This window comes from Urocampus carinirostris, chromosome 20 (genome assembly GCF_059441175.1).
Source record: "Urocampus carinirostris isolate Australia breed hairy pipefish chromosome 20, RoL_Ucar_1.0, whole genome shotgun sequence".
NCBI classification, from domain to species: Eukaryota; Metazoa; Chordata; class Actinopteri; order Syngnathiformes; family Syngnathidae; genus Urocampus; species Urocampus carinirostris.
The window spans coordinates 20523333-20594159 of record NC_142368.1 but is presented as its reverse complement, the minus strand read 5'-3'; the positions used below and the strand labels follow the sequence as shown (position 1 = coordinate 20594159).

Here is a 70827-nt window from a genome sequence, read left to right as displayed (position 1 = left end):
CCAATCCTTATTATCCACTCAAAAGAGGTACTGACCCTTAAATCCACAACATTATTCATTGATTCCGAACACAGCACTAGAGCCGTTGAAGTCAGTGGCCTGCTTTGTGTGATAACAAGCTCATATTTTCATATGTTTAAATATATATGTATTATTTTTTCACCCCTACTTCAGTACCTGACCACTGTCATCCCCTATGAGAAAAAAATGGGCTCCCCTGCAGTGGAAGACCTCCAGATCCTTACTAAGAGTGAGTGCAGCTTTGATTTTTTTTTAACAACCTATTTTTTTTTATAATTCACGTCATGCTTTCTGCATCAGTCCTTCATGCAATGAGGGACGACAGCGAGAAGGTTCCAGCGCTGCTCACGGATTACATCCTCAAAGGTATGCACATGATTTAATCCGGTTCTTCAAATTGAAAATGAAATGAAAATGATCTGCATTTATATTGCGCTTTTTAAGTCAATGACTTCCCAAAGTGCTTTACAATGTGCTCCACATTTCCCAATAGCGACCTTGCAGCCATGTAAGGCACTAACCTGCTTATTGGGGGTATTAGGGGTTCAGTGTCTTACACTTCGACATGTAACACGGACAAGCCGGGATTCGAACTGGGATCCCTTGATCCCAAGACGAGCGCTCTACCTCCTGAGCTACTGCCGCCCCAAAGCAATTTTAGGAAAGTCTCCGACAGAAATTTAAAGCAAGGGTTTTGTGGCTGAGCCGCCTTTTAAAAATTCAAAGATAGAGATGTGTTTTGAATGGAGGAAAATATACATGCAAATATATTTACTTTTAATATGTTCCCTCTAATTTTGTAATGTTGAGAATTACCTCCGTTACTTTGATGACTGGCTAAAGAAGTCAAGATAAATTGTGCAAAGGTTGATTGACAAATGTCCATCTTAAATGGATAAATTTTTGCACAAAATACAGCATTTTCCATTTTTTTTTTAGTAATTTTACAAAACAAACTTCCATCCATTTATAGACAAATTCTAAAAAATTAATCAATTAGAAATAATTATAAAGAATAACATTTAACAAATATTTCTTGGGGCAGCACGGCGGCGCAGTGGTTAGCGCTTGTGCGGCACAGTTCATGTCATGGGAACCTGTTGTGGGTTCAAATCCAGCTCCAGACTTCCTGTGCGGAGTTTGTATGTTCTCCCCGTGCTTGCGTGGGTTTCCTCCGGGCACTCCGGTTTCCTCCCACGTTCCAAAAACATGCATTTCAGGTGAATTGGCCGGTCCAAATTGTCCCTAGGTGTGAATGAGCGAATGAGTTGTCTGTCCCTGTGTGCCCTGCGATTGGCTGGCAACCAGTTCAGGGTGTCCCCTGCCCACTGCCCGGAGATGGCTGGGATGGGCTCCAGCCCCCCCGCGACCCTGATGAGGATAAGCGGTACGGCTGATGAGATGAGATGAAATATTTGTTGTTGATAGTGTCATTAAAAGAAAATACTGGGGAAAATATTGTAACAAATAATTCTAAAAAACAAATCTATACAGTCCTAATGTAATTAATAATTACTTTTAAGACAAACCTCTGATGGTGTCAGTAAAAAAGAATGTTTTGGAAAACTTTGTTACAAATGTCTTAAAGGGACAATGTGTATTATTTAGCTCCCCTAATGGAGGAAAAATAAATGAATTTGTGGAAAAAAAACAATATTGATTTGAATAATAACAAAAATTCATGAAATAGCCTCCAAACATGCATTTAAAAAATGTCTTATAGGTTAAGATTTTTATTTTTTCACATAATAAGAGCCTCAGGTAGAGGGAGCTGGCATAATTTTTGGCATCTTGTGGTCAAATCAAACACGGTCCCTTTAAATTGTATCTCGTTTCACCTAATATTAATTTAGTTCCAAAATTGAATATTTTTAATTTTTTCTTGTTATTGGATTAGTTGGGAAGTGTCCAATTACCTCAAAAGCCAATGTTTTTTAATTTAAGAGTTCTGCTCCAGTCTTCTGGGTGGCAGTATTGCTCAAAGTTGGCATTTTTATCTAATCAACAATTTTGCTATGATATTAATACACATACCAATCGTAAGATTAGAAAAAAATGAGTACAGCGGAATTCGTTATTATTGAGCAAATTAATTATTTGTTGACAATATGCAGTGATTAATTGTGCCTCGAAAAATGACGAGTTTGATGCATTTTACCCATTTTTTTGCATGCCAGTGAAATAACTTAAAATGAATTATTTATTTGTTTTTTTTTTTCGGGCGCTTTTTCCTCTCTTTGACTGTCCCTTCCTTTTGTCTCACCCGTGCCGCCGATTTTCGCTTTGGCCAGCTCTGGTATGAACATTTCTGGACGCCGAGGTTTGTAAAGGATGCTGAATCGTCACCTTCTTCACTCGCTTCACTTGCTTTTCTCGCTTTTACTTTCAGGGTAGGGCTGGGCCTCTCAGTGCAATAAATAACCTTGCTTTATTTTTAAATGCAAACAAAGAAGGAAATGATAGCGGAATATAAAAATGGAGTACTGCTTATGGGTACAGTAAAGGGTTGGAAATTGTTTAATTTTTATCTTTATTACCGGTATATTCATCTTTGTTATCTACACATTTAACTAATTATTGTTGTTTATGTACACGTTGTATCAATATGTTGAGTATGTACATATTCTAGGATGTGTCTTTATTAAATTTGTTTTAGATTATTGGCTTATATGTGATATAGGTTTATATGTGAGTATGTACGGTGGGGGGTAAATTGTTCTTTTTGTTAACTAAGGCAGATGCTATGAGTTTTGTGTTTTTTGTTGTTGTTTTTTTGAAAGTAGATTATCTCAAGCAGCCGAGCCCTACCCTGATGTTTCTGTTTAGTGCCATTCTCGTCTCTTTCCATTCCATCCCATATGAAACGCATAGCACATTTAGGAGCTTATAGGCAGCAGTAGCTATTCACCCGTAGCGCCCAACCTTCGTGCTAACTTGCCACTCATCTCTTAGTTCGATCTCTTGTGCTGTCTTTGCAGTCCTTTGCCCCACGTAAAAGCTAAAAACAAATTCCGATTGTCGTCATCCTGAGTCGAGAAACATCCCGGAGCGACGTCCCAAAGAACCTTCCTGAACGGTGGACCTTTTTAAAAGCAGACTCTTTCCTTTTCGTGGTCTTATCCGTGCATCGAGTTGGACGATTTGGGGTGGACCCTAACCAGTATTACTCACCACAGCCCTGACTGTCTCCTTGTTTTTGCTCCTTGATGTTCTTCAGCAAAACAAATGCAATCCAGGAAGTTTGTATCGTTTGTAATTGTCTAAAGAAGGGAAACGCCCTTGCCGGCAGAGACTCCAGGTGGCAGCGGTTTCATGCTAGCATCCGTCAAACACTATTAGCCGCCGGCTGAATTTTGAAAGGAAATATTTTTGTAGGGATGAAAAAGGAAATCAGACAAGCATAGTAACTCTTTCCTTCACTACTCATGCTAGCCAGGAAACAAACTTTCGTAGTACCTTATGCAGTAGCACTTGCCGTTTTTGTAGTGATCTGCTCATGTCCTGCACGGGTTGATTAGCGCTAGTCCATTTAGCTCGTCAGCATGCTAACAGGTGATATATGTGCTATCTTAACCATTGATTTAAGTTTTTTTGTGTGCAAAATTCCCGCACATGAATATTGTCGAGGTCGCCAACTACCTGCAGCTTTGTTGTTTTTTTTGTTTTGTTTTTAATCGACGGCCATCCAGGAGTCTAGAATATTTTAGGGCAGGGGTGTCAAACATATATGCAGCAGGCCAGATCAGGCCCGCCTCCAGATTGAATCTGGTTCATGCTTAGAGAAGCACAAGAGAGATAAAAGAGCCAAACTACAAGCTGCAGTTTTAAATATGTTCACTTGATATTGCCAAAGCCGGGCGCCACACCCAAAACAACTGTATCTGTATGTCTTTCTCGATTACGCTCTTCTTCTTTTTCTTTTTCTCTCTCTCTCTTTCTCCCTCTTTCTTTCTCTCTCTATCACTCATTTGCTTTTTCCATTTTTCTGCTCCTTTTCCTCTTTCTCATTCTTGTTCATTCTTTCTCTCTCTCTATCTTTCTCTCCTTCTTTTTCATCTTTTTTCTGTTTACCTGTTTCTCTCTCTCTGTCCTCTCTCTTTCTCTCCCTCTTTTTTTAAATCTCTTTCTGTCTCTGTAGTTTTTGTCTTTCTCTTTCAGTCTCTCTCGTCTATTTTGTGTCTTTCTCTCTCTTGCTCTCTCTCATATGTACCGTAAATTCCGGACTATAGAGCGCACCTGATTATAAGCCGCACCCACCAATTTTTTAGGTGATCTGCTACTTTTGTCCTTACACAAGCCGCACCCATGAATAAGCCGCATGCGCCCGCATTAAAACTTGTGATACAATCACAAGTTTAACCCAGACCGGGCCGTAAGCTCCACGATTGTAACTGCATCGATAGTACACAATTCCAGAGTCACAGTAGGCATAATAAATGGAAAATGATACCCGTAATTAACGTATGATGCAGACTTGTAAAGTCAGAGTCCCGTTGAAAGTAATCCAAGGAAACAAAATGTATATTTCCAAAGTTAAGGGTGGGCAAAATATATATCCACTATTGTCCGCTGCGACAAAAGACAGATCTATCAGTAACTCAGCTTTACCCCAATTCCTATCAGCCCGCGTGTGCTCTGCCCCTTCTTTTTGATTCGTCCGTAGAACACATAACAGAATAAATCTCTAAAATAAATACATTACAAAAATATACAGTTGCAAATACATATTATACATGGTTACACATACTTACGAAGAAAGACGGTACACCGAGAGAGTTTTCAAAGCTTTAATAATAATAATATAACTTTCATCCCAAACCGTGCCTGTGAAAGGTACCAACACGCTAGTAGGATCACGCTCGCAATGTATCAAACGTGCCTGTTAGAAAAGATCATCCCGTATTTGTGAAATTCACGGAAAATCGTCCTCAACTTCCTCCTAACTATCGCCATCAGGGGCGTTTTCCGCATTATTGGAACGTACCTTAACTTTACAGACAATATATGCTTAAACTTAGAGCTTGCAGTCTGTCTTGGCGCCTATCTTCTACTGGTCTTAATCTTACCTTTTATACTCTAGCGCCGCTGGTGGCCGTTAGAAAAATTCCATAAATTAGCCGCTTCACTGAATAAGCCGCAGGGCTGAACATTTGGGAAAAAAGTAGCGGCTTATAGTCCGGAATTTACGGTATTTCTCTGGCTCCCTGTGAGAGTGCTTTTCCTACCATGTGCCCCCCAAGTTCAAATGAGTTTGACACCCCTGTTCCAGGGGGTCCAAGTTTTATCATGGTTATCAATTTGCTTGCTAATATTTCATGACCAAGAAGTACAAGAGGGCATTTATACCGTGCATGTTTCTTTTGTTTGTTTGTTTTTGTATTGTTGGCCTTAATTGTTTTGCAAACAAATTTATCTGAAATGATAACGTTATACTAATCTGTAACCACACGGCAAATCGAGGACATACTGGTGGTGGTCCTAATGGCTTCAAGACTCCAGATTTTTACATTAGCAACCTCCTCCTAGTGGTACAGAAAGAGTGATTTTTTTTTTTTAATCTGAAAATAGACTACAAAAAGCATTTATTTATTTTTTATTACATTTATAAACAATACAATTATCTGCAACAACAAAATCAACGAATCATTGGTTGGGTGGGTACAAGGATTCCTAGAAAAATACATTTAAGAAATAGACTACAATAAAAGGGACAACATTTTTAAATATAGTAAAATAAAGAAATTAATTCTCAAAAACAATTTTGGTTTTTATACCAGAAATTAAAGTTTAAATAAAAGGTAAATGGACTAGAAAAACATGTACTTTTTAGAAACCATTAAGACAAAAATGAAACTCTGCTGTGAGACACCAACAGTGTAACTTTTCAACATTAAAAGTACAATGTGTATTATTTAGCGTTAAAAAAACGTAATGAATTAAAAAAAACATTAATTTAATTAATTAACAAAATTACATGATCATATAAACGTGCATTTTCAAAAATACTCGCAGGTCGAGGAATTTGCATTTATTTTTACATTTAACGATGATAATAATAATAATACTGTCTGCCATCTTGCTACTACGGGTACCGAAAAACTTCAAAAAGGTTGAGCAAAAAAATAAGAATAAAAATTGTACTGTTGGGTCACTTTCAGGCTCTGTAGTTTGTATTCTTCCTTGTGCTTTTGAGCACTACTCAATACCGCAGCATCTAGTGGTCAAACATTACAGACTGTCCCTTTTAGTGTAGTATAATGTGAACGATTTTACTTGTTCTTGCATTTAGAACTCAAAGTTAAGTTATCTGGTCCAGTTCCCTGTCAGATTCGACCATCAGCAACTTCGGTCGTATTATATTTGTTTTAAATGTAATCGAAGGTACTTTTAAGATCTTTCGTGTACACTGTGACGTGCTGCCTGCACTCTACTGCCATTATATGTGCGTTTTCATCCCTGAACAATTTTGGACTTTTCAATCAAGCTTTTGCAATTTTTGTTTTTTCGAGTCTTACTTGCCGGCAGACGCGTGAAACCCAAGTCAGGTTCGTTTTCGATAACAAAAATATTTTGATGAAATTGCTGCGAAAAAAATTATTTAGTTTTCTATCGGAAAATCCATGCTGGGTTTCAAATAAAATTTTAGAGTTTATATTTTGTATGTGAGGCGAACAACATTCATAAGCAGACAAAAAAGCTTTGTACATTCAATTGACTCCTTTTTAATGTTTTTTAGTGCACAGGATTCGTTTACTTTCTGTCTTATTTGGTACTGCAGTATATTAATTTATTGTTGCTGTTGATGCATTTTGTTTGTTTGTGACCGTTCTTAGTGACTGTAATGACACCGTCGCACCTCATTTCAATAAATGACTTTGTGAAAAACTCATTTTGGTGATTTTCTTTTCCATCGTAAATTACAAAACGATGCTAGTAATCATTTATTTACCCCCAAATTTGACATTGTGGAGCAGGGGTCTCAAATTCATGGGCCGCGTGGCAATATTTTGAGGCTCCTGCCTTAATGTTCAAGGTATAAGGTTTGTATAAATGCTATATCAGTGCTAATTAGTTAGACAGGGATCAAAATTAGGAACAATTAACTTGCAAATAAAGATAGAAAAGGAGAGAGAGACAGACAGCGAGTGGAAGACTGAGAAGGACAGAGACGGTCACACAAAAGAAGAGAGACCGAGGGAGAGCGATATACAGAGGGAGAGAGACAGACGGGGGGAGAAAGATTGACAGGGGGAGGGAGATAGACTGAGACGGTCACACTCAGGGAGAGAGACAGACTGGGAGAGGGGGGTACAGACAGGGAGAGGGAGAGAAGGTAAAAAAAGACAGAAACTTACATGGAAAGTGAGAGGGAGAAATAAATAGATAGATAGATAGATACTTTGTTCATCCCCGAAAGGGAAATTCACATTTCCAGCAGCATCCCTGAGCTGAGAACAATCGAGAACAATCGAAAATAACCCGGGAGCTGCTGGAGTGGCTGCCATTCGTGACGGCGCCGGAAGAAAATAGACGGGGAGAGAATGAGAGAGAGGGACAGGCAAAGAAAGAGAGCAGGAGAGACCAAACGGGTGAGAAAGAGAGGGGGAGAGAAAGAGATTGGGAGAGAGGGAAAACAGACATAGAAAGAGACAGACACAGGGAGAGACTGAGAAAAGGGGGGAGGAAAAGACAGACATACATGGAGAGCGACAGACAAGGTGAGATGGAGAGAGACTGACAGAGAGAGAGGGTGAGCGATGGAGACAGGCATAGAGAGAGCGGGAGAAACGGACAGAAAAAGTGACACATTGAGAGACAGACTGACCGAGACAGGGAGAGAGAGGAATATACGGAGTGACGCAGAGGGAGAGACAGGCAGGCAAAGAAAGAGAGTGGGAGAGACACTGGGAAAGAAAAACTGAAAGGGAGATAAGGACACAGTAAGAAAGAGAGGAAGGGATGGACAAAGAAGTGAGAGACAGACGGGGAAAGGGAGAGAGATGGAGAAAGATGGACATGGGAGAGGGAGATGGAAAGAATGACAGAAAAAGCGTAAGAAGGGCATTAAAACAGACATAAGGACGGAACGAGAGATAAGGGGGAGGGGACTATACAGAGTGGGTAAGACAGTGAGAGAGAGGGAGAAGGAGCGAGACAAACATGGGGGAGAATAACTGAGAGGGTGAGACAGAAAGAGAGGGAGGAAAAGAGAGAGACAGAGAGACCTGCATATGGACTTTTTTTTTTTTTCTACTCAGACTGTATCTGGTTTCTTAGTTCCCTCAATTTACCTAGAACCTAAGACTGGCAGTTTGAGACCCCACTTTTAAATACCATGAAAAATGAACTGAGTTGAAATGACTGGAGGAGCTTCTATTAAAGAGGTTTATTATGGGGGAAGGGGCGATCACAGTCGAGGCATGTCATGTTTATCCATCTTCACCCCTTGTGTCTCTTGGGGCCACCTTTTTTTAATCACAAGTTTGTGTCTGTGAACATCGTGTGCTCCTTCCTCACCGTGCTGAAGCCTTTAACGCTGTCTACAAAGTCTTCGTCGTCCATAAACTTGACACAAGAAAATGGGTTCTTGTTAATCTGACCACGCCCACCAGTTATGACCCTCCCTTTTTTGCTGCTTTTGCTTACCATCCCGCTATCGTGCCCCCACGCCTCCGCCAAAGACTTCCTGTCAATCATCTGGCTGATGCTTCGCCTCAAGGAAGTCCCGCCTCCCTGCCGGGATTCCTCGCTTTTGGCCTCAAGCGCCTCCTGGTGGCCAAACATAATGGGGCACAGGTGTCAAACATGTGGCCTGTGGGCCAGATCAGGCAAGCCAGGGTTTTTAATTTTGCTCGTGAGCCAACACCCAGAGACGCACAAGAGAAAAATCAGCTGTTTGAAACATGTCTAATTGATGTCGACAAAACCAGGCGCGACTCGCAAAGCTACTGGAGCTATATTACTTTCTCTTTCACTCTTTTTACTCTCTTTTTCTTTATTCATCTCTTTCTCTTTATCTGTCTTTCTCCCTTTTCTTCTCTCTTTATTTCTCTTATCATTCTCTCTTTTGCTCCCTATCTCTGTCTCTCTATTCCTCTTTTTCCATTTTATTTCTCTCTTTTTATTTGTTTTTTCTCATCACAGTCTTTCTTTGTCTTGCTGTCTCTTTTTCTTTGTCTTTTTCTCTCTCTCTCTTTTTCTGTCTCTGATTCTCTATCTCTCGTTTTCTCTTGTTTTATCTCATGTTCTCGTACTCCATCTCTCTCTAATTCTCTCCCTCTTCTTCATTTCTGTCTCTCTCTTTCTCTCTTATCTCTCTTGTTTTATGTCCTGTTCTCGCTTGTTCTCTTTCTTACGCTCTCTTTTTTGTTCTCTTTTGTGCTCTCCCTCTCTTTTTCTCTCTCTTGTTCTATCTGTTGTTCTGTCTTGTTCTCTCTCTATTGTTCTATCTCATGTGTCTAGCGTGTTCTCTCTTTCTTGTTCTCTCTCCTCTTTCTCTCTCCTCTCTCTCTTGTTCTCGCTCTCGTTCTCTATCGCTCATGTTTTCTCATATGTTCTCTTTCTCTCTTGTTCTTTCGTTCTCTTTCTTACTGTGTCTTCCTCTGTTTAATCTGCTAGACCGGCCCCAGTGAGAGTTTTTTTTCTACCTACCATGTTGCCCCAAACGAATTTGACACCCTTGCAATAAGGCATTGTTACTGTGGAAGAGGGCCTTTACCTCCATTTTGATGGTGAAGGACTTTAGCGTTACGCTGCTGACCACACCCGCCGTGTCAAACTGAAATCAAACGAGGGTTTAAAAATAAGATATTTCTCATAATTTTGGTGGAACGTCTTACCAGAACAGAGTTGCTAGCTGGATAAACTGCCATTGGGCTTCGCGTCTGCATGGCCAGGGGAGGTCTCTCTCTGGTCACGGGGGCTTTCTTCAGCACCTGTACCGTTCGCTATTATGGCGGCTGCTTAATGGAGTTTCGCTTTAAAAGAGTCACCTGACCTTGTGTAGGGCTACGCCCAGTGCCACGGCCAGTAGCAGCAGGGCGACGCCACCTATTACCGCCATGAACCACAACTCCTGGAAAACCGGGCGTTTGTCGGCCTGGCCCGTCTCAACTCGCTCGCCTCCCATTGGTCCCTCTGAGGGGGCGGGGCTGACTAAATAAAAAACACCGATGGTCTTTCGGCCTTACATCCCAAATGTCAACATATTACATCCAGATACACTTCAATAGACCCCCAGGTTATGGCGTATGTACCTTACCGTGCTTTCTTATTACGATGTGGAATACAATTTTTTTTTCTGCCCCTCGTTATGCCATTTTCCCCTCTATATTACACCATAATACGATATGAAATAAAAGTCTTTTTTAATCCCCTTACGGCGGCAGTTTCCATAGCATACCAAATCATTTCACGATGTTTGTTTATTGCCTCTTGTCACCGTGTTCTGCCAATGATAAGACATTATGATGTGGAATAAGATGTTTTTTTCTGCCCCTTGTTAAGGCATTTTCTCCGCTATAAGGCATCATATTACGATGTGCAATACGAGTTTTTTTTTCCTCTCCTTGTTACTTTATTTTCCCTACAATACCACATCATATAACAATTTGCAATAATGGCCTTTTTCTTATTATACGACGATCATTTTATGGAATGAATTATTTTTTCTGCCCTATGCTGAGGCATTTTTCCCACTATACGACATCATATTACGATGTGGAAGTCGTTTTTTTTCTGACTCTTGTTACATTTTCCCTACTATATGACAATATGATGTGGAATAAGATGTTTTGTTGCCCCTAGTTACAGCATTTCCCCCACTATAACTCATCGAATTATGATGTGGAATGGTGTTTATTATCCCCTTGTTACAGCATTTTTCTTACTATATGACATTATGATGTGGAATAAGATGTGTTTTGCCCCTAGTTACAGTTTTTCCCCCACTATACCTCATCTTATTATGATGTGGAATGATGTTTTTTAAGCTGAAATAAAGGAAGAGGCTCAAAAAAACGTATTTACTTACCTGGCAGGGGAGATACCATGATCATGGAGCTCCTGTGGTTCTGAATTTGTATACCTCGCACTGATTTTTGCAATTCGGAGATGGAATAAGAGCTTGCTCTGTCCACTCCACGCATCGGCCCGGTATTGCAGTACCTCCGGGAACGGTGCTTTCGCAATGATCGCAGCAAGGCTTCAAAGCTAGGACCTTAGTTTGGCCTTTTGGCTGAGAGTAAGAGTCCTGGCTCCTAGGCTATGCAGCGTATTATGAACTGACCGATAACGGATAATGGATAATGAATAACGAAGATAGAACAATAACCCTCAAAAACCCCAAACCCCATGTGGAATAAGGTGTTTTTTTGCCCCTCGTTACGGCATTCTCCCCACTATACAACTTAACAAATAATCGTTTTGTGTTTCCATACAAAATTCCATCTTTGCATTTTTTGGGTGAATTACACGCCTTATTCGTCTCTACTATACATGTCTGCTATTGGTCAACATCATATAAGATTCTTATGCTATCGGTTTGCGACAAACGCCATGAAGATGCGGATCTGCAAATAGGTGAATACCCTCCCATACTGCCTTTCTCTTTCTTTGTTTAGTTCAGGATTTAAAGACTTGGTAACCTTCTTATGTCAAGTCATCTTTATTTGTATAGCCCTTAATCACAAGAAGTTTCAAAGGGCTGCACAGACCACAACCTATTACTGACTACACATTATTAATACACCATCCCCTGATCTAAAACTTACATGCGGGCAAGGAAACACACAAAAACCTCAGCATGAGGAAAATGAAAAAACCTTGAGGAGGGACCGCACATGAGGAAATCACTCTTCCAGAATGAGTAGGCTTATGCAATACTGTATTATTGTACAGTATTGGCAACAGGTCCCTAAAATTCCATGATGCTAAAGGGAAAAGCAATACATGATAACAAAGGAAACAAAGCCTGCAATTATAAAAAAAATATGAAGAAGTCACTTGAATCATTGAGGTGTAACCAATCGACAATTGCTTCTATTAAAAATAAGCACGAGATTAAATCATCAGTCTTCTTGGAGCATGAAAATTATTGCGAGTTGAAGTTGTTGTTTTTTTTTAAATTTAGATATGCCGTCTCCTCCCCACTCTGCATCCACCCATTAACTCCACTATACCAGCTCAAGTCATGTCCCACCAAAAATAAATACAAGGTTATTTTTCCCTTATATTACCATGTTATTTAACCAAGTACTACTTGGCACATACTATTTTTTTTATCCATTTTTTTGTTTGTTTTTAACCATGGTACAAAGAGTTCAGAACTCACCAAAGTACCATAGGTTTTAATCCTTCAGAACAAATTAATGTCAGCATTCCGAGGGTCTACTGTATTCTTAATAAAAGGTCATCATACGCTCTTGGGATGTGTATTTTTGGTGCCTTCCATAATTTATGAACCCCCCCACTCCCCCTCCCCCACCTAACAACCTGAGATCAACTCACCGGATTTAGGGTCCGTCTTGGATCTCTGTCAGACCTCCCGCGAGTCCGAAGACCACCTTGGCCGACTGGACCTCACCTGTTGCCTCATCAAAATGTTCAAACGCACAAAATAAGCATTTGGTTCTATTTTTTTTTAAAGGTTGTGGTTAGAAATAAAATAATCGTCTTCATGTGTTCCTGCTGCACGACATCCCATCAGGCTTTGCTTCGTGTCTCCATAGCAACCGACAGGTGTCAACTTACCTGAAGGCGTCCTGTCACCCACCCTGCACTTGACATTAGCTCAAGGATGAAGATACCCAAGTGTGTGTAAGCAAAAACACAGTTATCTATTTTAATATATGTATTTAAGTACTTTGATCCTAAACAATAGAAGTGTTTGGAATCAAAATGTTAAGTTATAGGAGCCCAAGTGTGGCAAAATGGATGAAATAAAAATGACAATCTGAAATGAAAATATGTGTGAGTGTATAACACTATTGCGTTATATAGGTCATTAGTAATTTAAGGTGACATTGTTGCACTAGAGAAGCACTTCTGCAACTAATTGAGCTATGGCTCCCTCTTGCGGTCACATTTGTCAACAGTTCCAATAAAGAAAAGCTCGCTGGTAGGCCTCATTGGGTTTAAAAGTTTTACCGTGGGGCAAAACATGGAAACATATTCCGTTTTTTCCACCATTATCGATAAATAGACATGATGACATGTAAATGTTATATTCATATTTGTTTTAAATTTGGTTTTATTTAATTAATATTGAAACTATCACAGTTAAAGAAATATAACAATCCAGGCCCCTGTTTTAAGCACTAAATTTAATATCAATTTGTGTATTATTACTGTAGTTCTTTTTTTTCTCAGTATTTTTGTAGTATTTCTACAATAGTAGGTTTGTAGTATTTCTACTGTTGTATTTTTAGTATTTCTCTAGTATTTCTATAGATTGTTCGTAGTAGACCTGTAGTATTTTAATAATGTTGCCGTAGTTGTAATTTTGTAGTATATCTGCTACAAGATTTTTTTTTTAATATTACCATTGCAGCGTCGTCGTAGTATTTCTTTAGTAGTATTATTAAAGTATTTCCACAGTTTTTTTTTTAAAGTATTTGTTCAGTATTTTTATGATTTACTGTAGTATTTTTCAGCATATCTGTCGTAATATTTCTGTGGTAGTTATTTTGTAGCATTGTATAACAGTTGTTGTATTTTTGTAATTTTTCCGTAGACGTATTTTGAGAGAGACTGACACAGTCCGAAGGGACGACGTGGGACCCTCTTCCCATGAGCTCACCACCTGTAGGAGGGGCCAAAGGGGTCGGGTGCGCAAAGAGCTGGGTAGCGGCCAAGGGAGGGGTCCTTGGCGCGACGATCCCCGGCTACAGAAACTGTTTTTTGGGACATGGAATGTTACCTCCCTGGCAGGGAAGGAGCCCAAGTTGGTGTGTGAGGTTGAGAAGTTCCGACTAGATATAGTCGGACTCTCCTCCACACACGGCTTGGGCTCTGGTACCAGTCCTCTCGAGAGGGGTTGGACTCTCTTCCACTCTGGAGTTGCCCGTGGTGAGAGGCGCAGAGGCGGTGTGGCCATATTAGTTGCTCCACAGCTCAGCGCCTGTACGTCTGGGTTCACCCCAGTAGACAAGAAGGTAGCCTCCCTCCGCCTTCGGGTGGGGGCACGGGTCCTGACTGTTGTTCGTGCTTATGCACCAAATGGCAGTTCAGAGTACCCACCCTTCTTGGAGTCCTTAGGCTTAGAGGGTGTGCTTGAGAGCGCGCCCCCTGGGGACTCCCTCGTACTGCTGGAAGACTTCAACGCTCACGTGGGCAATAACAGTGAGACCTGGAGGGGCGTAATTGGGAAGAACAGCCCCTGAACCCGAGTGGTGTTTCGTTATTGGACTTCTGTGCCCGTCATGGTTTGTCCATAACGAACACCATGTTCAGACATAAGGGTGTCCATATGTGCACTTGGCACCAGGATACCCTAGGCCGTAGTTCGATGATCGTCTTTGTCGTTGTTTCGTCGGACCTGCGGCCGCATGTTCTGGACACTCGTGTGAAAAGAGGGGCAGAGCTGTCAACTGATCACCACCTGGTGGTGAGTTGGCTCCGATGGTGGGGGAAGATGCCGGTCCGACCCGGCAGACCCAAGCGTGTTGTGAGGGTCTGTTGGGAACGGCTGGCAGAATCTCCTGTCAGAAGAAGTTTCAATTCAAACCTCCGGCAGAACTTTTCCCATGACCCGAGGGAGGCGGGGGACATTGTGTCCGAGTGGACCATGTTCCGCGCCTCCATTGTCGAAGCGGCTCATCTGAGCTGTGGCCGTAAAGTAGTCGTGCCTGCCGCGGCCGCAACCCTCAGACCCGTTGGTGGTCACCGGCGGTGAGGGATGCTGTCAAGCTGAATAAAGAGTCTTATCGGGCCTTCCTGGCCTTTGGGACTCTTGGAGCAGCTGGCAGATATCGGCTGGCCAAGCAGAATGCGGCTTTGGCGGTTGCTGAGGCAAAAACTCGGGCATGGGAGGAGTTTGTCGAGGCCATGGAAGCCAACTTCTGAACGGCTTCGAGGAAATTCTGGTCCACCATCCGGCGACTTAGGGGGGAAGCGCTGTGCCATTGACACTGTGTATAGTGCCGGTGGGGCGCTGCTGACTTCGATCCGGAACGTTGTGAATCGGTGGGCGGAATACTTCGAAGACCTCCTCAATCCCACCGACACGTCTTCCTCTGAGGAAGCAGAGTCTGAGGACTCTGAGTTGGGCTCTCGCATCTCTGGGGTTGAAGTCACCGAGGTGGTAGAAAAGCTCCTCGGTGGCAGGGCCCCGGGGGTCGATGAGATCCGCCCGGAGTTCATTAAGGCTCTAGATTTTGTGGGCGTGTCATGGTTGACACGCCTCTGCAACATCGTGTGGACATCGGGGACAGTGCCTCTGGACTATCAGGCTGGGGTGGTGGTTCCCCTCTTTAAGAAGGGGGATTGGAGAGTGTGTTCCAACTACAGGGGAATCACACTTCTCAGCCTCCCTGGTAAGGTCTATTCAGGGGTACTGGTGAGGAGGTTCCGCCAGGAGGTCGAATCTCGGATTCAGCAGGCACAGTGTGGTTTTCGTCCTGGCCATGGAACACTGGACCAGCTCTACACCCTCTGCAAGGTCCTTGAGGGTGCATGGGAGTTTGCCTGGTCTACATGTGTTTTGTGGACTTGGAGAAGGCATTCGACCGTGTTCATCGGGAGGCCCTGTGGGGGGTACTTCGGGAGTATGGGGTACCGCACAGTCTTATGTGCGGTCCCTGTATGCCCGGTGCCAGAGTCTGGTCCGCATTGCCGGCAGTAAGTCGGATTCGTTCCTGGTGAGGGTTGGATTCCGCCAGGGCTGCCCTTTGTCACCGATTCTGTTCATAACTTTCATTGACATTGGTGGGGATGGAGTCCGGTTTGGGGTCCTCAGCATTGCGTCACTGCTTTTTGCAGATGACGTAGTGCTGTTGGCTTCCTCAGGCCAAGATTTTCAGCTCTCGCCGGATCGATTCGCAGCCGAGTGTGAAGCGGCCGGGATGAGGATCAGCACCTTTAAGTCCGAGACCATGGTACTCAGTCGGAAAAGGGTGGCATGTTCCCTCCGGGCTGGGGATGAGATCTTGCCCCAAGTGGAGGAGTTCAAGTATCTTGGGGTCTTGTTCACCAGTGAGGGTAGGATGGAACGGGTGATCGACAGACGGGTCGGTGCAGCGTCTGCCGTCATTCGGACCCCGTACGGGTCCGTCGTAGTGAAGAGGGAGCTGAGCCGAAAGGCAAAGCTCTCGATCTACCTGTCGATCTACGTTCCTACCCTCACCTATGGTCATGAACTTTGGGTTATGACCGAAATAACACGATCCCGGATACAAGTGGCCGAAATGAATTTCCTCCGCAGGGTGTCTGGGTTTTCCCTTAGAGATGAGGTGAGAAGCTCAGTCATCCGGGAGGGACTCTGTGTAGAGCCACTGCTCCTCCGCATTGAGAGGAGCCAGTTGAGGTGGCTCCGGCATCTGACAAGGATGCCTCCTGGACGCCTCCCTCGGGAGGTGTTCCGGGCATGTCCCACCGGCAGGAGGCCCCGAGGGCGACCCAGGACACGCTGGAAAGACTATGTCTCCCGGCTGGCCTGGGAACGCCTCGGGGTCCCGTCGGATGAGCTGGAGGAGGTGGCTGGGAATAGGGACGTCTGGGCTTCCCTTTTAAGGCTGCTGCCCCTGCGACCCGACCTCGGATAAGCGGAAGATAATGGATAGATGGATGATATTTTAAAGCATTTTCATGGATTTTTTGTATCATTTCTTTTGTATGTTTGTAATATAATCATTCTGAAACAATCACAATTAAAGAAAAATAATATATCAGGTATCATGTTTTAAGCACTACATTTAATAAAGAGTTGTGTAGTGTTACGGTAGTTCTATTTTTTTAGTATTTTGTAGTGTTTCTGGAGTTGTATTTTTGCAGTATTTCTGTTGTAATACATTTTTGTATTATCGCATTACTGCATTACTCATCTCATGTTTTTGCAATGTGGCAGGAAACCGGAGTTCCCGGAGGAAACCCACGCAAGCACGGGGGGAACATACAAACTCCGCACAGTAAGGCCGGGAGCTGGATTTGAACCCACTCAGGATGTTCCCACGACCTCAGAACTGTGCCGCACACGCGCTAACCACTGCGCCGCCGTGCTGCCTAACAAAGATGTTATATAACGAAATTGTGAATATGCTTGATTGCTGTTAGGATTGTCGAGAAGGGTTGTTCGAACCTCACATTGTTTGTTTGCTGCTATCTGATTTGAGTATATTTACTTAATCATCAAGTAATCCCAACTTCATCGGGTTTATTATTCTGGTATATGTCATGGTTATTTGTATAGCCCTTTAATCACAAGGAGTCTCAAAGGGATGCACAGACTACAGGATACTATTACACTCTCGAACCTGCGGAGTTCTTGGCTCTTGGGATCACTAGTAAATCAGCATGGTGTAAATTTTCCAACCCTATTGTGTATTCTGCATTTGTAGCTATTATTTTACTGTATTGATTTTGTGGGTAGGTCTATGAACGGCCACGAGATGGCAACATACACATTGATTAGGATTATACAGTATATGGCAGGGGTCTCCAACTTTTTTGAAATTGAGGGCTACTTTTCGTTTGCAGGCTAGCTTTAAGGGCTACTACTTTGATACGCTTTCCTAGATAACAACGTATGTTATTACTATGCTGTACGGTGTTGGGAATCAAACTATTAAAAATGTAGCGTTTACCAAATTATTCAAATTAGTTATCTGACTCTATTAACCAAACATAACCTTCGTTCACCCAACAATGCGTGCTCTTTTCTTTTCGGGAAAATATGGGCAAGAGACCGGCATTTCCACTCGGGGGCAGATTTATTTTCTTAAAGTACTTAACTAAGTGAATTCCATCGAATTAGCCGAATTATTGTCGAATCAGTCTTCGTTGAGCCTCCCTCTCGATTGTCCCTCGCGATTGATCTCCTATGTCCTGAAGTTCTTCTGCCCACGTCTTTTCACAAGCCGGCGTGTTGGCCACCCCTATGGGCGGGCCAGGAACTCCCCACGTGGCCTCCACCTAGTCTCCTCGATGTCTGGACCGGTGCGTCACGAAGGCCCCTCTTGCGCCGGGAAGTGCTGATTCTGGAAGTGCTGATTATCAAATCAGGGCCTGGCCTTCTCCGTCATCGTCCTGTTGTCAACAGAACTAAACAAAACATTCGCATTCGAAACGGCGCGACCTGTCATTGACCTTAAGCCTTCTCTGTGAAAAATCTTCATTGCATTCAATAAATGTAACTTGTATAAAAATGTGTAAAATCCCTTATATCAAATAAATAAAATATCAAATCCTTCAGGGTAGCACGGCGGCGCAGTGGTTAGCGCGTGTGCGGCACAGTTCTGAGGTCGTGGGAACCTCCAGCGTGGTTCAAATCCAGCTCCCGGCCTTACTGTGCGGAGTTTGTATGTTCTTCCCGTGGGTTTCCTCCGGGCACTCCGGTTTCCTCCCACATTCCAAAGACATGCATTTTAGGTGAATTGGCCGGTCCAAATTGTCCCTAGGTGTGACTGAGCGAGTGAGTTGTCTGTCCCCTGTGTTTCCTGCGATTGGCTGGCAACCAGTTCAGGGTGTCCCCTGCCCACTGCCCGATGATTGCTGGGATGGGCTCCAGCACCCCCGCGACCCTACTGAGGATAAGCGGTGCAGCTAATGAGATGAGATGAGATAAAATCCTTCATTCCCTCTCAAAAATGGGGCCAGAATCACCCAATCATCAATTTGGCAATCAAGTTTGGGTCTGGTGCTTGTTTATTACATCTAAAATGCAAGAAGACTCCTCAACGAGTGGCCTTGCCGTCATAAACTTGTCCTATCAGTGGCACCGCTGGGGCTGTATTATTTCTGAAAAATATATTCACAGGAAACGTTGGATTTTCCATATTCTTTTTTATATCGGGACTAAGTACAATTGTTCCTCCCATATAGTTTTAACAAGGTGACGAGCAAACCAACATGGGCTTTGGCCAGGTTAAATGTTTTCTAATTTGCATGGCCTTCCCTTTTTGACCAATCTGTCCAATTATCTCCAGTTTCCCTAATTTTGTAGCCTTACCATAGTTTTATCTTTTTAATATTTTTGTTTTAGTTTTTCTGTAGAACTCCTGTAGTAGTATTTTGTATTATGGTATTACTGTACCGGTATTTCTATAGCATTTTGAAGAATTTAGGTAGTAATAGTTTTTATTATTGTATTTCTGCATTATTTTCAAATGCGGGGCACAGCATAAGTACCCATAGTGATGTCTCATCTCATCAGCCGTACCGCTTATCCTCATTAGGGTCGCGGGGGGGCTGGAGCCCATCCCAGCCATCTCCGGGCAGTGGGCAGGGGACACCCTGAATTGGTTGCCAGCCAATTGCAGGGCACACAGGGACAGACAACTCACTCGCTCATTCACACCTATGGACAATTTGGACCGGCCAATTCACCTGAAATGCATGTTTTTGGAATGTGGGAGGAAACCGGAGTGCCCGGAGGAAACCCACGCAAGCACGGGGAGAACATACAAACTCCGCACAGGAAGTCTGGAGCTGGATTTGAACCCACGACAGGTTCCCATGACATGAACTGTGCCGCACAAGCGCTAACCACTGCGCCGCCGTGCTGCCCCCATAGTGATGTCTTCATTTTAATTATTTTATGAACTCTTCTGTATGTAAGCGCTTATATTAGAAATAATACCATCGTAGCAATTTCAATAGGTTATCCATAAATAAAAAGTAAATATAAGTAGCATTAATGAAGTAGTAATACTGTAGTTTTACTTTAATGTTTTAGTTTTCCTGTGCTAGTATTTTTGCAGTATTTTAAAGTATTTATGTAGTAGAACTTTTTATTATCGTAATACTTTAATATTATTTGTGTAGGAACTCTGTGGTCTTTCTTCTTCTAAAGCAAAATAATATATTATGTACATGTGTATAAGCTTTGAATTAGATATTTATCCTTGCAATAATTTTCTTTTATTTTTGTAGCATTCCTAGAAAAGTACTGTTATAAATGGTAAATGGTCTGCATATATATATATATATATACTGGACTGTCTCAGAATATTAGAATATTGTGATAAAGTTCTTTATTTTCTGTAATGCAATTAAAAAAACTAAAATGTCATACATTCTGGATTCATTACACATCAACTGAACTATTTCAAGCCTTTTATTATTTTAATATTGCTGAATTTGGCTTACAGCTTAAGAAAACTCAAAAATCCTATCTCAAAATATTAGAATATCATGAAAAAGTATACAAGTAGGCTATTCAACTAATCACCTGAATCATCTAATTAACTCGAAACACCTTGCGAGGGTTTCCAGAGCCTTAAAAACACTCAGCTTGGTTCAGTTAACTAAATCACTGCTGATCTGACTGCTGTCCAGAGGACCATCATTGATACCCTCCATCAGGAGGGTAAGACACAAAAAGAAATTTCTCAAAGAGCAGGCTGTTCACAGAGTGCAGTTTCAAAGCATATCCACAAAAAGTCTGTTGGAAGGGAAAAATGTGGCCGGAAACGCTGCACAACCAAGAGAGATGACCGCAGCCTTAACAAAATTGTGAAGAAGAGCCGCTTCCAGAATTTGAGGGAGCTTCAAAGACAGTGGGCTGAAGCTGGAGTCCAGGTATCAAAAGCCACAGTTCACAGACGTGTCCGGGAAATGGGCTACAATAGCCGTATTCCCATGGTCAAGCCACTTCTGAACTCAAGACAACGGAAGAAGCGTCTGACTTGGGCTATGGAGAAGAAGCACTGGACAGTTGCAGAGTGGTCCAAAGTCCTCTTTTCAGACGAAAGCAAGTTTTGCATTTCATTTGGAAGTCAAGGCGCCAGAGTCTGGAGAAAGGCTGGAGAGGAGCAAAATCCAAGTTGCTTGAAATCCAGTGTGAAGTTCCCACAGTCAGCAATGGTTTGGGGAGCCATGTCAGCTGCTGGTGTTGGTCCACTGTGTTTCATCAAGTCCAGAGTAAATGCAACTGTGTACCAAGAGATTTTAGAGCACTACATGCTTCCATCTGCTGAAAAGCTCTATGGAGATGAGTATTTCATTTTCCAGCATGATCTGGCACCTGCCCACAGTGCCAAAACCACCAGTAACTGGTGCACTGACCATGGCATCACTGTCCTTGATTGGCCTGCTAATTCCCCTGACCTGAACCCCATCGAGCATTTGTGGGGTATAGTTAAGAAGAAGATGAAAGCACCAGACCTACAAATGCAAATGAGCTGAAGGCCGCTATCGAAGCATCCTGGGCATCAATAACACCTCAGCAATGCCACAGGCTGATTGCCTCCATGCCACGCCGGATTGATGCAGTAATCCGTGCAAAAGGATTCCCAACCAAGTACTGAGTGCATCAATGGACATTTTCTAATGTTTGATTTAGTTTTGCTGTTATAAAATTATTTTTTTACTTGGTCTGAGGAAGTATTCTAATATTTTGAGATAGGATTTTTGAGTTTTTTTCAGCTGTAAGCCAAAATCAGCAATATTCAAATAATAAAATGCTTGAAATAGTTCAGTTGATGTGTAATGAATCCAGAATGTATGACATTTTTGTTTTTTTAATTGCATTACAGAAAATAAAGAACTTTATCACAATATTCTAATTTTCTGAGACAGTCCAGTATATATATATATATATATATATATAGATAGATAGATAGATAGATGGATAGATAGATAGATAGATAGATAGATAGATAGATAGATGGATGGATGGATGGATGGATGGATGGATGGATGGATGGATGGATGGATGGATGGATGGATGGATGGATGGATGGATAGATAGATAGATAGATAGATAGATAGATAGATAGATAGATAGATAGATAGATAGATAGATAGATAGATAGATAGATAGATAGATGGATGGATGGATGGATGGATGGATGGATGGATGGATGGATGGATGGATGGATGGATGGATGGATAGATAGATAGATACTTTATTCATCCCCGCAGGTAAATTCACATTTCCAGCAGCATCCCTGAGCTGAGAACAATACAATAATAATAATGCAAAAAGAAAACAATATACAAATAACCCAATGTGACGTGCAAATGCCCACTGTAGCGTGTTGTATAGATTATCTAAATAGTGCTACACAGAATACATATTGCAATAAAATTCGGTAATATGCAATGTAAGGGGTGTGGTTTAATGTGGGCTTTTAGTCTGCCGGGTAGAGTTAAAGAGCCTCACGGCATGAGGAAGAAAAGATGTCTTCAGTCTGTCCGTAGTACAAGACAGTGACAGCAGTCTGTCGCTGAAACTGCTCTTCTGTCTGGAGATAATGCTGTGTAGTGGATGCGATGGATTGTCCATGATTGACCGCAGCTTTTCCAGTGCCCGTCTCTGAGCTGCTGTTGTCAGGCTGTCCAGCTCTGTGCCCACAACAGAGCTCGCTTTCCTCACCAGTTTATTGAGACGAGAGGCATCCTTCTTCTTGACGCTGCCTCCCCAACACGCTGCCGCATAGAAGAGGGCACTTGCCACAACTGTCTCATAGAATATTTTCAGGAGCTTTTTGCAGATGTTGAAGGAGGCCAGCCTTCTGAGGAAGTAAAGTCGGCTTTGGCCTTTCCTACATAGAGCTTCTGTGTTGGCAGTCCAGTCCAGTTTGTTGTCCAGCTGCACACCCAGGTATTTGTAGGTCTGGACAAATTCTACACATTCTCCTTCGATGGTTACAGGAACCGGGAGAGTTCTAGTTCTCCTGAAGTCCACCTCCAGTGCTTTACAATGTCAAAGATATTTTCCTGTTACCTATTTTTCTTAAAAATCCCCCTGATGCTTCTGCATCTGGCAAGAAATGTCAACGTTTCATGGAGAGCATATTCAAAATACAATTTTCCAGCAAAAATGAACATAATGGCTTCATTTAGTAAAAGATTAATTCTTATAAACATTTCTCCTTCTGATTTTGTCTCCTAAAATAACATTTAAATTATTCCAAACAGTCCATATTGACTTTGATAGATAGATAGATTCTCTATTCATCCCCGAAAGGGAAATTCACACTTCCAGCAGTATCCCTGTGTTACAGATAAAATCATAATAATTATACCAACTTCCTTTATGTGTTTATAAGTGGGTGAGGTTACAATCAAAATGTATCAATCTTCCTCAGATATGTAAACACTTTGTCAATTAAACAGGACCCTAATGTGACTTAAGGCAGACATGTGTTGCTGAATTGTTGTTTTTTCTCCGCCTCGTTGACGGCCTTGACTCAGTCCATGTGACGTTCAGTCGTAATCCACTGCTTGAATGTGTCCATGTGATTTATCCGTATCAGTGCTTCACTGACCTTCATTGTCTTTGTTTTTTCCATCGCAAATGGCTGTAATCAGTTCACTGCTCACTGCTCGAAGACAGCCGGGCTGTACTCCAGCATCCCCACGACCCTGCTGTTGATAAGCGGCGCAGACAATGGATGAGTGAATGTCTTTGTTAGTTTTTTAGTTTCTCAGCTGTGTCGCCCTCACAGCAAACCGTATTTTGTCCATTCAGTTCTTTCTCAGAGTCCATTTGACTTTCAAAACATGTCTTTTCTTTTCAGTGGAAATTAGAATTCTGTTCAATCAATCATGTTTACAAACTGGGATGTCTTATTAAATAAACTGGACTATTCAATACCCTAAATTTTTGCTCTAGGTTAAATGACCATATAGACATTATCTTAGCAATTCTATTCTTAAATTTTCCATGATCTTTCTTAAGATCGATTAATCTGCTATTTTGAATTCATATGATCCCTCTCAGGATCGATTAATCTGCTCCTCATTGTCTTTTAAAAATGCTCTCTCCCTAGACAAATTGTTTTCTTAATTTAACCACTATTAGTCAACATTTAACGTATTTTTTTAATCGTTTGTCAATCGTAACACGCTCAAATTCAAATTTTCTTAATTAGTTTTATCAATTAAGTTGTTTTGTTTTTATATCCTCTTTAAAAAAAAGAAGATAAATGGGGACAAAAATAAGCAAAATTTTATATTTAACCCTAATCAACATTTTAAAACAACCGTCAAGACATACAAATTCATACAGAAAAGAACAGAAAATCCGTCAGCAAAGAACAGAAAATCCGTCAGCATTTTAAAAATCGAAATATGATTAGGTTGTTTTTTATTTTTGAATCCATTTTGTTCCCAAACTTGACACAATTTATTGAGTGTTCTTTCTGAGTTTGTCCTGTGTTTCCAATTATTAAAAAAAGAATATCGCCCCCCACCCCCATGTTTATATGTTAAGAAAAGGTCTTGCAATTCATTTGGTGTAATTCTGTGTTATTCATATGTATTTTTAGGCGTCTCATCTCCAACAATTCAATTTAAAACTTCCAGTTTTTTTTTTTTTTTGGTTTGAACAAATTTATTGACACTAATAACAAAAAAAACAATCATGACAATCTCAACAGCAATTAAGCACATTCACAATATTATATTTTAATATGACTTTTTTAACAGCAAGCACAATGTCACAATGTGAGGTTTGAACAACCCTTCTCGAAAATCTTAATAGCAATCAAGTATATTCACAATTTCATTATATAACATCTTTGTTAGTGTCAATAGATCCGTCCAGGCCAAAGTCGATTATTTTTGGTCTGTGGTTTGAACAAATTTATTGACACTAAAAACAGAAAACAATCATGACAATCTCAACAGCAATTAAGCACATTCACAATATTATATTCCAATATTACGTTTTCAACAGCAAACACAAAGTGAGGTTTGAACAAACCTTCTCGAAAATCTTATTAGCAATCAAGCATATTCACAATTTCATTATATAACATCTTTGTTAGTGTCAATAGATTCGTCCAGGCCAAAGTCGATTGTCCTCGGTCTGAACAAATCCACCGACACCAACAGCAGCAAAACAAACACGACAATCTCAACAGCCATCAAGCATATTCACAATTTTTTTATATTTTTTGGTTTGAACAAATTTATTGACACTAAAAACAAAAAACAATCATGACAATCTCAACAGCAATTAAGCACATTCACAATATTATATTCCAATATTACGTATCTGACAAAATATCAAATTAGAATATGGGTGCCAAGAACGACAGAAGTGTCCACACAATAAAGTCCTTAAATGGTAGAGTAACCGCTTGGGGCAATGGTTGAAAATAGTGGAAGAAGCCAAAAAAAAGGAAATGCACCAAATAATAAAATACGTACAGTAAAATTGTAACAATCAATTCTATTTTTCACCCAGTAGGAGACAAAGCCTAATTGCATACTGGAAGGGTTTTACGTCATCAACATGCGACTACGCCAGCTTCCTTGACGTTGCTGTTGTGGTGTACACTGTACAGGCTTACTTTCTCGTGTCTTGCTATTTTAAGTTTCTCCCTAAAAACACTATACTTACGTCTTCACCATGGCTATGCAAGCAGCAAAACGTGCTAACGTAAGTGTTTTACCCCTCCATATTCATTTGGTTTAGTTTTTGTGAGGTCGATGTAACGAGTTTACACATTAGCTGAATGTTAGCACGCTGTTGTTTGTTAACCGGATAGCTAAAACGATAGCTAGGCGACGGAACGGATCCACAGTTAAGCCAACCAACTGATTGTTTTATATGCAGTATCATTTTCCCTATGAAGATTTTTTTTCATTACTATCGGTGGCTCTTATTTCCCCTCTGCGCTCTTAGCTGTTTAGCTCGATAAACTCCAAATAGCATAACGTCATGCGTAGCATCTGTTGGTTGGTTGGATCGCTTAACCACCAGTATTGTAGGGGTACCACATCCTGTGGTGTGTCTTGTCAAGTCTACACATCCCTCTCTAAGCCAAGATATTTTTCCACCCGGTCTCGAACCGGGGACTTTTCGCGTTTTAGGCAAATATGCTAACCACTGCAATACGGAAACATCTGTTGTTTGTTTTTGTACTTGAAATCAACTGAGAATCCTCCGACTGCATAGATCTATGTATTTATTTTTTCTTCTGCAAATTCCGGCCCATACCTGCAGATACGACTGCCTCCAGAAGTGAACAGAATCCTTTACATCAGGAACCTTCCCTACAAAATCACAGGAGAGGAAATGTACGATATTTTTGGAAAGTATGGACCAATACGGCAAATCAGAACGTAAGTATTTTAAATGTTGATGAATTGGTGCTATCTAAATTTTATTCACTCAGTTTTGTGAATGATCGGGTTCATTAATACAGGGTTTTTATTCTGTTTTAAGGGGTAACACACCAGAAACAAGAGGTACAGCCTACGTGGTATACGAAGATATTTTTGATGCCAAAAATGCTTGCGATCACCTGTCTGGCTTCAATGTCTGCAACCGGTACTTGGTGGTTCTGTACTACAACGCAAATCGGGTATGTGCAAGTCATTTTGCAAGTTGTTTGTTTCTTAGAATCCTGACCACTTTTTTATGGCTTTTGTGGCGGTTTTTTTTTAACAGGCGTTCCAGAAAATGGACACAAAAAAGAAAGAGGAACAATTGAAGCTCCTCAAAGAGAAATATGGCATCAACACAGATCCTCCTAAGTAGATTTGGGAAAACACGTTTGTCACTGCAATTCACCCGCCCTACCCTCTTTTTGTGGTTGAGTACTTCCACAGTCATTAAAACGGATATGTATCTTTTTAATTCATTTCTTTTTTTAGTAGCATTCGGAAAATAACGTGCAGTCTGTAAAATAAATGTTATTTGTATAATTGTTATCCGTTTCCTGATTTTAGTTTTATGAAGGCCACAGGCCTTCCCGCTAAATGTCGTATTTGCTTCATGGTGGCTAATAAGTTGTTTGAAGCCCCTCTTTATGACATTTTCCCCACTATACAAAATCAACGAAAATGATTTGACTTGTCGGTGATACGGCACTTTATTTTTTGTTTTATATTTGCTTTTGGTCCCAAGGTTAGCAGTGATACTAAAGGGAGAAGCTAACACATTGTAATAATGGAAATAAAGCTTGCCATTGTCAAGAAATAAAAGAGGGCACACTAATTGCAACTCACGCTATATTGCATGGCCTTGACCGCATCAACAATCTGAACTATTGAAAATAAGGACGCAATGTACATGTATATTTATAATGTTAATGAAATTCCACACAGTTAAACCATTTCCAAGGAAAGATCAAAGAGCCCATAGAGTTCCTTTTTATTGGATTAAATCACAGCACAGGGTGTAGTGCAGCCATGTTGTCAGGAACACAATACATGCTACAAAATAATCCTTGTACATTTTTGCTTACAGTTGGCATCTTCGCAATAACACACTTAAAATCAACCCTTCCGGAAAAATGGTCGAGTTGAAACTACACCGCTGAAGAATATAGCTGCGTATATTGGGACACATTTGCTAACCGAAACAGCAGAGCGCGTGGAGTACGAGTTTATTTACTGAAAGTTATTGATGAGGTTTGTGATGCTATGTAGTAGAAAAATGTTAACTTCAATTATTGACCACAGCTGGACGAGGAAAAAAATCAAAGTCAAACTGTAGGTCTAGTGTTAAGTCATACTGATATGGAACCTGCAAGCTTTTGACATAAAAAGGAAAGAAGAAATAGACACTTTTATGTGAAATTCCATATGATTTTCAGTCATTTTTACATAGCTTTTTTGGTTGTTGATCATTTCAGTTTGTATGTTCCTTTATATCCCGATGTTGATATAATCCATTTTAACATTGATTTCAATATAACCATGACTAAAATTGTGGAAGTTATTTGAAATGCAATACAATGCTGTAAATGGTCTTTTGGGGGGGATGCAGCAACAATAATCTTGCGTCCTGGGCAATATTAATCAATACTCAATCATGATTTTTCAATAGTCTTTAGCCGCTCTACTGTACAAAGACACATGCATGCTCCCACAGTCAAAGCAGTCGGTTAAGGAAAAAATAAATCCTCCCTGGTATTAGTAAGGCTTTCCAGGATGCAAAAAGACGGCAGACGGAGTTTTAAGGCAGAACCTAAAGGCATGCAAATTACAATTACACATCATTTTCTATTTATTTTGCATTCTTCAGAAGGTTTTTTGTTTTGTTTTCTCATCTAACGCTAATATTCCACGGGCAGAGGCGGGCGCGTTTGCAAAGGTGGCAGCTCTTTGTAAACACTTACGGATAGCATCGAAACCAGGAATCAAGTATAGTGTTCCAAGCGTCACGTGGCTTTTCAAGCGGCAGCCATATTGGATTACGAACTAGTTACAATTGAACTCAACTTTGACTTCTCTCACCCAGGTACTGACAATCTTGTTATATGTTTCAAGGCTTTTATAGGTTTAAAGCTTGTCGATAGTGTACAGGTTTGGTCGGTCAAGTAGTTTACAATATCTAGGTATGAAATTGCAGGTAAAACGTAAGGATCCGATGAAATTGCTCGTTTTTTTTTTTTAATCAAAAAAAGATTAATTTCTTACATTTTCCTTGTATCCAGTCCTCAAAAACCCATCTTAACTAATGAAGTATGTGGATCGATTGGTAGTTCTCCGTTTTTGCTTGTACTCCAATATGGTTGTGTCATGATTACTGATGTGACTCAGCAGTGACCGCTCTTTGGCGCCAACTGCCGCGGCTTGCGATTGGCTCCTGATCAGTACTTGTACCCACTCCTGTCTGTCCCCTTTTGTCATTCCGTCTGCGAACCTCAGTTAACACTAGGCAAGCCTTTTCTACCCTGACTCCCACCTGTCCCGTTTTTTGCTCCTGTCTGTCCCCCGGTTTCGACCTATTTTTGACCCCGACCACGTCTTCTCTTCTATTCTGGCTTCCGACCACGTTTTGCCTCTCCTGTCCCGGCTACTGACCCGTTTTCCGTCCCGACACCGCCATCGCTCACCACGGAAGATCCATTTCAGCGTCCGGAACACAGAGTATCAGAGCGACCTGCTTCCCGCGTCTAGCAATCACCGGATCGTCGGCGTAGCCCTTCCTCTTTCCTTTAATAAAACTTGTGAGAAACGTAACGCAATTGGGTCCCGTTTCCGTTCTGGCCCTGACAGGTTGCTGCTTAAAAAGTCACGAAAATACAGGTCTCTGTGACTTACCCACATTTTTTCTCGTATCTCGTTTTCAAAACACCATCTAAACTTGTAAAGTATGCCAATCGATTTGTATTTGCATCATTTTCCATTGTCGCTTGTAATCCAGTATTCACGTTAATGTTGTCATTTACCCTTAACTATTCCTCGTATCTCATCTTTGATACATAGCCTAAACTAATAAAGTACGCCGATCAATTTGTAGCTCCATCTTTTTCCGTTTCCTCTTGTAATCCAATAGGGCCACGGCTTAAAATGTCACAAAAATACAGGTGAATATTTTTTCCCCTCGTAGTTTATTTGGTCTTCAAAAGCCTGTCTAAACTGATAAAGTACGCAGATAGATTTGTACTTGCTTCTTCCATTGTTGCTTGTAATCCACCATTGCCGTCATTTCAAAAGTCATGAAATACAAGTCCATGTTATTATTTTCCTTAGATTAAATCTTCAAAACTCCATCCAAACTCATAAAGTACGCTGATTGATTTGTAGTTTTATGTTCTTACTTTTCCGCTCGTAAGCCAATTTGGCTGCTGCTTAAAATTTTACAATTAAAATTCGGGTCTATGCTGTAGTTACCTTCAAATCTGCTCGTATCTATTCTTCGAAAGTCACTCCAACCTCATGTGTCTCGTTATTGTTTGAAGTCAGCAGGTTCTTCTTGTGTATTGTATGTTTGATAGCACTAGCCCTTTAAGTGACTAAGGAAGTTGTGTTCGGTTGGAGGTAAATACGGAAGTAGAAGGACATGTTGAAAGAAAATAGTGAGTCCAACTGCCTGTTCACATCTCATGCCATCGGGATGTTTCTGCTCTGGGCCTTCGCTAGGAAAATGGTAGTTGACTTGTGACTCCAAGAGCCAAGAAGAAATCTGCAGGCTCGAGTGCGTTCTCTATTTGGGTCCCTGTGCTGTGGAAAGTTCTCCGCCTTGAGATATGATCTGCAACCTCAGTGGAAGTGTTTAAATATATCTTTAACACACACTTCTATTTGATGACTTCTCCCACACTCGGTCACCTTGTGAGGAAGAAGGACAAACCTGGATGAGTCACGGACCAGCACCTGGACCTGAAGCACATGTCATCATCTGCATTGACTAGCTGGCTGAAATGAGAAGCTGTGTCATCGCTGTTTTGGACCTCTTGAACAACTTTACTTTTTCCCTTTGTTTATTGTTGATAACGTTTTGTGTACTGTCACCCAGTGCAACATCTATTGCAGCCTGGTTATCCTGGAAGGGGGATTACCCCTTTTGTCCCTTCTCTAGGTTTCTTATTTTCATTATGATGAGGTTTTTTAATTTTTCCTTGCTCGCATGCAGGTTTCAGATCAGTGGATGTTGTAGTGCTCAGACATTTTGTGATACGGGCCTTGACAAATAAATGTGATTTGAATCGCCCTATTATTCTTCTGCCCTTGGTTTACGTCAAAGATAGCTAGATGGATTCCCAGTATGCTCAACACATTTGGCTTCTAAAAACTCTGAAGACTCACTATTTACTTCTGACCAAACATAACTTACTTAGTCTCTTAAAGGACCCTTAATCAATAACAGAACAACGTGGATCAATTTGTAAATTAATCTTTGTCCATTTTCGCTTGTAATCCAATAGGACCGCCTCTTAAAAGTCATGTAACCCTCGGAACACTAAGCGGGAAATCCGGTGCTGCACAATTGAATTAAAATTGAAAGATAGGGCTTCAAGGGAGGGGGACATTGCACACTCCACATTTTGGCATTAAAATAATTTCAATATATATTTAAATATATGTATATATTATTTGTGCGTGGCGTTAATATACAGTGGCATATTCTGTGTGTATTTTGTTTTTTTGTCAAAGCAAAGAACATTCTCATGCACACGAGTGTTTCAAATACAAGAAGCGAGATCCATTGAAAGGTAGTCCGAGCATATTTTTTTTCGACCGTTCAGTGGAAATAGCTGCAAACTGAATGGAACATGGAATTCTTTCTGTGCAGTCCGTCGGCGGCGTTCGCTCGGGGTTTTCCGCTCCTCCCTTGATGGTTTTTGATTTTATTTTTGAAGGTCGCACTGCAGGAGTAGTACGATGGACGGGTCACTTTTGGCCGCCTCTTTGAATTCCTCCAGCGAGATCTGGTCATCGTTGTTTTTATCCATCTTAGAAAAGATCTTGTCCACTCGTTGCTCGGGCGTCAGGCCGTCCTCGTTCATCTTCATCATGATCACTGTGCCCACCATTTTGTAGATTGCCTGGCGGGAGATAAACATTGTCAGCGTTATCTTGAAATATTTGTGTAACCCCTTTGACTCATTCAGTGCCATAACATATAAATATTTTCAGAAGCATTGTCCCTGAGTGCCAAATCAGAAAAATATGTTGGTTTTTTTTTGTTTTATCAAAAAAAAAAAACATTGTAAGGGCTTTGGGAATGATTTCAGTATGATACTTAACCAGAAGATTCCAGGAATGGCGTTGATCAGATATTTGTGCATTGAGGAGAACCCACTTCCTCGTGTTGCTTCCTCCATCCAGGGATTGAGAGTGTGTGGGCGGCCCCCAAGTGACTGAAAAGGTGTAATCGCATCACCGAAAACCTGGGGCACTGAAAAGTTCTTGCAAAGTTCATGCTCAAGTTCTGTGTTTTTGCAATAAAATGTTATATTGCAAGAAAAGTGCCTTTGTATGTATGGAAATCATTGCTTATATATTGTAGATATCACAAATTAAAAAAACAGCCAAGGGGAAGTTGTGCTTGAAATGCATTCTTTCACAAAAAGCAGTTGTTCTCAGAAGTTTTCTTGGAAATGCGTATTTTCAAGAAACTTAGCAATGCTCAACTGTTGTTTACTAAACATTGGGAAAAGCTAAAAAAAATACCTTTTTAAAAAAAAAATGAAAAATGGGGTTTGAGCTTTCTTTTGATATGTCCTATGCCTATATGGCTTCAGAACCAAATCTTCTGAAGACCTTCAAAATTGAGTCAATTTGGCAAAAATTGATGGCACCCGTACGTCCCATTTGAAGGATATGTCTGGCATTTGAATGAGTAAAACAGTGAGTTTGAAATAAATAAAGGGATAAGTCGACATTAGATAAAATATTAAAAGAATGGTAGGAAACATATTGTAGTAAATACTTCATCTCATCTCAATCTCATTAGCCGTACCGCTTATCCTCATTAGGGTCGCGGGGGGGCTGGAGCCCATCCCAGCTATCTCTGGGCAGTGGGCAGGGGACACCCTGAACTGGTTGCCAGCCAATCGCAGGGCACACAGGGACAGACAACTCATTCGCTCATTCACACCTAGGGACAATTGGAACCGGCCAATTCACCTGAAATGCATGTTTTTGGAGCGTGGGAGGAAACCGGAGTGCCCGGAGGAAACCCACGCAAGCACGGCTAGAACATACAAACTCCGCACAGAAAGTCTGGAGCTGGATTTGAACCCACGACAGGTTCCCATGACATGAACTGTGCCGCACAAGCGATAACCACTGCGCCGCCGTGCTGCCCGTAAATACTTCATCATATCGCTAAATTATCGAATAAATTGAATTATTTTAAATATCGAACGATAATTTGTTATTCCATGTTTCAACAAAGTTTTGTAAGAAAATACTTCATAGCAAGAACCGATATTTTAACGTATGTTAGAATGTGTCATGGATGATATCCGTTGACCACTAGGGTCAAAGGGGCACTATTTCCAGTGGTGTGTATTGGGCAAGTACAGCCTCGCACTGGCAACTGCGTGTTAGGCGAATGTGCTAACCACCGCACTACGTAAACACGTCATAGATAGGTAAATTAATTTTGCATGTGGTCACACATTGGTTTATTTAAACATCCGTAATTAATTGCACAATTTATTCAGCAATTTATTTGATTAAAATATAATTAATTGTTTAAACTTCATTAATTCACAAGAACTCCCTTATTTATACAGCTGTCCTATATCTTAATCTTGTAAGTATTCATTTCATTGCTGTTACGCCTTCTCCCTGTAGAAAGCGCTAACTGACCATAAAATATGCATAGCCACTTGCTTGTTTTGGGAACTCACAGACCAAAAGCCTTAAGCTTAAAGGAGGAAATACAATGCAAGGAATGCCGGGAAAGGTGTGAATTAGCAAAGAACAAACTTTGAGATATCAAGAAGGTAAATGCGGGCTCCAATTCAGTCTATCAATGTCACAATATAGAGTTTTTGATGATTATAGTGACACAGCCTGGTGGTGCCCATTTTAAGTTGCACCAGGTCGTTTACTGGGAAATATTGGTTTGCAAATTTTTTTTTAAATACAAAGACTGTCATGATTACCGATGTGAATCACCTGTGCCCGCTCCAACCTCCGCAGGTTTTGATTGGCTCCCTGTCACTATTTGAACCCAGTCCTGTGAATCCCCTGTGGTCAGTCCGTCTGCGAATCTCCATGTATACTAGGCAAGCCTTTTTCGACCCTGACTCACGCCGGTCCAGTTTTTTGCTCCTGTTTGTCTCCCGCTACAACCTGTTTTGATCCCGACCACGTCTGCTCTCCCGTCCCGACTTACGACCCGTTTTGGATCCCGACCACGTCTGCTCTTCCAGTCCCGGCTACCGACCAGTTTTCCGCCCCTGACACCACCATCGCTCGCTACGGAAGATCCACTTTCGTGTTCGGATCACAATCCGAGTACGAAATCGACTTGCTTCCCGCGCCCAGCAAACACCGGATCGTGGGCGCAGCCCTTCCTCTCTTTGAATAAAACTTGTGGTAAACGTCACGCAAGTGGGTCCTGTTTCTGTTCTGGTCCTAACAAAAGACGGATTTATTTATCTTCTTAAGTTGAATAATAGTTTTTGGGGTAGGGATTTGCTCCCAGATATGAACCAGATAGTATTGGTTTCCACCTCCTGATCTAACTCAGATCCAGCACCCTCATCATCAGATTGCTGTTTTTATCAGTATTTACAACTATGAAATAAAATACTAAAATCGTGTCACTAGTAGCGTATACTGTGATTATAACCGGATATTTAATATGGATTTTTGAGTCCTACCTCGATGATCTCCAGCATCTCAACCCGCGTGATCTTGCCGTCACCATCCAGGTCATACATGTTGAAGGCCCAGTTGAGCTTCTGCTCAAAGCTGCCCCGAGACGTGATGGACAAAGCGCAGATAAACTCTCTGAAGTCGATGGTGCCATCGCTGTTCTTGTCGAAGGTCCGAAAGGCGTGTTGGGCGAACTTGGACGCGTCACCATATGGGAAAAACTACAACAAAGAGGGGAGATTGGAAATAAAAATATTGTAAAAGAAAGAAAAACCTTAGAGAGCATTAACATAGCCCAAATCATTGCCTGTCTGGAGGACATTTTTGGATCAGGATACCTCAGTGCAGCCAACAACAATATATAGGATTGCTTTCGCCCTGGCCACCACCGCTTTGACCTTCTACTCTCTGGGAGAGGCACCAGGTCCCTTAGAACAATTACTGACAGGTTCAGAGACAGTTTCTTCTCCAGGGCCATCATGTGTTCAGGGAAATTGGCGGCGCAGTGGTTAGTGCGTGTGCAGGCATAGTTCTAAGGTCTTGGGAACCTCCTGTGTGGGTTCAAATCCAGCCATTGGACTTCCTGTGCGGAGTTTGTATGTTCTCCCCGTGCTTGCGTGGGATTCCTCCGGGCATTCCGGTTTCCTCCCACATTCCAAAGACAAGCATTTCAGGTGGATTGGCCGGTCCAAATTGTCCGTAGGTGTGAATGAGCAAGCGAGTTGTCTGTCCCTGTGTGGCCTGCTACTGGCTGGCAACCAGTTCAGGGTGTCCCCTGCCCACTCCCTGATGATTGCTGGGATGGGCTCCAGCACCCCCGCGACCCTACTGAGGATAAGCGGTGCAGCTAATGAGATGAGATGAGATTTTATTTTGGACGTATTTCTGGAAATACTGCAATCCCTTGCTACTTTGCACCTCGTACTTTGCAGCCTCAGTGATAAATATTCCGGAACCCATTATACCAAATATTGCTACGAGCATTTTTGTCAAGCCTGGCACCTCCTTTTTGAAGTTATGTCCACCAAAAAGTGAACTGCACATATGTGGCCGCAATCCATTATCCCGTTTGCAGCAATATGCGATCATGTGAGCGCACTTTTTCCGGCATCGGCCCTTTTTTTTTGTCGTTACTTCTGCCTAAAATTGACCACACTTGTGCGACAGCAATACATTATTCCTGATTGCCTATTGTTGCGAGTCAGGGCCAAGTGAGCACACTTTTGACGGGCCTGGTGGCTGTTTATCTGCCGTTTATTCCGCCTAAAATGAACTGTACACAATCAGACACGATCCATTATCCTCAATCCCATATTGCTGTGAATGGGACCGACAAAAAGTACTTTTTAAGTCAAATGTATTTGTAAAGTACTTCTCAGTCAACTAATTGACACTTAAGGTTCTCTGTAAAACATTCAGTCTACAATAGAGAAAAGAAAATCCTCTTCTTTTTCCTCACCCAGTTACTAAAAAAAAACAGATACATCGACTCACACAATGGTTCAGATCAAATAAACACAAAATAAATAATAATTAAAACAAAATAATAAAATAAAAATTATTACAGCAAGGCACAGAGTAACCATGTGGGGAAAGTGATCTGAGGGAGGCTCATCCACACTGATAGAGATGGCAGCAGATGGCCACAGTAGGGATTTTTAGCCATCGAACCATACCCTACCACATATTGAAACACTGAAATAAAATAAAAAATCAACAGAACTAAGGCATACAATTGTGAAACAGAAAATAAAAAAATATTAAAACAAAGAGTTTAAAGTAAAACAAAATAAACTAATTAAAAATGATGAATTAAAAGTCATATTAAAAGTGAATCAGCCACCTGGAAGGCATGTCGTTCTGGTCCACCTAAAATTAAATGCTCGAATCCATTATCCCCGGTCGATTATTGCTAAGAACAGGAGCCGTCAGAGTGCATTTTTTCAGTTCAATGAGTAATCAATGGCAATGAAGACGATTCTAATTGTAATTCAAAATCTGCACAAAAAAGCCAATGAGGACACGCCGGTTGCAAGGAAAATCCTATTATTGATGAATCCTATTGTGTTTCCAGGCAACAGTGCGCCAGTGATGGGGCTTTATTTAAATCCAGCCAGCTGATAAGTGGAAAAACGGTCCGCTGCGACCTCACGCTAACGGGACACATTGTTCCTGTGAAGACTGACTGTGACTGAGTGTGTGTGAGGCGCTGACATATATTCACTCGGAGAGGGGAAAAAAAGCAGGACCGGAAACGTATGGGTGTGTGGGTGGGGTATCAATTTAATATTAGATGTGACAGAGTCACGCAACACAGCCAACTATGGACCCTACCCGTGCACGCCTTTTGGCCCTCAGATCTCTTCTTCCTTCACAAAGAATTGATGACTTTGAACAATGTCAGTGCAGCGGCAAATGATTCTTTTCTGGGGTGCTATATTAATTATGAATCTGTGTTATGCACATGCTGAAAATGTGCAGGAAACCCAGCGTAACTCTGACGCACGATGTATCAGTTACGCCTTATCACTCTCCAGTTATGACGTTTTTGAAGCTTAGAGCGCTGATAAGGGACCCGACAGGCTCTCTATGGTTCGTAACTTCGTACACCCTTTTCATTGCCAAATTGAAGCAATTTTTAAGGACTTCAAAATTTCCAATTTCTCTGGTATCATTAGGAGAATAAATATGGCGTGAAAAATGTATAGTTGTCCGGTCTGGCCGTGACAACTATATGATTTTTAGATTTTGAGTAAATTGCAAAAATACTTGTGAATCTAAACAATACACAGGAAAATCCGTATCCCCATATAGAAGTTGGGTAAAAATGTCGGCAATGTGCAGCTTACATTTTCAGTTGCAGGAAGTATAAGAATACACATTTAATAGTGCTCTGTTTAGGTGTAGCATACACCTGTCCTCGTGGGCGCGTCCCTTGGAGGTGGTGATGACATACTAAACTAGTGAGAGCTGCTGTTAATAACTAGGGAAGAAGAAATGCAATTGCAAAGCGAAACCCCCAGAGAGCAGTGTCTATGTCATTTTTAGATAAACTTGTTTAATTTTTCTTCATTCATTCGTGGTCTAAAGAGTCAAACTGCCGAGAAACATGGTAACAATTTCAAGCATTTACAAGCAGTTCACCCAAAATTTAATCACTTTGAAAAGCTTGAAAACACAATGTTTGAATTCAATCATTTCCAAGTATTTCAAGAACCCGTTCAAACTCAATAATAATAAAAGAAGATATACTGTGCGAATCATGTATTTTGCCAAAGCACAAATATATTGTGCAATTCACATAAGCGATTTTTAATCTTGCGTGTGCATTTACCAATATTATTTTTAGATCCTGAGTAAATCACAATTATGTTTGTTTTTGAGACAAATCCCTACCCATATAAGTGTTGGGTAAAGATTACATATAGTTTACATTTTCAGGTGCAGGAAGTTCTTCTCATTACAATTAACCACTGGGAAACGCTATCTTAATTTTTTTGAATATTCATAATCTATAAGCAATTTTTGCACTAATAAACATTTCATAGTGCCCTGTTTAGGTCTAGCATGCAAACTGCAGGGGGCAATGATGTTTCATAGGAAAATGCCGTGCAAACTAATGCCAGGTCCCGTTAGTCACAAAGAAGGAAGAAATGCAATGGCAAACGTAGCCATCAGAGAGCCGTGTCGGCATCATTACTGGGCAGACTTGTTAAGAAACATGGAAATCATTTCAAGCATTGACAAGCTTTTCACAAATATTCAAGCATGTTTCAACCCTTGAAAACACATCATCAAAATTCAAATTCAAGCATTTCAAGGATTTTAAGCACCTGCACCCACCCCGTGTCTCTCTTTGATAGTCATTTTCCTTCTTTTGAAGGGACCATTTACCATTTGTTTTCTTATTAAGCACCAATAGCACAGTGTTTGTTTGTTTTTTTCACCTCGACATTAGTGCACATGACTTCTGGGAAGTAGTTATGTCATCAGGTCATTTCTTAAAGGCACATTGTGTTAAACATTCAATAATTGTACAGTTTAATTGTGGGACACCAGCCAGGCCACATTTGACCCTGAATCTGTAATGTGCTCCTTTTTTTTAAGAACTACCGGAGAGCCCAAATCATTGGTAGCCATGGCAAAAAAGTGTCGTGTTGGCTGCATTTCAGGCTTCAGCCTCTCGTGTCAGCACTGCTTTATGTAAGAGGTCCTCTCACGCAGACTTGCTCCAGCACAACGTTTAGTATGTATTCTGTTGATTATGCATATATGGTATTTTATTCCTTCTATGCAAAGGGAAAAATGTAAACAATAGGAATTACAGTCAGACTAAAGTTCTGCTGCGTGCTATTATAGGACTTATTGTGTGTGTTTGGTTTTGAAATAAAATCTTGAAGGCTATAATCAATGACAACAGAATCAAATAAGCTACACAAGCAAAATGGTGCATTCAATGGACCATCACAATGCCTAAAACTTTGGTTTTCTTGGTTTCATGAAGTAAAGGGTCTTTTGACGAATGTCTAAAAGGACACAACAGTACAACAGAATTGCGTATACAGTACTCCTAGCTAAATTGCTAAAGCAACACAAGCAAAATGGTGCATTCCATGTATGGTCACAATGTTGGAAACTTCGTTTTTGTTTTATTATGTTAAAGGTCCTTTGGCCAATGTCTGAAAGGGCACAAAACTACAACAGAATTGCAAACATTATTTGCTAGCTGCTAGAGCTACACAAGCAAAACGGTGCATTCAATAGATTGTCACTATGTCGGAAACTTTGGTTTTCTTCTTTTATGAAGGGTATTTTGGCCATTATCTGACAGGACTCAAAACTAAAACAGATTCGCCTACGCCACTTGCTAAATTGTTAATGCTACAAAAGCAAAACCGTGGATTTAATGGATAGTTCCAATGTTGAAAACTTAGTTATTTCCTCTTTTTATGAAGAAATGGTTCGTTTTCAAGGACTAGCAATTGGCTGCTTATGTTGTCATGATACAAGAACTCTGTGGAGGCTAATGTAAATTAGCTGATGTGTTGTTCACAAAGAAAACATTGATTCTGCAGGGTCTTAAGGAAATTCAAGCACGAGAGAAAGGGGAAGAACAAAATTTAGTTCACTACATATTAGGGATAGTTTCATTTTTTTCCCAGTCTCCATCGGTTTTACTTCCAAGATAAATATGTCACAATATAATCCATTTACACGCAATTTGCAGCTCCCCGAACTGCGACAGAACGGAAAATGCAACCGTTCTTCTGCCCGTTTGAAATCCTGACCCTCGCGAGCTCATCACTGGAAGCTTTTAAGCTGCAAGATGTCTGTCCGGCTTAGCTGTTATCTGAAGAGCAGCATGCAAACACAAACGTGGATCTACGGGCTGCTGCAAAGTGGAAGGAGGGGTGCTTTATTTTTAAACCTTAACTTGCTAAAATCTTTTCTCACTCTTCTGATGAGCTTCTTTGTGGAATTTTCAGCGAAGGACCAGATTCCGCATCTGTTATTCGGCGTCGAGGAAAATAATTCGAACGTCTCCGCTGTGTCTACAAACCTCATCTTGTAAATCCCAGCCAATCACAAAACCAGTATCCTGCTGTTAGTGTGAAGCTAAAAGTTTTGGACAAAAAATGGGGAAAAAAGGGTAAAATGTGAGGTACTCAAGCATGACCCCTGAGGCACGCCACTCCATCTTTTTACTCATGGGTTTTTTTAGATCCTGCCTTTTTCAGAATAATACTGACACCCAAATTTCGAATATTCATCAATACCACTTACTAATTCAATTCGCAGATACAATTCCCTTACATTGGCAAAAATGTGGCTTATATTTATCTTTAAAATACCTTTAAGCCCAACTAAACAATATTATATTTTCATCAATCTAATTGAAGTATTCAATCGGGATGTTTATCAATACTTTTATATTTCTAAATGTACTATATTTTTATCCTATTTTACTATACTTTTCCTCACTTTTCAATACATATGACTAAACATCTACTATTAAAAATACAGATCTTAAGTAAATTGCAAATATATTTGTTTTTGAGACAAATTTCTCAGCTAGGTGTTGGGTAAAAAAACGACAGTAATATGATGTAACTTACATTTTTAGTTGCAGGAAGTTCTTCTCATCACAATTTACCATTGGGAAACGCTACCCTAATTTTTTGCATGGCCCATATATGCATTGGTACATAATACTTGCACTACTACACGTTTCATAGTGCCCTGTTTAGGTGTAGCGTGCCCCTGTCCTCTTGGGTATGACCTTTATGGGACGATAACACTCCATAAGACAATGCCATTAATACTAATGCCAGCTGCCGTTAATCACAAGGGAAGAAGAAATGTAATGGCAAAGTGAAGCCACCTGAGAGCAGTGGCAATGTTATTTTTAAGCAGACTTTTTGAGAAACGTGGCAAAAGTTTCAAACATTTACAAGCACTTCACCCAAAATTCAAACAGTTTTCAAACCTTGAAAAAGCATCAGTAAAATTGAAGAATTTCAAGGATTCCAACCTCCCGTGCAAACTCTGTAAAAAAGAGTGTGTTTTTTCTAATCATTAATAATATTTTTTAATTTTATAATGAAGAATAAGAAGTTAAAATCCTGTGAACCCCTGCATGAAATAGTACGGTCTGCTTCTAGGTTATGAGACTGTTGGACCGTGACTCCGGCCAAAACTTTTTCCCTTTTTCTTTTCCGGTTGGGAAGCGATGCGTGCGGCGCATTGGCATTTAAAAGAAGCGCACTTGTGACCTGTGTGGCCGTGCAGGAAGGTCCTTACGTAACGCCTGGACCCTCTGGCACTTCCTGGCACTGCTTATAAAAGATGGATGCTCATTCTTGCACGATTCACAATTCCGGCTGGCATGGAAACGCTGAAGAATTTGACAATGCAAGGTTGAAAATAAGTAAATAAAGTCGGCCTACCTTGACGTAGAGCTGCTGGAACTCTTCCAGGTTGAGACGTCCGGTGGGACAGTCTTTAAGGAAGCCCTTGTACCACTGCTTCAGCTCGTGCTCATTGAATTCGGTATTCTTCACTAGATCTTCCATCACCTCAGGGGTCAGCTTGCTGTTCTGTTTCCCCATTTTGCCTGCATGCACAACAAATGATTTTAAATTAACAGTTAACTCAAAAGCCTTAAAGATTGACCTCTTATTTTGTTGCTTTAACTTAAAAAGCACTAAAATGGAGACATTCTTTCAGAAGTCAGCTGAAATATTTGAATCGTAAAATGCAATGTAAGATTTGAGCTCAAGAGTTAAAAGCTGAGTGTTAACTTTCGAATTAACTCAAGAGTCTTAAAGCTGTAACTACTGTTTTGGCACTTTAACTTAAACAGCACTAGCATGCATTCCATCTGAAGTGAGATGATAAATTTGATTAGTAAAATGTTGAGTTAGAAAATAGGGTTGAAGCTCGAGAGTTAAAAGGTTGATGTTAACGCACCAATTAACTAAGAGCCTTAAACCTTTAACATCAATTTCAGCAGTTTAATTCTGACAGCACTAAAACAGGGGCATTCCATCAGAAGTCCGAAGAAATATTTAAACTGTAAAATGTCAAGATAAGAAAATGGATTTGAACTCATGGGTTAAAAATCCAGTGTTCACTCAAGATTAAAATCAAGAGCCTTAAAACGTTACCTCCAGTTTTGGTGCTTTAATTTTAACAGCACGAGAATGCATTCCTTCAGAAATCAGATGAAATATTTAAACAGTTAAACGTTAAGTTAGACCAACTTGATGGTTTGAAACCTGACTGTTAACTCAAGAGTTAACTCAGGAGTCTTAACTGCTTCAACTCCAGTTTTTGCACTTTAAATTAAACAACACTAAAACTATTCCATCATAAGTCAGATGAAATATTTCAACAGTAAAATGTCAAGATATAAAATAGTATTTTAGCTCAATGGCTAAAAGGCCAGTGTTAACTCAAGAGTTAACTCAAGAGCCTTAAAGCTTTAACTTCCGTTTCAGCTAACCTTCAGAGCCCTAACTTAAAAGAATTCTGTCAGAAGTCAGATGAAATATTGGAACTGTAAAATGTCAACTTGGGAAATTGTATTTTAACTGAATGGCTTAAAACTCAGTGTTGACTCAAGAATAAACTGAAAAATTTAACTCCGGATTCAGTTCCTTAAAGCCTTATCTTTGACAGCAATAAATTAGTGAAGTCAAGTCATGTTTATTTGTATAGCCTTTAATCACAGGAAGTTTCAAAGGGATGTACAGACTACAGACTATTACATACGATCTATTTACCCTGGTCATATCCCTCGAAAGGGGTGACCGACAGCAAGACAACACATACAAAAATAAAAAGATAAAAAGGGAGAAAGTAGCAAAAAAATTAAAAAAACACACACACACACAATTTTTGGACCATGGCCAAACCAAATGCCCAAACACCCAAACAAGTTAAGCACCTCGGCATCCAAGTTGGTCATGCTTTTGTCCCTCAGGACACAAGAAAGCGACCATGTCACTCGGGTCAGGGTGACACAACACTCTTCTGTTCAACAGCAGGGCCCAAGAGCTTTCACTGGTTTACCCCTGCCGCATCATACTGGTGCCCTGCCCATCCCTTAGAACGCGTCAAAACATCCCACTATCCTTTCACAACACCTCTCCACTCATTCCTATCACCAACAAGAGCTCGACCTTCCACTATATTTAGACGTCTTTCCTGGAGTGCACTCATAACACCATGCATCCACATCAATCGCAGCCTTCCTCTTGGTCTCCTTCCATTGACTTCTGATCTGTAGATCCTCTTCAACATTCGCTCCTCATCCATCCTCTCCATGTGTCCAAACCAACCGAGTACTCTATTACATACTACAGACTGTTATTACACCATCACCTGATTTAAAACTTATATGGGGGCAAAGAAAATCTCAGAATGTCAGCATGAGGAAAATGAAGAAACATTAAGAAGGGAACACACATGAGGTCATCCCGCTTCCAGGACTACCAGGCTGCAATGGATATTGCAAGGGCATCAACAAACAAAAAACAGGCATCGTCAACATGAAATATAAATCATTCCTAAGGCTATAGAATGTTCTAGTGTTTTAAGCCTGTCTTTAAACAGTTCCTCTGAGCTTATAGATTGAATCACAGAGGGAAGAGCATTCCACAGCCCTGAGGCCCGAATGGAGAACGCTCTCTAACCTGCGGATCTCTTGTTGGCTCTTGTATCACTAGTAGGCCAGCCTTGTAAAAGCGTGAAGTCAGATCAAAACTTTGTCAAAGTAGAAAATTAAGAAAAAATATATCAAAACAAGAACATAATAATATTTCAAAATAATATTCTAATTTTGGGCAGCATGGCAGCGCAGTGGTTAGCGCATGTGCGGCACAGTTCATTTCTTGGGAACCTCCTGCGTGGGTTCAAATCCAACTCCAGACTTCCTGTGCGGAGTTTGTATGTTCTCCCCGTGCTTGCGTGGGTTTCCTCCGGGCACTCTGGTTTCCTCCCACATTCCAAAAACATGCATTTCAGGTGAATTGGTCGGTCCAAATTGTCCCTAGGTGTAAATGAGCGAGTGAGTTGTCTGTCCCCGTGTGCCCTGTGATTGGCTGGCAACCAGTTCAGGGTGTCCCCTGCCCACTGCCCGATGATTGCTGGGATGGGCTCCGGCACCCCCGCAACCCTACTGAGGATAAGCGGTAAGGCTAATGAGATGAGATGAGATGAATATTCTAATTTTGCAAATGTAAGAACAAATATTTAAGGTAGAAAATGTAAAGTCTATATTGTGAATCACAAAATATTATTTCGTGATTCGTCAACGTTTTTACAACATATTTGTAATATTTTTTTAATATTTACAATCATATTTTTCCATTTTTTTTCTAACTGGACTTTATTTTAGTGTGTTTGTAGAAATGAACAGCAAAAAAAATCGAAAAAAAGAGTAAAAAAACAACAACACACACTAATAACAAGTGTTTTAGTTGGTCATTCTCCTTTTTGTCAGTCATGGCATTAAAACAACACTTGGCACGAGACGACAGTTGGCATAAGCTGGTTTTCATTGTGCACTCTGGCACACGAGTGTGCCACATTTCCCTTTTCATTTCCAGCGCACAATGAATGCTGACTCACAGTTCTTGTGAAATGTTTCCAGTCAGAAGTACTCGATTACTTTGTTTCGTATTGGAAGAAGACTACCTTAAATCCTTAAATATTATCAGTTTTAGCAACGTCTGCAGCCATAAGAAATAACAAATTTAAAGCATTGTAAAAATTTATTTTAATTTTAACAGCTCATCCAATTTTAGTTTTCACATATATCATCGATTTTTTCTTCAGAATGGTATCAAGTGCTCACCTCTTGAGTAGTTAATGATACTGATAACAAGTATTAAGAAATAAAAAAAAGCAAATTTAAGAAAATTACTGTGTCTTTTTTTTTTCTTCTGTAAACTTCAAAAAAGCAATGTGAATTGCCTAAAATAGAGCTCAAAACCTTTTTTTCCCAGTCATTCTGGTAATTTTAACGGAGTAAAAAAATGAACACAACCCAACTGTCATGATTACCGATGTGAATCGCCTGTGCCCGCTCTTTTGGCGCCAACTGCCTTGGACCCTGATTGGCTTCCTGTCCCTATTTAAACCCACTCCTATCTGTCCCCTTTTGTCGGTCCGTCTGCGAACCTCAGTTAACACTAGGCAAGCCTTTTTTCGACACTGACTCCCACCTGTTTTTTGCTCCCGTCCGTCCCCCGGCTTCGACCCGTTTTTGATCCTGACCACGTCTACTCTCCCCTCCCGGCTATCGACCTCTTTTTGTCCCCGACTACGTCTACTCGTCTTTCTTGGCTTACGACTCGCTTCACACCCCGACCACGTTTTTGCTCACCTGTCCCGCATACTGACCCGTTTTTCCGTTCCCGACACCGCCATCGTTCACCACGGAAGATTCACTTCCGCGTTCAGAGCGACCTGCTTCCTGATTGCGGGCGCAACCCTTTCTCTTTCTTCCAATAAAACTTGGGAGAAATGCAACGCAAGTGGGTCCTGTCTCCGTTCTGGTCTCGACGTTAACAAAATAAATAAATTTTAAAAACCTGATTCTTTTTAAAATGTTTATACAATAAGTGGTTTTAAAACCATATTTAAGTTATTTCTGCTTACTTTTTCCCCAAAAAATTACACATCACTCAATTCACCATTTTCTTTCTAAGTATTTCATATGGAAACGTTTTCATAGAAAAGAGAAAAGTACTCTCCTAAAGACACAAACCTAAATAAAAACAAAACTAACACAAGTGTTTTATTAATTAAGTAATTCTAAAGGTTTTTTTTCTGGAAAAATAAGAATCTAAAATAGACAAGATGAATACGATAGTGTCAGGTCACCATTTAAGTCAGCACAGACAGGCATAGGAAGTTAACTAAAATGCCTGACATAAGCACTGGTATCGATGCCTGGTTTTGATGCCTGATTTCACTCCTCGCCTATCCTTCTAGTCACTTTTGTTTTTTCGTTGGCAACTTGATACAATGCCACACTATCAAATTATGCAGAAAATAATGATAATAATAATAATGTTTTCTGTGAAGTGACGTACATGCTACAACCTCACTTGTGTTAAACATTACTTTCCTCTGTATCACGATTATGCAGATGTTCAAATTGTCCATTTTAAACTGCCAACATAAAAACATCTGATCCTGGCATTGACAATTAATAATGTCCTCGAAATAAGGACTGGTACCACTCCTTTCACATCCTTATATTGACTTTCTTTTTTTCGATTGCAACTTCTGAAAACGCCAAAGTGTAAATAAAAGATCTATTTTCTGTCCAACGATGTACACCACACTACCTCTCTTAGCTCCATCATCTCCAATTAGTTTTTTGGGGTATGGTTCAACGTGCAATGCGAAAACTGCAACGACATAATTGAGACGGGAGGAAAAAGACCAATGACGTACAGTCGCCAGCACTTCTGAAGACGTATCGCCAAGGTTGAGCAAACATCCCATGCGACCAGACTGGCCCCACACAGAAAGGCAGGCTTGTGGGATGTGGGATGGCGATTACATAACAAGGGCTCCCTTACCATCGCTTGCTCGCACGGGGATGACCTTGAGACCGAGCCCTCACAATAGCTTGGACAAAGCTGTTTGATTGCAAAGACATATGGCCATTGCACTTGAGTCTGAGTGGATTTTTGTGTGGTGGGGGTGTCAGCATGCTGGGTTAGCGAGGGTGCAATGATTATGGAGATAAGATGAGGAGGAGGTGTGGTCGACATGCACTGGTCGATAAAAAGTGGCAGAAGATGGAAACCTCGTCTTGCTTTGTCTCTCAGAATTCTTAATTCTACTTGCAATGAATGTAAACAAGTCCAAGTATCCTCTTCACTTTTATTGTTCGGAGAATGTTGTGAACATGTTCTCCTAAACATTGATCTTCGTGTCACAGTCATCTAAACACTCCAAAGCGGGCAGAAAGAATGACGCACTCGGTTGCATCATGCAGGTAAACAAGAAATATCACATAGATGCACAAATAGATAACAGCGTGTCATGTCTTACCTGAAACTCGAATAGTAAATTCCCTTCTAACGTGTAGTGTGGTCCAAAACTGCGGGGGAAAGAAGAGCACCCTCTCAGTCAAGGTACGAGCTTGTTTCTTCTCGTCTTTTGCCCCCAAACCTATTCTTATTGTTTCTGAATTATGTTGATAGTTAGGTATATGAGATAGATTTGCAGGTGCGTAGGATGCTGCTGCTCGGCGCACACTGCCGCGATGCAACGAGCGAGGGAGAGATGCGCTTATCACACTCGCGCGCGTGCACGTGTTGCCGTGCAGGAACGCGCCGTGGCATAAAAAAGAAAAAAAAACACACTTTCGAATCCGAAGTTGACGGCAAAATAAGAGAAGCATCAAATGCGAGAGCCCTGAAATGTAATTACCGTATAAAATTAGTTGTTCGCTGACGTCATCCCCTTAGAAGTTTGGCATGTTAACAAGCTTGTCCCTGCGTCCTGTTTTCGGCTCACTACTTTAAATGGTAAGTCAATTTATGGTTACGTAAGATGACTGAATATAGTAATCAAACAAGTCCGGTATTTAGGACATACCACCCAGATATTCGCTAGCATTCTTACTAGCTAGTTAGCATACTCTGCTTTTTCTTCCTGTTAGATAGTCATTTCGGTACAGTTTGATGAATTGTGTAGTTGCATTCACAGTTAAGGGACTTGAGATCCAAAAGTGCAAAAAGGCTCGAATTTTGATACATCTGAAAAATAATTACAGTTTCAAATTGGTTGTAAGGTGACGCCATCCACTTAGCTGTTTTGCCCTACATGCCAACAAGCTTCATGTCGTAGCTTCGTCTCATCACTTTAAAGAGTAAGTTAATTAAGTAGGTTAACATTTATATTTTATAGTTGTTGTAACATATTTTAATCACTGAATATAAATAATAAAACAACTTGTGCATTAAAGAAATACATGCTACATATTGGTTAGCATGGCTTGTTAGCTAGTTAGCATGTTTGGTTTCTCTGCGTTTTGGCGCCAGAGTGGCTACATGCTAACTAGCTTTCGGTTAGTAGCTTCCTTTCTTCAGCTCCTCGTTCACTAAATTTAGGTTCATGATTTATGTTTCATATCTTTACGTGCACATACTCATTATGGATACTCTATATGTCTGAATAGAAATCATTAAACAAGATAAATTACAAAGCTCATTCATTAGCATGCCTTGCTCGCTAATTAGCCATCATGAATTTGAACTCCACCTAAGTTCCTTCAGTCTTAAAATTTCAGTAATCAAATGCAAGCAATATAATCCTAGGTAAGATTTCAAAACAACATTTGCCATTTGAAATTAAGACCAATTCCTGGTGTATTTTTTTAAACACCCAAAATGTATATCTTATGACATTTTGCAGTAATGGATGATAAGTGGGTATTTTTTTCTGGAAGACCTGAATGTAAGTTATTATTATTCTTCGACAGCATTGCAGCTGCTGACTACATTTCTGACTCCTTACTCTGAAGTGAATAACTGGTATGCCTTGATGTTTGTTTTGTCATGGACATTCAACATATAATCGGATTGTTTTTGAAACATGTTTCAGTTCTAAAGAAATGGATGTGCATGGAAGTGTGAGCCTTAAAGTAAAGACTGAAATTTATCTCTCCCCCAAAAGACTCAGGATAGACAAATCTATCACTGACAACAGTACAAGCACGTATGACCTCACAGATATGTTTACATTGCAAACTGTTGGCTCTTTTAGCTCACCTATGGAAACAGAGCTAATACGTTCAGAACAAAACCAACAAATTCCGGATGTTAAACCTTGCGAACAAATTCAAGACACTATTTCGGAGGTGAGACTTCTGGCTGAAGAGGTTACCAGTGAAGCGAGTTCTTTACTTCCTCCAAAAGAATATGATCACCTAAAAATGCTTGGGTACTGCATTTTGAAAGACACTACTTCAGATATGTCCAATCATCCTGAGAGTCAACTCTCAGAGAAATCACTTGAAGACAAACTTGCTGATTGCAGATTCCCTTCTAAAAAGGGATTGTCAAACGATGCTCAAGTACATGACTCTGCGACAAGTACTTGTGGCCAATCAGTTGCACTTGATGAATGTCATCAAAAGGATGGTTTTACTGATCCTATCTTGAAGGAGGAAGTGATACAAGAGGAGAGGCCGAGAAAAGAGTTCCAATTATTTCCCGTAATGTTGGCAGAAGATAAAAGAAAAGTGGGTATGTGTGAGAGTCATGAAAGTGACAATGTAACAAATGACATTGCTAACGATAAAGAAGAAAGCGACATCTCCTCTCCTGTTAAACCTACAGAAGTGTCACCTAGCTCTTGCCACTCTACAAGAGACATTTCACCAAAGACAGAAAGCCCAGATGATTATGTACCGGGAAATGGAAAGCACAGTGAGATGACAGATCGGAAAAGAGTTTATCACACGTCGACGGAAATCAGTAAAAAATCTGCTGAAGGAGATAATGAAGCAGACCCTCACAAAGTAATCGAGCCTGCAGTCCGGAGCAAAACTGGCAGTGAAGTTGAAGGGCATTGCTGTAACTCTGAGAGCATCACAGGTGAAGAATTGTCTCCATCAGTAATTGTCTGCGATCTAGAAATTCATCTTTCCCCTTCATCTAATGCTGGACCGTTAAAGTCGACAGTTCAGTCCCTCAACTGGAGCAGACCACAGCAGCATGAAGACAAAAAAGAGGACTTGAGTGAATCATTTTCCGTTCCCTCCTTTGGAGTGCGAAACACATTTGTCGGTGTAGACATCTGTCGTCAAGAATTTTGTTCTAGCATTACTGACCTATGTCTTCCAGCTGAGAATGGGAGACAACATCATTCGAATGAGCAGTCCAACTGTTCTCCCTTCAGCTGTAACTACCTGAAGGCCCAGCATGGTACACATTCACCATCTGAAACCGGGACATGTGATGAGTCAAGGGGAATCAAACAAGCTGAAGTGTTTATTCATCAAACTAAAACTAGCATTGAGGACATAAAAAGGGAAGAGGAAGCTACACATGACATCACATATCTTGGTTTTCGTGAAGACACACTTGAACGTAAAGATACGATTTTTTATTCATTAAGTGATGCTGTCGTACCCGTCCCTGATGAAATGAACCCCGGACAGCACTCAAAACACACAGATCAGATCAAAGCTCAAAACTGCATTGAAAGATTTGCTATATACACCCATTTGACAGAGGGCTTTGACAACTTCCACAAAATTCAACTGACACCAGATGAGAATGATGTTGTTGTCCAAGAAAATGCCTATCCTGACACCAGCTTGCCCATGCAGCTGATAACATTCCCACAAATGGACCACTTCGTGCTGGAAGCAGAGCCTGAACATGCACAAATGACAAAAGAGGTGAAGCAGGACCAGGTCCAGGAGGGAGGTGCCAAAGTTAAGTGTCACATTGAGAACTTAACCCATGGAGGTTCACCCATTGATGCCAACTACTGTCCTAAAGATTTACCAGAGGGGGACATGCTTGCTTCAGAGTTCTCAAGTGATTCTGCCGGGAGTCCACTCGCCGACCCGAGGCCGTGGCCAGAGTTTAATATGAAAAAAGAATTTGACTTGGTCCTAAAGGAACTAAATGTGTATTTCGAGATATGTAATAGTGAAAAAATGGCATTTGAGAAAGTCATACCACCTGAGCAGGGTGGTGATTTGCTGTGCAATGAAGTCTCAGAGAGCATGTGTCACCACTGCAGTCCGGAACTTGCACTCCACAGAGAGTCGGCTTTATGTGAGTACATTTTGTTTCATTTGGGCCTAATATTCTCAATGGCCCAAGACTATTAGGAAAATTACCTTTGGGGGAGACACTCAGAGGCAATTGTTGATATAATAACTCAATTTAGTCTTCCATTTAAATAGCACTCTCCCATTTTTTATTTAGTTATTGCAGAGAATTTCCTGTTGTTTCACAAGTGACACATACTCATCCTCTTAGATATTAAAGATGTAATTTGGACGGAGTTAATTCAAAATAGTTTGGATAACAACATTTAATCTTTAGTCAATTCTTAGTTGTGCTCATAAGTTAAATACCCTCATTGCTACCTCATGTTACACATCCTCATCCTTTTACATATGGAAGATGTAATTTGGAGGAAGTTGATTCAAAATAATTTGGATGTCAACATTTAATCTTTAGTCAGTTCTTAGTTGTTCTCATCATTGCTACCTCGTATTAAGTTTAACAGATACTTTTAACTTGTGTTTATTTTTTAGGTCCGGATAAAGACCGAAGCATTGAAATATGTTTACCAAATCCAGAGGTTTGTTACATAACCAACCGTGGAGGTGAACAGGAAGTGCCTGTTAGCTCCCACAAATCCCCAGACAGATTAAATCCTGGCACAGAGAGACACAGAGGTTGACTTTCTTTTTCACCTATTTATTTCTTTGTCTTATTGAGATTTCACGTTTCATTTTCTATAATTGTTTTCAAGCTTTTACTGTTGAAATTTTGAAATAGACTAAGTCTCCATGGTTTCAATAGGATATTTTTAAAAGGTCCATTTGGGAAAAAAATGTAACCCCTTGTCAGTATTCAGAGGTTAATTTCTCATCCTCGGTTACCTGCGGGGAAACGATAACGCTGGTATGAATGGAGAGGCGCATTGTATGTGGAGGAACAGATAACAAATAAAATGGGATTAGCCACTCACCCCCTGGCTGTGTCTCACTTTCAATATGTCGCTTTCAGAGCCCGAGCAGACAGAGCTGAAAAGGACAGCTTGGTCGCCGTCCTTCACGTGTCTCCCTCTCATGCAGCAGCAAAGCCACAGTGAGTCGCTGATAGTTATCTTAATTCAAAGGTGCTGATAATTGTTACTGTTATCACATGGCTTTTCCATTCACAAGACGGCTATCCTTTTGAAAGCTCCTTCCATTCAGTTTTTTTTTTTTTTTTTTTTTTTGGCAAAGTTATTTTCGTGTTTAACTCATGCAAACCAACAATTGCAAAGCTTGAATGACCAAACCATGTTGTCACGTTGTGTTTTTGTGTGCAAGCTTTATTGTGGGAGTCCAAAAGATTGGAACCCCTGAGGACTTGCACCCGGCCAATCCGACTCGGACTCTCCAAGAGAGCCAAGACTAAATCTCTGCACCGTTTCCAGCCATTCAAATGAACTTAAGTCTTTTGCTAATTTTGCAGTCGCATAAATGTTGCAGTAAGTTTTTTTGTTTTTTTTTCATACATTTGAATTTACAAGTTTGTGATACCAGCTATTTAAAAACATTTTCAATTATGTTCCCTCCTATTTCTGATACTTTTGAATCATTGTTATTGCTTTAACAATTCTCTCTTGTTGGCCTAATGAAATATTATTCTATTTATTAAATGTTCTAATATTTAAATAAAAAGGTTCATATGTGGTTTATAAAATCTAAAGCCTGCATTTCCTTCGTTATTGTGTATTTTCCCGTAGGTGCTTTTACACAATAAGCAACCCTAATGCTGTTGTGAGTGGGCGTCAAGTGAAGTATCCCTTGTGTGTTTTCCTTTCCCTTTTTTCTGAACAAGACCTCCACAAAGTAGGCATGAGAATTGTACTGGAAGTTGAATGCTAAGTGGAAATAGATATTCCCATGAAAACCTTCTGCACATATCATCAGTACAGAAAAACAACTACAAATATAGCAACTGTTCATGATATAAAATGTACATATACTAAGGTTTTATTATTCAGGTTTTTTTTCTAGGATCAAATTATTGCAGGACATACCAGAGTCATTTTTCCCAAAATACAAATACGACTATGATAAATCCTGCGTCTTTTAAATATATACAAAACAGTCAAATATGTTTATTTTTTTTCCTGGTTCGATAGAAATTTGCTTAGGAAAATCGTTTTACTAGTAACCTAAAGAAATAAATCTTTTTTGTATGTAGTCACCCTATTCAGAACAGATGCCAACAACTAATATATATGAATAACAGTCATATTTAATATATAAAATGCTTCAAAGGCCTCTAAAAGCAGATTTCACTGTTTTATTATTTGCATGTTCATATTTCTGGTATTTTAATTTAGAAAGAAACAAAACTGCCTGCTTTCTGCTTTCTTTGCTATTAAAATTTGTGTTACCAGCAGTTCTCTGCACAACCAGTGTGTACAAAGTATCAAGCTGTCACACTGCAGCATCTTTTCAAACCAAACAAAGCAGGGCAGAGCACACATCACACCACTGTACTTGTTTGTGCACCCAACCAGCTATGTATTTGTTGCCTTGTGCAGATCAATAGCAATCACAGGACCACAGATGCAGTTATATGACCCACTTGGAAACTAAAACTACAACCCTAGAATATCCATCATTGTTGTATTAAAGCCCATAAAATTGAGAGCGAAGTGAGCGCTGAGGTGGATATGGATGTGTTAAGTAGAGTGAAGTTTAGATGAGGGAGTGCGTGGTGCTGGAATCTGGGACAGAGTCTATCAGCTAAAAGATGGTAGGCGGGGGGCATTTAGTAATGGCTTTTGCCGAAATATCTCATGATTACATTATGTTACTTTAATGCATACTGTGTTTGCTACATTTTAACCCACCCACACATGGAATAGAAAAGGCATCTCATTCTTTCCAAAAAAATCACATTTAAAGCAGCATAAAACTATATATAGATATTTTAAATTGTAATATTGAGTAGAATTTATGAAGCTCTTTATGAAGCACGAGTAATGTCCAGTAGGAGTTGATTAAACATAATCGTATTGAAAGTGTTGGCCAGTAAGCCAATGTGAAAATGAGGAGTTGCAATAAATTTACTGCAACCACTGACTTATCAGCATCTGCCTCTCAGCCCACCCTCCAGGAATTACAGAGGGCGTTAATCCACATCGGACAAGCCAGGAATTGTGTTCCCTCGCCTGCTGGCTGCAGCTACTGTGTCTAAAATCAGAAAATGTATTTAAGAAGTTTTGTCAGGTACAGAAATGGAACATTAAGAAAAGTCAGCTAATAAGTACTAAATAATTTATTAAAAATTCAGCATTGAAATTCTACTTTAAATCTAATGTGATAAAAGTTAATAACTCTTACATCTACTCAATTCAATTACATTTTTTACTCTACGTGAATTGGAAACCTTGTTTTGATAGTCTGTACCTGAGCAGGCAGAAGAACACCAATCCCTCTAAATAGTTATTTAAATTACAAGTTCCAGACCTGATTTTTGCTTTGTCTGGCCTCCATCACGTCTTCATTTTGACGGACATCAACCGATGAGCTTGATCAAATGAACAATGAACTGGTTAAGTCTTCACTGAACATACACCTCAAGTTTGTTGTGTTCCACAAGATTTTGCGGGTTGAAATTACTTTTTTGCAATTCATAATATAAATGGAAGTTGCTCAATATGGATGTTGTATACAGTGCAGACAGGGACTCAGTATGCTTCAATTGTTTCTTGTTCACTGATTATCCCATGGATTACTGGAATAACCTCGTTGATTTTAACATTAGTGTATTGTTTTAAAAATCAAGTAGTGTTTCTCATTCCATGCTAATAATGCACAGGTTAGCCTTGACATGAGCAAACTACGGCCTCCAGGCCACAAGCTATTTGTGCAGATTTGAACAGTGAAAGAATGATTAAAAAGTATTACAATTTTAAAAAAAAACTTTTTTGTTTATAGTGTAATTGATTTTAGATTGTATACATTTTACTTATTACAAAAAAAACAAGACACCAAGTATTTGCTAAAAATTAAGCCAGATAGCAAGCAAAAACTTTTCTGAACTCACCTTTGTGTTTCGCAATGCATCTTATCAAATGTAATGCTTAAAAGGGGCCTTTTATATCATTTTGTTTCTATTGAGCCACTTTATTGACAGGTACGGAAAGTCAAATTAATTGATAATTTTTTTTACTCCTGGCCCGCCCCTCTGCCCAATTTCAAAACCCAACAGGAGTCAAAAAGTTCAACCACCCATGATTTAGACTCTCATCTTTAGCATCACTAGTGTTGATCTTTAGAATGTGAGGTGATCCTTTTAAAAAGCCACATTGATTTGTCACGATCCAACGTCTCTTGTTCTTTATGCCGTGTCGCTTCTACCACTTAATTAGGTGTATTCATTTCAACTGGTTGAGAAAATGGAGAGCGGGGGCTATCGATTCCGTGGGACTAATTCTCATTCCACATAAACACCGATTCTCTTATTGATCGCTATTGTGCCTGCGCTTAAAGTGCTGTAGCTGCTTTTGTTGGAACATTTTTCAGCAATATGCATAGTCATGAAAATTGCAATAAATTACCTGGAGATAGCAAGCAGCAACAACAAAATGAAGGATGCCAATGATGTACTTTGCCTGTGTTTTGCGTTTGATTCATTATTACTTTTCTCAGAGGCAAAGGAAAAATATTTTAATTGAGTGCATGACTTAACAAGCACTCGCTCTCCTGTCTCAATATGACAGATAGGCTTTTTAACTGCTGGTATACCACCAGAGTGGATTTGAAACATGATGTAAATGTCATAAAATTCGTTTTATATTTGTTCTCATTCCTTCTGAATGTAAAAAAATCATAGCATCCCTATTCTAGCTAACTATTCTGTTGCAGGTTATACGGTACAGATCCTGGAACTTACACTAGAAACATATTATTTGGGGGTCATTTGTTGACCTGATAGATAAACATCTTGAAGGTGACAGCTATTTCTATTCTCGTGTAATTTTGTACAAAAATAAAGTCACCCGGCTATCGATTTATGGAACCAAATTTTTATATAATTACGACTCTATTTTCATCAAACTAATTTAATAGCTTTAGACATCGTGTATTTTCTTTATAGCCCATTTCAATTACTTCTGTACAAGAAAAGCCAATCAGGGTTTGACCTCTACAGGATTGTCAATACTCTGACCAAAGATGACTTTTTTTCAGTCATCTGCAAAGGCAATTTATCAACCACAAAAAGAAAAATGCTTGGCAAATCTGCCCATATCATTATCAGGCTGGCGACAGCGTACACAGAATGCTATTGATGTTCTGAAAATTGATGTCTGTGTTGGTGCAGAGGCTAATAAATTGCATTGATCTTGTCCAGAAAGTGAATGCCAGGCGTTAGTGCTGCTGAATGAACAATATAGCGACGAGAAGATCAGAAACGATGGAGTTTTTTAACCAATTACTCTCAGAGTGTACAACTGCAGGAAAAATCTCTGATCATTTTCAGTCTGCTGGATTGATGTGCTGATTAGTGAAAAGTTTAACTGAGAACTGCCCATTTTGTCTTTGTCTCCCCCCTCTCCAGAGAGAGCGATAGACCAAGCGGGAAACTTTGCTGCAATGCAGCATAACACAAATCATGTGAATCTTGACCAGATTTCTGGTCAGAGGATTGTGTTGTTTTCATGGTCATATTAAGGATGAAACAATGTCATGCATGTGGTATAATTTCTAATCTGGCATGATTATCACTGTAAGATCTCACTAGACGGCAGTTTTCTCGTTTGCCTGCGTCTCTGCGTTCTAGATGCATCATTTTTGCTGGGGACGCATAGTGTCAAATAAACGTGCTTTTTTGACACAAAATTGACATTATTACCCGATTACTTTTTTTTTTTTTAGCAAAGATTTACCGCACTTTTCGTCAGGCAGATCCGCCATTGTTGTTTTGGTCTCGCGGCTTGAGTTTTTGTCTGCACGCCAATCTCGGCAAACGAGATCTTGTTGCTTCGAGATAGATAGATAGATAGATAGATAGAGAGATACTTTATTCATCCCCGCAGGGAATTTCACATTCACAATTCACAGATTACGCCATCGTCGTGGTGCTTGTCGTCGAGTGATGGTGAAGGTTAAGTATGCCTGCAAAAAAACAGTATTAGGTGAAAATCAACACAAAATTGGTAATTTCTTCAGTGTCAGTAATAAGTTGAAACATAATGCTGAAAGTGATAACAACGGCAATAATTCCGGCACGAAAAAACGGCGGAGAAATTCTTCGAAAGATCGACGAAAGAAATTTAACAAAAGAATACTCCTGGCAAGAAAAGGACTTTTCTGCCAAAATGGACTAAATTATATTCGTGGTTACGCTATGAAGAGGATGATAATGGAGGCTACATGTTCTGTGATGCGTGTACACAGCGAGACATAAAAACTAGATTGCATAAATCATACTGCAGGTTGTAAGAGGGGTTTCAGCGTCCAAAACGGCATCCTTTCAAAAAAGCGAAACGGCCTCAATATCGCAACACACCAGCTTATGAAGGTGCATTTTACTAAACAATTGGACCTTGAGAAGGCATTACAACTGTGGCGTGACAGCAAACCACGAAGAATAAATGAACTGAAAAATCTGAAGTGATAACTGCTTTGTATTACCAATTAACTGATGATTAAAACTGAATGAAAATATAGATTAATATTTCAACAATATTATTTTGTATTATGTACAATATTGTGTACAGAAAAATCTAAAGTGATAACTGCTTTGTATTACCAATTAACTGTGATGATTAAAACTGATTGAAAATATAGATTAATATAATTATTTCAGCAATATTATTTTGTATAATGTACAATATTGTTGTGAACTGAAAAATCTTGAAGTGATAACTGATTTGTTTTACCAATAAACTGTGATGATTAAAACTAAATGAATATATGGATTTATATTATATATTTGTCGCCGATTTACAATTTCAACCTCGATAACCCTAAATTTTGGGGACCCATAGATCTCTGTTGGGACCCATAGATTTTTGAGCATGCGAGTCCCCGGGACCCATAACTTTTCAGAGGTAAAATGAACACTGTAGACGCATGTCAATGCAGAAGAGCAACAGTTCAACACTGAATCCATACCTAGCAATCCGACTTCTTACCTTGTGTCAAACGGAAGGCAACCCAAAAACCTTGTGGAATCGGTTGGATACCCTTGGAAGGTTGTGATTTTCTGTAACCCGTAGGTGGATAATTTTCCCATCAAGTTTGCTCAAAGCCGCAATGAAACATTAATGAAGTTGGGCTGTCGCTAGATAATGCAATGTCTCAAGACAGGAAGCAGCTGGAGAAAACCTGAAGGTATATATTTCAACTGACAAATGTTGCCATTGTCCGCCAAACACAGGCCAAGGTTTTGTTTTCTGAGGAGAGATGTTGTCATGTCAGATTTGTGCTCATCCTGGTTCAAATGATTGGCTCGTCAGTTCTTGACTGGATGAATAATTTATTAAGGGAAGAGGGACAAGGGTACTTGTTGACCTGTGCTTCCTGCAGAGAACCTTCAGCTACGAGCCGGACATTTCACAAAAAATAAGTTGGCAGAGCAAGGAGATTATAAAGGAGAGGGAAGAAAAGAGAACAGTGGTCTATGTAAGCAAAAGATCAGAACAGACATTTTGACAGTTCTAGAGGAATCATGACTGTGCACTGTAATGCTGGCAATTATCAGTCTACCAAGGACGCACAACGTTTTGAGTTTAAACCAGCATAAGCAGAAAATATTCTTCCCCCTATTTCGTTTTTAGATGTATCGGCATTTTTACTATGTATGGATTGCGTAAGATAATCCAGAGTATCATCATCAGTCCTGAGTTACATTGTATGTAGTCTGTAAATACTGGCTAAGTTACATTTTACACATGTTCAGATATTCAAGTCTTTTAATTTCATATTTTTGGCGTAAATATAAAAGTAGTCTTTAGAATTAAGCATCCAAAAATGGCCCTGAAATTAACACATTTTTCAATGAAAATGTTTATTTGTTTTTTATCTTTGGAACTCTGTAAAGAAAAAATGTTTTTTGCATTTTGTCTTTGGGTGTTTTCGCCATTTATTTATTCAATTAAAAAAAAATCTTTCATCTTTCCTAGTTGAAAAAAGCTCTGTTCTTATCTGTGGTCAGCATCTCCAAAATATCAATCTTTTTTTCTGTTCTTCCTCTCTTGCTCCCCTTATTCCAACAAATTCCGAGGACCTGAATAAATTGTTTGATTCCACGGTTCAATTTGAGGTGAAATGGTTGCATTGAATATTGTGTTGTTTTTTCCTTTCAGAGTCGGAATAAAAACAACAAAATGCTCAGACGATAGCTTAATTTGGGAGAAAGTTGCATTAAAAGCAAGTTGAGTCATATTCTGCTCATTTTTAGACTTATGTACTTTTAATATTTATATTCTTAGTTCTCTGACAAATGGAATGGTTGGACTGCGTTTCCTTGCAGTGTAAATAACATTGTTTAGATCAGCCTTTGATTAAATAACCTGATTCAGCCTTTACATATAATTTGTTCCTTGTGCTATATATCCCTGCTGGATTCTATGAATCTTCGCTCTAGCTCTGTGAAGCGGCGGGCTACACAAAGTTGTGATATTTTCGCAGGCTACCGCAGCTTGACGCAGTTGAAAATGTTCACTCTGTGCTGAGGTGGGCGTAAACACAGCTGACATGATTCACAGCTGAAGGAAGCGCTTCTGGTTCTATAAGAAATCACAGTATGGCCCTTGATAACGTGAAAGCAGAACGCAATTTGCCTCTGTCAATGCGGGAGGACGATGTACAAAATTGGTTTGTTAAGAACTGCAAACAGCTTCACAAGCGAATGATTTAAGTCTGTCATGGTGCTCAAAGTTCAGCGGGCATCTGGAGACGGCCTTCTACTTGTGATGGATTTGTCTGATGACTCAGCTGCGCTCTCTATTTTATTTAAACTTTGTGATGCATTAAGACTGGACAGAGTATTGATTCCCCTTCCCTGAGCTATTAAAGACCTAAATCTGGGCTCAACTGAAGCATAACTAATAAACTGCTAGAGGAAAATAATCTGATAAAACTTTTTTTTCATCTTTCTCCTATGTGAATAATTAGGATTTCAAAAGATGCATCCGCTCTAAAAATGGTTTATACACCATCCACTGTTTTTGCCAAGAAGCCCTTATTCAAGAGTTCTGATTTTTACAGCCCTTGCATCAGTGATGGAAGTTTCGTAGGCAGCGACAAAGAGGTGGAAGGCCTGCGGATGTTGGCAAATTACGTTTCATAACAGCTTCAACAGTACAGAGAAATGGAGGAGGTCATTAATATTCATTGAGAGCAGCACACCGCAAAGGGGAGCGAAACGTAAATGTATGTGAAAATGAGCAGCCTCAAATGATCATAATCGTGAGTGCCGATGTGCACAGTTTGTACTGACATACAGAGACAACAATTACCCTGAAAATGACTGGAAATGTGCTTGGAAGTTTTGCAAAAGAGGTGATGAGCTGTGAAATGGTGTTCGATTGGAAAAACAGAGACGAAAGACTTTGGTATAGCGTTTTAGCAACTGTGAACAGTAACACAGTATACCATCGCCATTCATGGGGCAAAATATAAATATTTATTTCGCATTTGAAAAATGTTCCGCAATTTTCTTTTCCAATTAAATTGTTGGTACAAAATCCTTATATGAAGAAAAGGCCCTGTCAGAGGTTTGAACCATGGATCGATCATTTTAGTTTCTATTTTGGTTTTCTTCTTCTCGGCTGTATGTTGTCTTTGATTCACCAAGAATTATTTTTGAGGTTTAGTAATGCTTGTTCGTTTTTGGCGAGAGACACCATTGCTCATGCAACACTGATTGTTTAAAGGTTCGCCATCTACAGAATTGTCAGAAAATGCAGATATTGTGATGAAGTTCTTTATTTTATGTTATGCAATCAAACATGATAAAGATGACATGTATTTTGGATTTATTACAAATCCACAAAAATATTGCAAGTATTTTTATTGTTTTAATATGCTGGTTGTAGCCAAAACTTGTATTCACCATCTCAATATATTGTAATATGAAAAAATATACTAGTAGGCTACAAACCATACTTAGCAATATTTATAAAAAGGGTTGCAAAAGTTTAGTCTATTTGCAATGAGACCAGAATGTATGACTTATTTAATGCATTGGAGAAAATAAAGACATTTATAGGGTATTCTCAATTTCTGGGTCAGTCCTCTTTAATGCATGTATTTGCCATTGATGGAAATGACACTGAGTGCCCGCTTAGATGATTAATTGATTTTTCCACAGATCCCAATTGATTAGCGGTAGCGCTTTGAAAAAAGGCTCCCAGGAAATGGTACTGATTTACAAGTGTGATAAATAACCAGTGGTTTGAATGCAGTCTTCGCATTTATTTCGAACGTTCCATGAAACATCCATCAGGTCAGGAGAAATAATTCTGAGTCGTTTTAATGTGAGGAGCTCCATTTGTCTTTACAAATGCAGCATTGTACTTGTGGGGGGAGTAATGTATTCCTTTAACAGTAATGGACTTCACTGACAGATGTTGAGGCATCCATGACGAAGATAAAATGAGTCACGTCGTCTGAACTGTAAATGAGGGATCTTGTTAAGCCTGCAGACTCCCACCCCTGCACACATTAATGAAATGTGACTTAGTGCTATTGGCTGCCAAAAATTGTGCCTGGTTTGCTAAGATTCCAAATACTGAGTTGTTACACCTGAATTGCCTGAAGGTCTACAAATTCAAGAACAATCCTGAACAACTTAAGTTTTTCTTTTTATCATTGATTAAACATTTGCAATGAAAGGCTGTGCATCCAGCATTTGTAGTAGGCTCTGATCTAATATATTGCCTTTCTTTGTAAATATTGATCAGGTCTTAACTGCATGAGTTTACGGAAGTTCATTCTCAGAATACTAAATATTGGGTATTTAAGGAGCTGACTACATAACAATGCTAATTGTCGGATTACTATCGCTTTTTATATTTGGACAGGCTCTTAACAAGAGTTATTTTTACTGCCGTGATGTGATAAAGGTCAAAGAAAGATACAGAAATATTGTTTTTTGGAGAGCGGTGTTTCTATTTTGAAAGAACAAAGCACCTCCAGCGTCCTGTGCCAAGGCCAAAGATGATAAAAGACAACTTAAAATATCTGCAATTTCTTAAGCTCACATATCATACTAAGGATCTGTAATTTATTTTTTTCTGAGGGCAAAACTATTATTGTCACGAAACGGACCGGGAAGCGGGAAGTTAGAACTCAATTTCGTAGACGATCTGTCACTTTAATTGAGAAAGAAAAGTTGTCCAACACACAAACGGACCAAAAACAAAACAGGTTCAAAGGCAGGGAAAATTACAATCTAGGCATTACTCAGGTCAAACAGGCATGAACAGGTTTTCAACAAGGTCAAGCAATGATCTGGCAACGGGCAGTCCCAAAAGGAGCGTTTAAGTACTCCAAGAGCAATCAGTCCAATACGTCTCAGCTGGTGTCAAGGGGCGGGGCCAGCTGGGCGCTCCGACAACCGTGCAGGACATGACAGAACCCCCCCTTCAAGGGACAGCTCCTGAGGTCCCAAAAGGAAACAAATACCTCGCCCCCCAGAATGGGTCGACGCTCCCGATGAGGGCAACCCCACTCCCTCTTCCGAAAACGCAGGAACGGGGAGAGGCAGGGGCAGAAGGCGGCGAATCTGAGCGGCGAGCTGACGAGTCGGACTGGCGGTTGGCGGAGTCGGACTGGCGATTGGCGGAGTCGGAATGGCGATCGGTGGAGTCGGACTGGCGATCGGCGGAGTCGGACTGGCAAGCAGGGGAGTCGGAATGGCAAGCAGGGGAGTCGGACTGGCAAGCAGGGGGGTCAGACAGGCAAGCAGGGGAGTCAGATAGGCAAGCAGGGGAGTCAAACAGGCAAGCAGGGGAGTCAGACAGGCAGACGGGTATGGAAGGTCGGCCGACAGGCGCGGCGTTGAGGCCGACAGGAACCTCGGACAGCTCGGCGCCAAATCTTCCCGGGAACCCCATTTGAGGCACAGCAATGGCCACGACGGGCGGGGCCGTGGTTCGAGTGGGCAGGGAAGGTGACGTCGCGGCCAGAGAAGGAGCCGCGGAAGGCGGGGCCGTTGCCGATAGGAGCTCATTCAGCTGACGGGACAGGAACTCAGTCCGCTGAGCTAATTACTCCATCTGGCGTTGTATGTGTTGTTGAGCTTGCTCGACCTGCAGCTGAAGGGTGGCGACAACACTGGGCAATCGCCAAACGGCGTCCTCCAGCTTTCCCCAAATTGTGTTGGGATCGTTCAGCTGAGTTCACATCGTGTGGCCAGATCATTCTGTCATGAAACAGACGCAGGAAGTTGGAACTCAATTGCGTAGATGATCTTTCACTTTAATTGAGAAAGAAAAGTTGTCCAACACACAAACGGACCAAAAACAAAACAGGTTCAAAGGCAGGGAAAATTACAATCTAGGCATTACTCAGGTCAAACAGGCATGAACAGGTTTTCAACAAGGTCAAGCAATGATCTGGCAACGGGCAGTCCCAAAAGGAGCGTTTAAGTACTCCAAGAGCAATCAGTCCAATACGTCTCAGCCGGTGTCAAGGGGCGGGGCCAGCTGGGCGCTCCGACAACCGTGCAGGACATGACAGAACCCCCCCTTCAAGGGACAGCTCCTGAGGTCCCAAAAGGAAACAAATACCTCGCCCCCCAGAATGGGTCGACGCTCCCGATGAGGGCAACCCCACTCCCTCTTCCGAAAACGCAGGAACGGGGAGAGGCAGGGGCAGAAGGCGGCGAATCTGAGCGGCGAGCTGACGAGTCGGACTGGCGGTTGGCGGAGTCGGACTGGCGATTGGCGGAGTCGGAATGGCGATCGGTGGAGTCGGACTGGCGATCGGCGGAGTCGGCCTGGCAAGCAGGGGAGTCGGAATGGCAAGCAGGGGAGTCGGACTGGCAAGCAGGGGGGTCAGACAGGCAAGCAGGGGAGTCAGATAGGCAAGCAGGGGAGTCAAACAGGCAAGCAGGGGAGTCAGACAGGCAGACGGGTATGGAAGGTCGGCCGACAGGCGCGGCGTTGAGGCCGACAGGAACCTCGGACAGCTCGGCGCCAAATCTTCCCGGGAACCCCATTTGAGGCACAGCAATGGCCACGACGGGCGGGGCCGTGGTTCGAGTGGGCAGGGAAGGTGACGTCGCGGCCAGAGAAGGAGCCGCGGAAGGCGGGGCCGTTGCCGATAGGAGCTCATTCAGCTGACGGGACAGGAACTCAGTCCGCTGAGCTAATTACTCCATCTGGCGTTGTATGTGTTGTTGAGCTTGCTCGACCTGCAGCTGAAGGGTGGCGACAACACTGGGCAATCGCCAAACGGCGTCCTCCAGCTTTCCCCAAATTGTGTTGGGATCGTTCAGCTGAGTTCACATCGTGTGGCCAGATCATTCTGTCATGAAACAGACGCAGGAAGTTGGAACTCAATTGCGTAGATGATCTTTCACTTTAATTGAGAAAGAAAAGTTGTCCAACACACAAACGGACCAAAAACAAAACAGGTTCAAAGGCAGGGAAAATTACAATCTAGGCATTACTCAGGTCAAACAGGCATGAACAGGTTTTCAACAAGGTCAAGCAATGATCTGGCAACGGGCAGTCCCAAAAGGAGCGTTTAAGTACTCCAAGAGCAATCAGTCCAATACGTCTCAGCCGGTGTCAAGGGGCGGGGCCAGCTGGGCGCTCCGACAACCGTGCAGGACATGACAGAACCCCCCCTTCAAGGGACAGCTCCTGAGGTCCCAAAAAGAAACAAATACCTCGCCCCCCAGAATGGGTCGACGCTCCCGATGAGGGCAACCCCACTCCCTCTTCCGAAAACGCAGGAACGGGGAGAGGCAGGGGCAGAAGGCGGCGAATCTGAGCGGCGAGCTGACGAGTCGGACTGGCGGTTGGCGGAGTCGGACTGGCGATTGGCGGAGTCGGACTGGCGATTGGCGGAGTCGGAATGGCGATCGGTGGAGTCGGACTGGCGATCGGCGGAGTCGGACTGGCAAGCAGGGAAGTCGGAATGGCAAGCAGGGGAGTCGGACTGGCAAGCAGGGGGGTCAGACAGGCAAGCAGGGGAGTCAGATAGGCAAGCAGGGGAGTCAAACAGGCAAGCAGGGGAGTCAGACAGGCAGACGGGTATGGAAGGTCGGCCGACAGGCGCGGCGTTGAGGCCGACAGGAACCTCGGACAGCTCGGCGCCAAATCTTCCCGGGAACCCCATTTGAGGCACAGCAATGGCCACGACGGGCGGGGCCGTGGTTCGAGTGGGCAGGGAAGGTGACGTCGCGGCCAGAGAAGGAGCCGCGGAAGGCGGGGCCGTTGCCGATAGGAGCTCATTCAGCTGACGGGACAGGAACTCAGTCCGCTGAGCTAATTACTCCATCTGGCGTTGTATGTGTTGTTGAGCTTGCTCGACCTGCAGCTGAAGGGTGGCGACAACACTGGGCAATCGCCAAACGGCGTCCTCCAGCTTTCCCCAAATTGTGTTGGGATCGTTCAGCTGAGTTCACATCGTGTGGCCAGATCATTCTGTCATGAAACAGACGCAGGAAGTTGGAACTCAATTGCGTAGATGATCTTTCACTTTAATTGAGAAAGAAAAGTTGTCCAACACACAAACGGACCAAAAACAAAACAGGTTCAAAGGCAGGGAAAATTACAATCTAGGCATTACTCAGGTCAAACAGGCATGAACAGGTTTTCAACAAGGTCAAGCAATGATCTGGCAACGGGCAGTCCCAAAAGGAGCGTTTAAGTACTCCAAGAGCAATCAGTCCAATACGTCTCAGCCGGTGTCAAGGGGCGGGGCCAGCTGGGCGCTCCGACAACCGTGCAGGACATGACAGAACCCCCCCTTCAAGGGACAGCTCCTGAGGTCCCAAAAGGAAACAAATACCTCGCCCCCCAGAATGGGTCGACGCTCCCGATGAGGGCAACCCCACTCCCTCTTCCGAAAACGCAGGAACGGGGAGAGGCAGGGGCAGAAGGCGGCGAATCTGAGCGGCGAGCTGACGAGTCGGACTGGCGGTTGGCGGAGTCGGACTGGCGATTGGCGAAGTCGGAATGGCGATCGGCAATGGCCACGACAGGCGGGGCCGTGGTTCGAGTGGGCAGGGACGGTGACGTCGCGGCCAGAGAAGGAGCCGCGGAAGGCGGGGCCGTTGCCGATAGGAGCTCATTCAGCTGACGGGACAGGAACTCAGTCCGCTGAGCTAATTACTCCATCTGGCGTTGTATGTGTTGTTGAGCTTGCTCGACCTGCAGCTGAAGGGTGGCGACAACACTGGGCAATCGCCAAACGGCGTCCTCCAGCTTTCCGCAAATTGTGTTGGGATCGTTCGCTGAGTTCACATCGTGTGGCCAGATCATTCTGTCATGAAACAGACGCAGGAAGTTGGAACTCAATTGCGTAGACGATCTGTCACTTTAATTGAGAAAGAAAAGTTCTCCAACACACAAACGGACCAAAAACAAAACAAAGCAGGTTCAAAGGCAGGCAAAATTAGAATCTAGGCATTACTCAGGTCAAACAGGCATGAACAGGTCTCCAACAAGGTTAAGCAATGATCTGGCAACAGGCAGTCCCAAAAGAAGCGTTTAAGTACAGTGGAACCTCGGTTTTCCAACGCCTCTCAGTTCGAACAAATCGGAGTCCGACCAAAAATTTCGAGAAATTCGGTCAAAAAAATCGTTCGGACGCCGGTAATGCGTGAGTGCGTACGCTAGGATGCGATGCTGAGCGGCATACGGGTGTAGATCGCTCTTTTCGTGACCAACTGTTATCGCGTGCGGACGTGCTTCGTTTTGCTTTCGCTTTTAATATAGGTGTACGAAGTGTTTTAGCCCCTAATTATGTCTCCGAAGAAAGTCATTGCAAGCAGCAAAGTTGCTACGGGTGAGAAAAGAAAAGCAGTGCGTACAACTATTGCATTTAAAAAAGAAACAATAGCAAAATATGAAGGAGGTGTGCGAACATCTTTTGCTGACCACCACAAAGGTAAGAAATCCTATTCATAATTTTTTTCTTTATCCTTTTTTTTATTTTCACACATTCATGTTAGCATGATCTTTCATACAGAAGATTACGATAACGCGAAAGTACGATTAGCCTGGGTTAGCTTCATGTTTACGTTAAACATTTATGGTAAACATTCAGGGTGTTGGAACGGAGCCCAACATTGAGGGTGATGGAACGGAGCCCCCTTTCCAATGAACCGCTCACCACTTGTTGTGGAGACCCGGCTGCTAAATGACTTGTAAACGACCTGATTTTTTTATTTTTACACGTTCATGTTAGCGTAATCTTTCGTACGGAAGATTACGATAACGCAAACGTACGATTAGCCTGGGTTAGCTTTAAGTTTACGTTAAACATTCAAGGTAAACATTCAGGGTGTTGGAACGGAGCCCAACATTGAGGGTGTTGGAACGGAGCCCCCTTTACAATGAACCGCTCACCACTTGTTGTGGAGACCCGGGTGCTAAATGACTTGTAAACGACCTGATTTTTTTTATTTTTACACGTTCATGTTAGCGTAATCTTTCGTACGGAAGATTACGATAACGCGAACTTACGATTAGCCTGGGTTAGCTTTATGTTTACGTTAAACATTCAAGGTAAACGTTCAGGGTGTTGGAACGGATTAAAACGATTTACATTATTTTTAATGGGAAAAATGATTTCGGTGATCGAACAAATCGGTTTTCGAACAGGGTTCTGGAACGGATTATGGTCGAGAACCAAGGTTCCACTGTACTCCAAGAGCAATCAGTCCAATGCGTCTCAGCTGGTGTCAAGGGCCGGGCCAGCTGGGCGCCATGACAACCGTGCAGGACATGACAATTATTGGATAATTGAGCATAATTTAACAACTAAATTTGTTTCCTTTTACTAACTAGTTGTAGTTAAAAAAAGATTATGTGGCCTCGACATAATGATTTTAAAAGTATTTGTAATGTAAAGCTTTTGGATCATTTGATTTCAAATGAGTATGCAATTTATAACTTGTTACAGTCATTAAATGATGTGGAAAAACTCTCGATCCCATCCAAGTGTTTGAAGAGCTTACTTTTTTCTTGCCAGAAAACCTTTCTCCCACATATACACTTTTTTTTAAATAACAGGAAAGTGTGAGTCACCACCTTATGGATTTTTCAGTTAAATGCCATTTCTTCTATCTCCTTTGGGTGCAATAGCTTAGAGTCTAAAAAACCAAGTCTCTGTACCCCACAGGAGCAATTTAAATCAACTCTAGACATTTATTTTTGGGATGGAGGTAAACAAGAATGTTTTTTTAGACATCACATTTCTATTACTTTGACTTAAGTGTTCGTCTTTGACATTGTAAATCTAGGAAGAAAATACTTGATGTTATAAATTGTCATTTGAGGTTTCCCGCAGTTTGACCTCCATCACTCAGTCTTCCACATTCATCACAACACAGAACAACAAACATTGAGCAATCAAACACTTAAAAATACTTTAGGTATACTCAAGTGGAACAGTAGTTTGGGTAAACACCAATTCCTCGTGTTGACCACACACTACGCATTGAAAGCCTTCAATCATAAAACAAAAACATATACAAAGAGAAGTGATTCCATTAAAGGACATAAATCTAAGGCTTTTATTACACAACATTTTATAAGAATAAAGTGCAAATCCATCACAATGGTCAAAATATTTATAGCTTTACAGTTTGCTTAATACACAGTGCTACCATTTAATTTTCCTTCTGGCAAACTTTGCTTTTCTTCTTCTTTCAAAGACAAATGTTATGGTGGGATGTCACGGTTGGATGGATCCACAGCTCAGCGGGTGGTGCCTTGTAGCAGAGCCGGCATAACAATTTAAATGGCACAGCCCTTGCTTTACTCATCCTGCGATAGCTTTCTGCACCATTCTTTTATGGTTCTTTCCTGGAATGTCCCGATCGGGCGCCTAATTAGTTGGGAAGTGTCTTCCCATTTATTGTGCAATTGCTTCTTGGCGGTCTTTATTCAAAGCAAAGGTAGGTCATTTTTTTACTCAGATGAACAGCTTCCGAGTCATTTAAATGCTTCCATGTCTTGTAACGACATGCACAAGTTGGCTGGTATTGACATAGCGATCCCAATTAACTACATTGGTGGCCCAACCTGGACACCTCTCATGTTCTGTTCGGAAAAATGTTGTTTTCCTTGGCAGGGCTTTTTAGGAATAATCAATCCTTTTTTATTCTTTATTAGTCTCTATTTGTGGGATAATTTCTTCACAGTTTTGTGTGCTTTTTTACGGCAGAGGTGGCTCTAGGGAAGAAACTGCCACTGAGCATTTTAGACTTTGTTTTAAGGTACCGTAACATCTGCCAGAGGGCAGCAGGTCAAAGAGGTGGCAGCCAAGTTTAGAGTAGTCCTTAATATTGTGTTGGCAATGTCCTCCAGACTAGACAGAGAAACCAATTATTTTCCATCCAGTGTTGATGAGTTGGTAAGGTGGTTTTCTTTTTTGAAATGAAACAAGTTTCTACCCAACATTTCCGGTACAACTCTTATAGTGGTTAGCTTTTATTAACACTTTGTTTAAATGATAAATCTCTTTGCACATTAACTTATGTGACTTTACTCTACAGTCGTAGTAATAAAAGCAGGGGTAGTATATGGTCTTTAGAGACCAGCCCGCAGGAAATATTCATGTTTTTTTCCCTAACGTCCATTTATGTTTATGCATAGTTGTCTTGATTCGATTTGTTACTGCACTATAACAAACTACTTCACAAACATGTTTGCAGGGATAAAAAGGACAAGTGTAACAAGATCCAACAGGGAGATCAATACTGGTTCTATTTTTGTACTGACTAAACAATGCAAGTGATTTTAAAGCAGTCTAAGGCTGCAGGAAAGAACTTTAAAAAGCATACATAGTCAGGTCAAACTATCTGGTCCTGCGTATGATATAAGGCATTTTAGAATTTTCTTGGTGCCTGTGTTAGATAACGCCAGGACAGCCTGCGCTTATCTTTTTCTGTAGCCTAGCTAGCAGCTCGGCTCCGCGGGGACCGTATGGCCTAATGCTGGCCTTGTTAGCCCTGCGAGTGGGGCCCTGAGCCAGCTTCACTGGAAGAAATGAGCTGCAAATGCACCAGAACATGTTGTCCTGGAGCATTAAGCTTTTGCCTACAAGGCTGAGTCTTGTTTTTTTCTCTTTATTTGTATAAATGGGGAATGTCACCTTACACCTCCAGGCTTGAGTTGTTAATGCATCAGCTTGAATTCTCTCTCACGTCAGGAGAGAGTAGATTAGACTAATTGGAATGGATGTTTGCCGCCTGTGTATTATGTTCTGATGAATTAATTTAAAGCTCGAGGCAATCACGCAGGAAAATATATTAGGACAACACTTGCATTGCTATGCAAAAAAAGTCCACACGGTGGAAAAGGTTTCCCAAACCAGCCGATCGCCATGATGAACGATGAGGACAATAACACACGCGGCACTTAATTTGATTTGCACGCTCGAGTTTTGATGTATTAGTTCAGGGAGTAAAAAACAAAAGGGATGATTGCACATTATTGCTGCAGTCATCTGCGGCTCTCTGGGAGGGAGGAAAATAATTTATACTTCTTTGAGAAGACATTTATCTTTATACACCAAGTTATTGCAATTCAGAGGATTAAAAAGATAACAGAGTACTGTTTTTTTGTCCTTATGTGTTTCTCCACGTCTGTGTTAAAACCATTTGGTTATTTTGGACTGAAATCTATAGCAGCAACTACATTACAACTTTCTTTTTTGCAATCAATTATACGGGATGCGATTGTAGTTTTTACGCCGATTATCCTCTTTACTCCAAGCAGATGACTTTGATCCCAGGTGATGAAATGAGGCTCGGAGCGCACCGAGCCGCTATTGGAGAAAATCCTCCCCCTTGTGTGTAACTCACTCCATTAATTCTAAGTGAACGCTGATGCCATTTGGAGTTCTCTCACAACAGAGACTGTGATGTGGCTCCACTTCAGTGTGATGGCTTTTAGAGACCTGCAACATGCGTCTCCTTTATAAATATAGCCCATTGTGGATGAATGAATGGGGTAAAGAGAAGTTATCTTTTTTATTTTCAGATTCAGATATACTTTATTGTCATTCGTGTACACGTGTATACAGAACGAAATGTCGATACATCTGACCTGCACAGTTTCCTTGAGCGTCAGCCGGGATAGATAATTTTAACCATGTCTTCTTTATTATGAAGTTGTTGAGAAATAATGTGTTTA

General features: G+C 41.1%; 5 protein-coding genes and 1 pseudogene across 13 annotated transcripts in view; 4 read left to right on the top strand and 2 right to left on the bottom strand.

Annotated features, from left to right (window-relative positions):
* The window catches only part of fez2b (fasciculation and elongation protein zeta 2b), a 31026-nt gene extending 18200 nt beyond the window's left edge, over positions 1 to 12826 (top strand). The window contains exons 8-11 of one of the 4 annotated variants that reach the window (XM_088324585.1): positions 175 to 250; positions 322 to 387; positions 2313 to 2341; positions 3000 to 3780. In XM_088324585.1, the coding sequence (XP_088180711.1) occupies positions 175 to 250; positions 322 to 387; positions 2313 to 2323 (153 nt within the window). In that variant the 3' untranslated portion in view covers positions 2324 to 2341; positions 3000 to 3780. Of the gene's footprint in view, positions 1 to 174; positions 251 to 321; positions 388 to 2312; positions 2342 to 2999; positions 3781 to 12749 lie in introns of those variants that run through there. The other 3 variants (XM_088324586.1, XM_088324583.1, XM_088324584.1) reach the window with 3 other exon arrangements.
* LOC148346540 (usherin) lies at positions 8393 to 10176 on the bottom strand. Its single transcript, XM_088324587.1, has 5 exons — positions 10019 to 10176; positions 9861 to 9956; positions 9740 to 9799; positions 8668 to 8790; positions 8393 to 8586 (listed from the first exon to the last, which is right to left on the bottom strand). Exons 1-5 carry the CDS (start codon positions 10148 to 10150, stop codon positions 8497 to 8499), a joined length of 501 nt encoding a protein of 166 aa, XP_088180713.1. The 5' UTR covers positions 10151 to 10176; the 3' UTR covers positions 8393 to 8496.
* On the top strand, positions 11113 to 11202 carry LOC148346539 (U2 spliceosomal RNA; annotated as a pseudogene).
* Positions 12827 to 25411: 12585 nt separating the features above from the next.
* sf3b6 (splicing factor 3b, subunit 6) lies at positions 25412 to 26844 on the top strand. The gene is made up of 4 exons (XM_088325260.1): positions 25412 to 25567; positions 26135 to 26253; positions 26357 to 26495; positions 26582 to 26844. The coding sequence occupies exons 1-4, from the start codon at positions 25538 to 25540 to the stop codon at positions 26669 to 26671; spliced, it is 378 nt and encodes a 125-aa protein (XP_088181386.1). The 5' UTR covers positions 25412 to 25537; the 3' UTR covers positions 26672 to 26844.
* Positions 26845 to 27269: 425 nt separating this feature from the next.
* vsnl1a (visinin-like 1a) lies at positions 27270 to 47079 on the bottom strand. The gene is made up of 4 exons (XM_088325259.1): positions 46780 to 47079; positions 41151 to 41317; positions 34209 to 34424; positions 27270 to 31412 (listed from the first exon to the last, which is right to left on the bottom strand). Exons 2-4 carry the CDS (start codon positions 41310 to 41312, stop codon positions 31215 to 31217), a joined length of 576 nt encoding a protein of 191 aa, XP_088181385.1. The 5' UTR covers positions 41313 to 41317; positions 46780 to 47079; the 3' UTR covers positions 27270 to 31214.
* Positions 46929 to 52160, top strand: LOC148346535 (uncharacterized). Of its 6 annotated transcripts, XM_088325258.1 has the most exons (7): positions 46929 to 47258; positions 48215 to 48266; positions 48337 to 48980; positions 49074 to 50525; positions 51014 to 51157; positions 51492 to 51572; positions 51800 to 52160. In XM_088325258.1, exons 3-7 carry the CDS (start codon positions 48347 to 48349, stop codon positions 51916 to 51918), a joined length of 2430 nt encoding a protein of 809 aa, XP_088181384.1. In that variant the 5' UTR covers positions 46929 to 47258; positions 48215 to 48266; positions 48337 to 48346; the 3' UTR covers positions 51919 to 52160. The 6 variants fall into 6 exon arrangements, with proteins under 6 accessions (XP_088181384.1, XP_088181379.1, XP_088181382.1 ...); XM_088325253.1 differs by having other exon boundaries at positions 46930 to 47258; positions 48337 to 50525; positions 51800 to 52159; XM_088325254.1 differs by lacking the exon at positions 46929 to 47258 and adding an exon at positions 47287 to 47602 and having other exon boundaries at positions 48337 to 50525; positions 51800 to 52159.
* The last annotated feature ends 18667 nt before the right edge of the window (positions 52161 to 70827 follow it).

Coding starts and splice junctions, on each gene's coding strand:
- LOC148346540 (XM_088324587.1), bottom strand. CDS start 10,150: ATGGGAGGCGAGCGAGTTGAGACGGGCCAGGCCGACAAACGCCCGGTT. Junction 9,800..9,860: donor CAGCTAGCAACTCTGTTCTG/GTAAGACGTTCC, acceptor GTTTGATTTCAG/TTTGACACGGCGGGTGTGGT. Junction 8,791..9,739: donor CCTTCACCATCAAAATGGAG/GTAAAGGCCCTC, acceptor TTTGGCCACCAG/GAGGCGCTTGAGGCCAAAAG.
- sf3b6 (XM_088325260.1), top strand. CDS start 25,538: ATGGCTATGCAAGCAGCAAAACGTGCTAAC. Junction 25,568..26,134: donor AAGCAGCAAAACGTGCTAAC/GTAAGTGTTTTA, acceptor CCATACCTGCAG/ATACGACTGCCTCCAGAAGT. Junction 26,254..26,356: donor CCAATACGGCAAATCAGAAC/GTAAGTATTTTA, acceptor TTCTGTTTTAAG/GGGTAACACACCAGAAACAA.
- vsnl1a (XM_088325259.1), bottom strand. CDS start 41,312: ATGGGGAAACAGAACAGCAAGCTGACCCCTGAGGTGATGGAAGATCTA. Junction 34,425..41,150: donor TCCAGCAGCTCTACGTCAAG/GTAGGCCGACTT, acceptor TCTTTGTTGTAG/TTTTTCCCATATGGTGACGC. Junction 31,413..34,208: donor AGATGCTGGAGATCATCGAG/GTAGGACTCAAA, acceptor ATCTCCCGCCAG/GCAATCTACAAAATGGTGGG.
- LOC148346535 (XM_088325256.1), top strand. CDS start 48,347: ATGGATGTGCATGGAAGTGTGAGCCTTAAAGTAAAGACTGAAATTTAT. Junction 50,526..51,013: donor CCACAGAGAGTCGGCTTTAT/GTGAGTACATTT, acceptor TTTATTTTTTAG/GTCCGGATAAAGACCGAAGC. Junction 51,158..51,491: donor TGGCACAGAGAGACACAGAG/GTTGACTTTCTT, acceptor TGTCGCTTTCAG/AGCCCGAGCAGACAGAGCTG.